A 59,469-nucleotide genomic window follows, 5' to 3' on the forward strand; every position below is an offset into this window, starting at 1 on the left:
TCCTTAGGGGCCCTTTTACTAAACTGTGCTAAAAAGTGGCCAGCACAGTGGAGCTTTCCCATGCTGTGAGGCCACTTTTAGTGTGGCTGTAAAATGGCCACATTTTCCATTTACTCTATTAATGGCCATGCGCTAATTTCCTCATTAGTTCATGGCCATTAGCATGCAAGTTCTACTGATACTTATTTTGTAAACAGTAAGGGCTTCCACGCTAACCAATGCTGATTGGTTACCACACAACAAGTAGCTGCACTAACTGACTGGCGCTGGGTCTGCCCTCTCTCCACCCCCAGAACCACCCCAGCACTAAAAAGTATTTTCTATTTTTTAGCATGTGGAAAGCGCTTACAAACATAAAAACTAATGCCTTTTACCATGTGGTACCACTTGATATTGTCTCAAGGAGCTTCCCCAATCTAGACACTCCCGGGGTAATGCATTTGGGGATTAATAATTGGAAGGAACCGTATATGCTGGGAGGTGAGAAGCTGATATGCACGGACGTGGAGAGGGACCTTGGGGTGATATTGTCAAGATCTAAAGGTGAAAAAACAGTGTGAGGATGGGCTGTGGAGGGCTTCAATGGCTGGGAGTGTGATTTGACGGAGACTTTGGCAGTTGGACCTTAAGCACAGTACCGGGTAGAGCTTTGGATTCTTGCCAGAAATAGCTAAGAAGAGAAAATTTTAAAATTTAAATTGAATCAGGTTGGGCAGACTGGATGGACCATTCGGGTCTTTATCTGCCGTCTTCTTACTATGTTGCTATCTAGATTGGGGAAGCTCCTTCAGAAAGCATTAAACAAAATGTGGATTCATGTTGGAGCCCCCAAATATCTCCTGAGATGAGTAGTATTTTTGCACTATTCTAAGTATATTTTTGACACTGAGCTGTTGAAAATGATATTCATTAACCAGTGAAGAGGCTAGCTTTAAACATGCTCATAATATGCTGGAAGCGAGATTTATGAGTGAAGCCGCTGAGGTCTATTATATCTAGATCTCTATGGGGGGTCCTTTTACTAAGGCGCACTAGCCATTTTAGCGCAGGCTAAATGTTAATGCGTCCATTATATTCTATGGATGGGTAAGCATTTAGGCCTAAATTCTCTATTACTGCGTTTAACTTAGGCGTGCTTTGGACGTCCGCTGCAAGTGAATAATTACGGAGTTAAGGGTCTTAATTGATGTTAATTGGGTAATTAACGACACATAGACGTCCCTAGGTAGTACTAACGAACTAACGTCTATTGAACGCATAGTCCCGTCTGCAGCTCTGGACGTGGGCGTTCCGTGGGCGTTCCGTTGGGCGTGCCAAGTGGGGACGCTAGATAGGCGCTACTTGGGCGAACGCGTGCGTCTAAATCTCGTGAATTATGTAGACGTAAGAAACCCTGGTCTAGCTTGGATTTCAATGCCGTTTCAACTATCGTAATTGCGGCTCTTTGTTAGACGCGAGGCAGACGTCCGCTGTGTTTTTCATCAATAATTCCAATAGTGAATTTCAATAGGTATATTTCATCTTTTCTCTGTCCGAATAAATATAATGACACCATAACAATGGAACACATTATATTGCATGGATAACAAACCACATTTCATCCCAAACCATAATATAATTTTCACATGGCTTTTACAACCCCCCTTTTTTGTCTCAACAAACAGCACTGCAATCGGCTCTCTTTTGAAAGCAAAGAAAAACCAGCACACATTATCAGCACTTAAAAAGAGAATAAACAGATACACACCTTAACAATCCAGCTTCCCTCATTGCAAAATGGAGGTGTTCAGTTGCACAAAACTGACCTCATTGTGACCTCATCAATCTGCATCTTCCAGTAATATGCACAATTAAAAGACGTGGTGGGTGTTGATCCCACAACTTCATGGATGTTAGCAGCACAGGCTGGGCTCCTAACCGATAGAGCTACAGCTGCTTGACCTGAACTGTCCGTGCTTCATTAGGTATCATATCAGGATGAACTCAAATAAGTTAAGCAAAGGAATGCCTAAAGATTTGGAACGTTTTCAAGTAGAAAACAAATATGAAATATGTATTAAAGAATTGCAGCACAAATAACGCCTAAAACGGAACCGATTATTACAGTCCTATATGCATTAGTACAGTGCTTAGAATGAAGATTAGCGTGTGAGAAAAACGGAGCTCCACCTCACATGCATTCAAGCACACTTGGGAATATGGGTTTGGGGCTCAGTGAAAGCAGCCTACTATGACATTATAGCTAAAACTCCTTTTCCCTTAGCACTTCACCTAAGATATGATATGACAAGGGAACCAGAGGAATTGGAGCTGTGGGTCAGTGAGGAAAGGGCACTCTCTACCAATTGTCCGGCCTTTGAGGGTTCAAATCCCAGCCTGTAATTTACTTGTGGCGTATCTGCCTTCCAGGTGCACTTTGATGATGCTTTCCACTTCTTATAGGAGTTGAATATAACATTTCTCCATTTAAACATGGCATACGTTGTTAGTTTTTATCGTGGTAAAGTATACATTTCTGAAATGGTGAAGAAATGGCAGAAAGCGGTATAAGCAAATCCAAACTGCTATAAGCACAAGAAAGCATTTGTAGCTCAACACGCTACTGCTCCTTTTCTGAGCTTTGCCATCTAAAACTCCCCAGTTCGACTCCCACCTTTGCTAATTTTAATAAGGTCCTAGTTTTTTGCTATTAGCTCTTATAACATTTCCCTTTGCAGGCAAACCTATTTTCAACTTACCATGGCTCGGACATCCTAAGCAGTGATGAGAGACACCTTTCCTCTGACAGCAAGATGACATTTGTGGATCGCCTGGTTAATGTCGCTCTCATCACTGCTTAGGATGTCCGAGCCATGGTAAGTTGAAAATAGGTTGCCCTGCAAAGGGAAATGTTATAAGAGCTAATAGCAAAAAAACTAGGACCTTATTAAAAATTAGCAAAGTGGGAGTCGAACTGGGGGAGTTTAGATGGCAAAGCTCAGAAAGGAGCATTAGCATGTTGAGCTACAAATGCTTTCTTGTGCTTATAGCAGTTTGGATTTGCTTATACCGCTTTCTGCCATTTCTTCACCATTTCAGAAATGTATACTTTACCACGATAAAAACTAACAACTGTATGCCATGTTTTAAATGGAGAAATGTTATATTCAACTCCTATAAGAAGTGGAAAGCATCATCAAAGTGCACCTGGAAGGCAGATACGCCACAAGTAAAATACAGGGCTGGGATTTGAACCCTCAAAGGCCGGACAATTGGTAGAGAGTGCCTTTCCTCACTGACCCACAGCTCCAATTCCTCTGGTTCCCTTGTCATATCATATCTTAGTGAAGTGCTAAGGGAAAAGGAGTTAGCTATAATGTCATAGTAGGCTGCTTTCACTGAGCCCCAAACCCATATTCCCAAGTGTGCTTGAATGCATGTGAGGTGGAGCTCCGTTTTTCTCACACGCTAATCTTCATTCTAAGCACTGTACTAATGCATATAGGACTGTAAATAATCGGTTCCGTTAGGCGTTATTTGTGCTGCAATTCTTTAATACATATTTCATATTTGTTTTCTATGAGTTAAATCAAACTTCAGAGGGCTTGGACAGGTGTTGAAGAATGATCCAGTTAGGGGGGGATGTTTTTGGTGGGGGGAGGGTGTTCAGCATGAGAGAGAACAGGTTGCATTAACTATTAGACAATGGGCTGCACATAATAAAAGCTGAAGCAAAATATTGATATGTAAAGGCAAGGCTAAAGAGTTACCAGGTGTCCTGGCTGAGAAATGAATATAACCTATTTGCTAACCTTACTCAAGACTTGAACCCCCTGATGTATGGACGATGAAAAAAGCAATGCCTTAAGCATAGAGCTATAGAGGTAACTTTGTATAGAACATAGAGCTAGAGATGTGAAGGAAATGACTACAACGTCACTACAGCTGTATATTGCAAAACCACATCAATGCACATCCAATTAGATTTGAATCCTAACGGTTTTCTATGACGTCCGCCGCTAATAGGCGTGCTTAGTATATAGAAAGCTTTGGCACAGCCATTTCCCTATGTAAGACCCCCTCATGTGAGTTGGTGTTTGTGGTGTTCCGTTTTCCTCAATGATGAAACTTTGTGCTATGAAACTTGCCTGTTTCTCCTTTATACTCCCTTCTGCCTTTGACACTCCTCCCCACCCCCATTATCTGTATTTCTTTCGTTTATGGATTTTCTGGGATGTTGGTGTGAGGGATTGTTGAGTGACTTAAATTTTGTGTTAAGTGTGGAGGGGAATCAATGTTAGGAAAAGAAGGGGGCCAGGCCAGGTTACACACAGATGCCTACACCCACCACTCTCCCTGCTTTCAAAATGTTCATGGTCTGACCCCACTTCCATTTTTCCATATCTGCAACTCTCCATGCAAGAAATTCGATTTCCGTTTTGGAGCCATGTTCGTAAGGTGAAGATATCTTTTCAGGCTACTTGTAGAACAACGTTCAACACACACCCCCATAGAATAGCCAATGAGGTGTGATAGGCGTGGTTAGGAAGCGGGCCAAGGAACCGCACCCGAACGGTGCCCAATTAGGCATTGAGAAAACTTTCCCGTCCTACTGACGTCAGACGTTAATTAGGCGTGCATGGGTATAAGAAGGTCCAGGTGAGCAGTGTTTCTTTTCTATCTGTTCTATTCCTTATGCAGATGTTTGAGACTTTACTCTGTCTTAGTCTTTTACTTTTTTTTTTTCCTATCTCTGCCTCCCATTTCTCTCTATTCCACTAGAGCCATTAACAAGCTACATGTCATTCTAATATGTTGTTTTATCTTTTCTAGAAGTAGCTCAGATAGTAAGTCCAGGTGAGAATGATATTTTGTAAGCTACTTAGGTGTCCTTATGATAGAACTAAAGAAACCAACCAGCAAAAACTGACTTCTCTTTATGGGCTTTCATTGTGTGCTATTGTTTATAATAGTTAATTTATTTCTGATATCTCTACTCTTCATTCCACAGGGCTGACAAAAATGACTGAGAAGACTGATAAAAGACCATGCTGGTAGAAATTTTGCTGGTAGAAATATGGATATATAAGTAAAATGGATGTGTTCATACATCTGAGAGGGTTTACCTCATAGAGCAAAGTTAATTCTTTGTAGAATCAAATTACAGGCAAGTTAAAATCAGGTGAGGAATGGTTCTGTGTACTAACTCATTGATAAGAACAGGTTGGGTGTGTTGGGGGGGGGGGAACACTGCCATTCAGTGGACATCCAATCAGTGTACATGGTTCAGGTGGAAAACTCCTAATGAGTGGCCTAATGGCTGCCATTTTTTAATAAGGAGTCTAAAGGTAAGTTACACTCTCTGTTACTTCTAGGTGTGTGTTCTGCCACAACTTCAGTGTTTCATTTGGAGACATAGATCTTTGTTAACAGTTTTCTCTATTCTTCATTTCAGGTTAACTCTGCTCATCAGCTCAGCACACCAGCTTGCACCTAGCCAAACAGTTGTAGTGAGAATGATACTCTACTATTCTTCACTTGAGTCACTCTTCTGATGAGTGAAATAAATGTTTCACACTTCTATTGTTCTCTTCACACAGGTATCCTTGATGACTTTCAGGAACAATAGTAAATTGATAATGTTGGCCTCATAGAACAACCATGGCACGCAATTCCTGCTGTTATATGCCACACAAACAGCAGCTCAACATAAATGAGGTTAACACATTGCTTCAGGGAAGGGAGGATAGATATGGACCTTGGGGGTTGAACCCCCTGTTTGTGAACCTTGTGTAAACCAGCTTCTCCTCTTTTCTGTTTTCAGGTGTCTTAAACAGGCAACTGCAGTATTGTCAGATGGAGTTTTGTATTACTGAGAGCAGTGCAGCTGTGAGCATCTTTGTGGTTTCCACACCTGCTTAACCAAAATAGTGCAGCTCAAGAACCAGGAGGATAGATTGAGGTATGTGGCCTTTACTTCCATCACCTTCCGTGAAAGGAAGAAAAACCCACATGTCTCATTTGGATTCTCCTGGTGTGGAGCCAACTCTTAGTAGCAGTAAACCCTATTCCTTAACAACAAATCTAACCACAGTGACTTATATTTTCTTCCTTATGTAGCCATTTACTTTGGAACAGGGACTGCCTTATTTTGCACATCATAGCTGAGATGTCGTTATCTACCTATAGTTGCATATACCCTTGCATTCACTTACTTTTTTCCTAGATTACCTGCAATGATTTGACATCAGAGTGGCTAGCAGGTAATAGAATGAATGACAGACCCCAATAAAGATTGTCAAACTTTCTATATGTCACCCTTCTTGTATATTGAAAAGGGGCCCATTCAGCAGTCCCTCCTGAACCCCTATCTACCTTGGACTCTGTCCACTAAACTGCTGATGCTACATGGTTAAAACCACACAGGAAAGTTTAAACTATAACCAACTTTTTTATATTAAAATATAAACTTTTTAAAACTTTAAAAACTTAAAAACTTTTTTTAAATAACTATTTACATACACATAACACAGGGTAAAGAGGGTAGGTGCCCCCCAAGAGCAGCTTGAGCTACCTCAGGCGAGGGGGGCGGAAGAGGTGCAGTCAATGAGAGGGTGTATGGCTGCTGGCACCATGCCCTCTTTTCGGCTACCAGCCGCAAGAGGGCATGTTCCATCCTCTCCACACACCCTCTCATTACCTGCACCTCCTCCAAGATGGCAGAGTAGGCCGCCATCTCCCTGGCTGCCCCCTCCTGAGGCTGGTCGGGCTGCTCCTGGGGGGAACAGCAAGGAAAGGGGGTGGGATTAGGGAACAGGAAGGGCAGGAGAGTGAGGGGAAGGGCTGTGGGTGGGGGAAGGGGGAAGGTCCAACAGGGGAATGGTGGTGGTGGTCCAGGAGGTAGTGGTGGGGCAGGCGGTGGGGGTCCAGGGGGCAGTGGTGGGGCAGGCAGTCCAGGGGGCAGTGGTGGGGGCAGTGGTGGAGGTCCAGGTGGCAGTGGTGGAGGTCCAGGGGGCAGTGGTGGTGTGGGCGGTCCTGAGGGCTGCCAGGCCTCCTCCTCCTCTTCCTCCTCCTCCATCTCCTCTTCCTCTGCTGAGGACCAGGGTGGGGCTCCCTCCATCACCTGCGGGGCCTCCTGAGGGGGTGCCTGCGGTGCTGCTTGACAAGAGAGAAATAGGATACAGTCAGATATGTCGACAACACTTTTGAACATGACATTATTTACTACGTTATTTTCTTCAAATGCTAATAACAGGATGCAAAGCACCTACTCCACTGTAAACATCAAAATGTAGCGTAAGTAAGTGAGGCAAGTAGAACACCATAAAGCCATTGTGACATGATATCACAATAGCAGCTTTACTGCAGATTTTATGATTAAGAATGGTTGACAGCTACTCAAGCATTTTCATCTATTTATTCTGGTAGGCTGATCACAAAGAAACACACGCTGGACTCATTACTCACCGGCTTCAGCGCGCAATTCCTCCCTCACCCCCTCAAGGAAGGCCCGCTCCTGGCGCCTCAGCAGCCGCCCCCTTTTCCTGAGATCCTCAACCTAGATAATAGAGAGAGAGAGAAAGAACAGAGAGGGAGGGATATGATGAGTGCCATCTAGCACTGTGGCATAACATGTTTACTTAAGTATTGACCTCTATAAGCACATAAAAATGGAGCACGCTGCCCTCCAAGAGCCGCTATCCGCTTTGCTGCCTGCCTCTACCCCCTTCTGCCACATGTTTTACATGAATGTATTCACGTACTCCAGCTCTTTCCCCTTTCTGTGCTGGAGGCATCGCTATCTCTCTACTGTACCTGGGACAGTGGGGGGGGGGGGGGGGGGGGTTTGAGGTGACATGGCCAGCATCACAAGGAGGAGTGTGGGATTGAACTCACAACCCCAGGGTGCTGAGGCTGTAGCCTATCAGCACTGCCCCACATTACAGCATGTCCTGGTGAGCTTACAATCATACAGCAGGGGCAATAACATAGTTTGGTCAGAAGGAGCAGCGTGGCTTGAAACCCCTGACGTCAGGGTACTGACGCTGTCACTTTAAACGTCATGCCACTATCTCCCTAGACCAGCAGATTGATCCAGGAAAGGTGAAGGTATTTGAAATGACATAGCAGCAATTTGGCAAAGTTGATTTCAAGATGTTTCTATTACAAATGCGAAGCTTGTGACCCAAAAATTAGTTGTGTGCATGTTGTGAATGGAATAGATGCCTTCTAGGAGCTGAATTTGACATTTGAAATCCTACTACTGCTCCTTTGGGATGTGCTTTAATTTCAGTATTCAATGTAAAAGATTTATTATGCACAATTGTAGTTTTTAAAAGGAATCAAAATTTACCCACAAAAACATGAACAATTTGATTGAGACAGGTTTCCATCATTACATTTTACATGATTATTTGTGAGGGCCTGACTTGGAATACTTACTTCCCTGGGACAGGAGGCTCTACGATTGAACCGCCGGGTCAGGCGGGTCCAGGAGTCCCTGAACTGCAGGTATGACCTGCGATGGCCTGCCACTCTAAAATAGTGGTGCTCATGCCCTAAAAAGAGCCTGGCCAGCAGCCTGGAGTCCTCTGTGGAGAAATTTGGCTGTCTCCTAGCTGCCATTTTAGAGGAAATAACTGCGTATGAAGAACAGCCGATTCTATGATGTCACAACGCAAAAAAACGCGATGACGTGTTTGTGCCGCTTGGGCGTGCTTGTGGTGGCAGTTCCGCACTACATCAACACTGTTAATTACATCCTAAACCACGCCGATATCGCTGTTATACAAAAAAGTACAGCAGAATGAACCACCTCCACCAAACACAATGACAAATTAAATAAGTGAAGATTGGGAAGTGAGGTTCACATGCATGTTTGGGTGGGTGGAAAAAAAAAATATTATGTCTTTGGTAACCTTAGTCAGGACTTGAACTCCTGACCTTTGGAAGATACAGGCAGTGCTTTTAAGCACTGAGCTATGGTGGGGACTTGGGAATGGGAGTCTCCAGAAATGGCTTTAGGTACAAGATTTGACAAGGGGTAATCATTGCATCACTAAGGTATGCTTTGACAGGGGAACCAGAGACACAAGTGTAGGTTAGTGAGTAAAAGCACTATATTGATCATCTGTAGGTTGTGAGTTCAAGTCCCGGCTTGTCTTTTACTTGTGGCATATCTACCTTCCAGGTGCACCTTGATGATGTCACAATGAGATCAGCATTGTGCTGCTTGCTATTTCCTCTTCCTGTGAACTGGAAGCCACATTCAGGTTTAATCTGTGTTTTGATTCTGTTTCTTGTTGTGAAGAATGAGCTGATTGTTGCAATGTTTTAAGACCAGGAGAGTGTTCTTTCGAGCAAGATATCACTTCTAAACTATCCTCTCTGAAATAATGTCTCTGTGAAATAGAGAGAAAGCTTATTGGATGATTTAGGGTGCCTTTCCTGCCAGTCTTTGTGGAAGTTAAACGAAGTTTATAAAAAAAGTCTATATGGTGTTCAAAGTCCTATCCTTTCCACTTCTAATAGGAGGTGAGTATGACATTCCTGTACAGCTTTCTGTGTAGCACACATCTACCGGTTCCCACCTTTCATACTGATAATGTAAGTTCAACACCCACTAGGTACATTTCATCTTCTAGTTCTCCTTTGAAACATAACATATTTTTTTTCCTTGTATTAATGGTAAACTGTACAATTCTGATATCCTAGAGGAAAAAGATACAACACAGAAGTGTTCTCTGCTAGATTAACTAATATTTAGTTTAGAAAATGGTATACTGTGTTTTAGTTATCTTTTTCATCATCCTATACTTACAATGCTGAATGTGTGATAATAAAGAGTATAAATAAAGTATAATTTAAAAAAAAAAAAAAACAAAAAAACAAAACGTACCTACGTCTATCATGGGTCCATTGGAGACGTTCAAAAAACCTTACCCACGTCTATCATGGGTCCATTGGAAACGTCTTAATGACGTTTCAGAAACCTGCGTTTATTTTACGCGGCTAGATTGTCGGGACGTCTACCGTACGCCTAAGTACCGGTTAATTGGCCCTGCCGTTTCCGGACGTCTAAAGCACGCCTAACTTAGACGTACTAATAGAGAATTTACTCCTTAGTGAGTGCTAAAACGGCTAGCACACCTTAGTAAAAGGACCCCTATGTGTATGATTGTGGGCTATTACAAGAGTACCAGTGTTTAAGTTTGCCTCGCACTATTGAAAATCTGTTAAAAAGTTTGTGCCTGATTGATTTGAATTGTTTTACCCTGCGGTAAGCACACATTAATGCTTACTGCAGTTTAGTAAAAGGGCCCCTTAGTTTATTTTTTTTTAAAAAATCTTCCTAATGACTTGCTTAATATAAGTTTATAAAGAAAGTCTAGAATCTAACATAACCTTTAAGTAATGGACCTCATGCACAACTGATAATATCAGAACATCAACTAACAAGTGGTCTGACATAGAAATTCTGTGATCGGGGTTTTTATCATAATTCAGACTTAGACCACTGAGCTTGAGATAGCCTTAATCACTTTACCAGTGTCTCTCAGTTTCAACAGAAGCTCCCCTTCAGGGAAGATATAAAGTCATTCGTAGACATCAGAACAAAAAAAAAAAAAAGAAAAAACCCTAAGATCAGCAATATTGTCATACAACAGACAAAGGTGGGGATTAATAATCGGAAGAAATCATATATGCTGGGAGGTGAGAAGTTGATATGCACGAACGGGGAGAGGGACTTTGGGGTGATAGTGTCCGAAGATCTAAAGGTGAAAAAACAGTGTGACAAGGCAGTGGCTGCTGCCAGAAGAATGCTGGGCTGTATAAAGAGAGGCGTAGCCAGTAGAAGGAAGAAGGTGTTGATGCCCCTGTACAGGTCATTGGTAAGGCCCCACTTGGAGTATTGTGTTCAGTTTTGGAGATCGTATCTGGCGAAGGACGTAAGAAGATTTGAAGCGGTCCAGAGGAGGGCGACGGAAATGATAGGAGGCTTGCGCCAGAAGACATATGAGGAGAGACTGGAAGCCCTGAATATGTATACCCTAGATTGGCAGGGGTAGGGAACTCCAGTCCTCGAGAGCCGTATTCTAGTCGGGTTTTCAGGATTTCCCCAATGAATATGCATTGAAAGCAGTGCATGCAAATAGATCTCATGCATATTCCCCTGCCCTAGAGGAAAGGAGGGACAGGGGAGATATGATTCAGACGTTCAAGAGTATTAACGTAGAACAAAATCTTTTCCAGAGAAAGGAAAATGGTAAAACCAGAGGACATAATTTGAAGTTGAGGGGTGGTAGATTCAAGAGCAATGTTAGGAAATTCTACTTTACGGAGAGGGTAGTGGATGCTTGGAATGTGCTTCCGAGAGAGATGGTGGAGAGGAAAACAGTGACTGAGTTCAAAGAAGCATGGGATGAACACAGAGGATCTAGAATTAGAAAATAATATTAAGTGTTGAACTGGGACCAGTGCTTGGCAGACTGGCATGGTCTGTGTCTGTATGTGGCTGTTTGGGGGAGGATGGGCTGGGGAGGGCTTCAGTGGCTGGGGGGGTGGGGGTTAGATGGGCTGGAGTGGGTTTTGGCGGGGATTTTAGCGGTTGGAGCCCAGCCACAGTGCCGGGTAGAGCTTTGGATTCTTGCCCAGAAATAGCTACGAAGAAAAAATTTAAAAAATTTAAATTGAATCAGGTTGGGCAGACTGGATGGACCATTCGAGTCTTTAGCTGCCGTCATCTACTATGTTACTGTGGTATACTGTAGATCAAATCATATGTAAGGCACTTATTTGGGGCACAACTATTTTAAACCTGAAGCCAAATGGGTGGGCCTGGAAGGTGATTGCTCTTGCCCCATCCCACTGGATTACCAGGAATTACCTTAGGATAAGTTCTGGGGGCCTGGGGGAAGATCTGGGGTAGGGGATAATGATTGGGAGGATTGAAACCATGGGGGTACAGGGGAACTGGAACAACACCCCTCCATTGGATTGGAACTATGGGAGGACGTAGGGTATCGACGATTGGAGCCACAGGAGCAAGTATTCGCAGGGGGATCAAAACCATGGTGGGGCATAGGGAGATCTGACAGTGGGAGAGGGAGAATGTATCTGGGGGAAGGGATTAGAGATCAGAGCATCACAAGTTATGCAAGGGCTAGCTAATATTCAGTGCCAGCACTCACATAGCTAAGTGGATAAAGTTAGGAATACCTTATGTGCAGTCCCATTTGGCCACTTTGCTTTTCAGGCTCCGGCACTGAATATGGACTATGCCCGCATAACTGCTGGAACTTTCCCATCTCTGTCCTGACACTGCCTCTAAGGCAGGGGTAGGCAATTACGGTCCTCGAGAGCCGGAGCCAGGTCAGGTTTTCAGGATGTCCACAATAAATATGGATGAGATGGATTTGCATCTCAAGGAGGCAGTGCATGCAAATCCATCTCATACATATTCATTGTGGATATCCTGAAAATCTGACCTGGCTCCGGCTCTCGAGGACCAGAATTGCCTACCCCTGCTCTAAGACAGTTGGAGCCATTATTCGGCTGTACTACTCAATTAGCAAAATGCTGGAACCAACTACCACTTACACTACGATCTTGTGACTACTATCTCAGGTTCAGAAAACTTTTCAAAACATTTCTGTACCAAGACAGGGAGCTAACCCAGAAGTAACTTTAATGGTAACTGTGAAAACCCATTTCTAAACTGTCCCATGCAACTCCTGAGAAATGACGATGAGTCATTGATGACCTACTTAAACTAGTAAATATGTTTGTAACTATGACTTAACTCTGTACTGATCTACCTATACTAGCAACTCTACTGAATGCCTGTGTCAAACTAAACTGTCCACTGTAACTTCCTGAGTAACTGACCCAACTTCTTGTAATGTAATCCGACCTTGAACTGAATAGGTAAAGGCAGAATAGAAAATCTGATTAACACAGGGATCTCAAAGTCCCTCCTTGAGGGCCGCAATCCAGTCGAGTTTTCAGGATTTCTCCAATGAATATGCATGAGATCTATGTGCATGCACTGCTTTCAATGCATAATCATTGAGGAAATCCTGAAAACCCGACTGGATTGCGGCCCTCAAGGAGGGTCTTTGAGATCCCAGGATTAACACAACATAACATACCCACTCAATATGGTTTAATTGGACAGGAGCCTCTTCTGTTCACCTAAAGCAGGAATCTCAAAGTCCCTCTTTCAGGGCCGCAATCCTGTCGGGTTTTCAGGATTTCCCCAATGAATATGCATTGAAAGCAGTGCATGCATATAGATCAGTGGTTCCCAACCCTGTCCTGGAGGACCACCAGGGCAATCGGGTTTTCAGGCTAGCCCTAATGAATATGCATGAGAGAGATTTGCATATAATGGAAGTGAGAGGCATGCAAATCTGCTCCATGCATATTCATTAGGGCTAGCCTGAAAACCCGATTGGCCTGGTGGTCCTCCAGGACAGGGTTGGGAACCACTGACATAGATCTCATGCATATTCATTGGGAAAATCCTGAAAAGCCGACTGGATTGCGGCCCTCAAGGAGGGACTTTGAGATCCCTGACCTAAAGTATGCTGAATATCAACCTCCAAATTTTTAGTTTATACTTTTGTCACAGAACTGTCCAGACCTTTGTAAAACTATGCAAAACAGGAAACAGTGATTTCTGATTTCTGATATTAGGCCAAGGCTTTTGGCCTGCGTTTGTGTGTTAGGTTTCCTTGTAAATGTCTGTGGCTTTTGGTGTCAAAAAATTGTTTTTTTTGTTTGAATATCCTATTTTCAATTTTTCTGTGAAGAAAAAGAAGTCAACTGTGATTGTTTGAGGGAGGGAGGGGAAGAGTACGTATCCAAATTGTAGATTAACATGGACTGTATCAATTTGATCCATTTAGAGTGGGTAGAATCAGACTTTTTCCAATGTACATTACTTTATCCTTTTTCTTTAATTCTCCTCCTTTTCTTTCTTGGTCTCCAGGTCCAGTCCTGTCCCTAGATAAACTAGGCATTCACTTAGGGTGGCAGTATGTTCGAAAAGACATGGTTTTCTGTTAGGATTGACTGTGTAGGATTGATCTGTACTAGTCTGGTTTGTTTAGTTTTACAATGGGTTTATTGATGTACTGCTCATTGCAGTATGTAAGATGCTGCCTTTTCCTAGATATTCATGTGTGACGTGTGGATTGTTACTCAAAAACATGTTTTTCATACAGATGGGGGGGTCAAAAAATGATGGGCCCTGGGTGTCACATATGCTAGGTACGCCACTGTATCAGAGGGAGAGCTGATGCTGGCGTGAGCAGCTGGTTGGAGTCGCTGGTCATGCCATTGAAGAGATAGAGGTACAGTGGGGGAAGTGAAGGTGTGCGCACAGGGGGAGAGGAGTGGAAAGGAGCAGGGTGGAGACAGCATCCTCACCAAGACAGCACCCGGGGCAGCCTTCAGTACGCCACTGCCCCCTGTGCAGAAGTTTTCAATCCCTCCCTCCCATCCCCCTATACAGGAGCACCCCATTGACCCTCCCATCGTGAGTCCTGCTATACCTCCTGGCCTCCCAAAGCATCAGCAGTATGGCGAAGGCCAGCCTTGAAGAAGCAGCGCTGTGAACAGGTTGCTTGTGGCCTGCCCCACCAGGACTTCGATCTGCTGCATCATTAGTGCCATCAATGATAGGACTACCAGATTTTTGTCCAGAGAAACCTGAACACATGGCTCCACCCCATTCTGCCTCTAGACCCGCTCCCCGCAAAGCTTTGTTTTTCAACCTCCGGGCCATGTATGGAGGGTCTCTGAGCATGTGCAGATACATGTGATGTCATCCATTTATGCTCAGAGATCTTCCAGATGTGGCCAGGAAGTTGGGGCTTTCCAAAACCCGGACAAACTACCGGGTTTTGGAAAGTCCATCCGGGCACCCAGACAGTCCTCTAAAAAGAGGACATGTCTGGGTTTTCCTGGACATCTTGCAACCTTAATTACTGATGATGCAGCAGAGGGAAGGCACCAGCAAGGCAGGCCCTGAGCAGTCCATTCAGAGCGCTGCCTCTTCAAGGCTGGCCACCACCGCCGCTGCTGCTGCTACTGCTGCTGTAGGAGGCTTGGAGGTTTGTCACGTTGGTCACTGAATCGGCGAGTCCAATTTTTTTTTGTACAATGAATCGATTCACTTAGGTACTAGTGCTGTCCAAATTGCCAATTTGAGTCAATTCACTTGAGGCAATGAATGTTAAATGAGTTGCCTGAATCACAAGGGTCTGCAGTAGGAATTAAACCCAGGCCCCCAGCTTCTCAGAGTGCTGCACGAACCACTAGGCTACCCCTGCACTGAGGCCAAGAGGGGATGCTAGACTCTTTGGGGATTCGGAGGGCAAGGATTGGTCTGTCTCTGATTCTCCTTCTCTTTAATTTCCTTGACGTCTATCTCCCGCTGATATCGTTTCAGTCTCTCCACTTGTTTATCTCTCAGCCTGTTCCTCACCCTCATAGACAAACCAGTCATGTTGTGGACTGCATAAGGCTTCTTCACTGTTTATGCCTAGAAATTCTTTCCTGCTTATTCAAGTTGCCAGGGGTCAATGAAAAAAAATAATATTAATAACTTGACTTTGATGGCATTTGAGAGAAAGTCTTGCAGATAAGACAGTGACTTCAGCTAGAAGTCTGCTGCCAGGGCCATCTGCCCTTTTGGCTGCACACCACCAACTGATAAGATGCAGATGCAGTGTTCAGGCAGCACCTGACAGCTTGATGGGATAGTTTTAGAATTATTTCATCAGATTAAGCCCCCCCCCCCCCCACAAAAAAAACAACTAAATATGAAGTCCAGAAAGACAGAAAGGTGAAATAGATGAAGGGAAATGAAAGTCAGAAGGAGAAAGAGTTCAGTGAGCTAGAAGGAAATACATAGATGAGAGAAAAATAATGGGGTAGAAAGAGATAAAGAGGAGATTGGAAGATAAACTTATGGCTGGGAGTGATTAAAAGGAAACAGAGTAAAAACTTGCCCATTCCCATAAATACTGGGGGAATGAGAATTCTGAAGAATGTGCATTAGTTATGTAACGAATGGTATAGACATGACTAATGGCAACATATTTGGTCAGTGTACATCACAAATTAACTGATTTAGTGTGTCCACAGTTTTGTTTTTAGTTGTGTTTTTTTTTGTTTGAAGGGGGGAAGCTTCCATTTGTCCCATTAGTTTTCATCACAGATATGTAACTACTGCCAGACAGCTGGAGCCATTCTGGGAGGGGGGGAAAGGGGAATTGGCGGATAAGCCAGATGCTTGTTAGGTTGCTATTAGGGCTGCTTGTAAAAATTCTGCTCTTGCCTGACTAAATTGAAAATCCTGCGTGCCAGATGATGCTACAGGCTAAGCTCATCAGAGACAACCATTTTGTCTCAGATTTTCAGAGAGGGAGGGTCAAGTAGTAGCTGGAAGTAAGGATGCACAACCCAGAAAAGTATGTTTTGTGTTGTTTCCCATGTAGACTGACAGGGATTTGGGCCCCTAGGCAAAAAGGATCATGAGCCCTCTCTTTAAAAACCTGTTTCTGTGTTAGAAATGGCAATGGAAGCAGTCTCTTCAACTGTCTGCCACCAGGCTTGTGGCCTGCTGCTTCCTATCCTATAGACTGTTTTTATTTTTTCTAGTTGATCCTTTGTTTTCCTGGTTGTTTCATTTTGCTCAGTTAGATAAAAATACCTAGCTGTCAGTCTGTCTTTCAAACAGCTGTTCACTTTATGAATAAAGTTTTCTCTAGTTTTCTGCTATTGGTTGTCCAGCGTCCCAGAGGACCAATCAGGAGAGTGTGCAATCCAGTTGGTTCCCATGGGACATTTTAGAATGCACTGCCAGAAAGCAGAAAACACACTGCTGAACTGTGAGTACTTTCATTTATTATAAGTTGAATCCTTTTGGCTGTATCAGTATCTGTCGCTTTCTTTTTTGCTCTCATAATATTTATTTTTATAATAAATGTATTTAGTTAGATTTTAAAGTTAAAAGCCTTGCTTATTTGATATTTCCTTCTTATAATAGTATATATAGGATTGTATTGTGTGTGATGTATATGCCTGGGGCCCCAGAATGAGTGCTTATGCGATGTAGGTTTTGGAAAGTTGTATGAAGCATTTAAACAGGGATTGGTTATAAAGATATATGCTTTGTTACTGCAGTTCTCAAATTTTAGAATGGTAAAAACAGTTTTACAAAGGCTCTTCTAATCTTGCTACACAAATCTGATTTTTGGTTTCCTGTAATTAGCCCTGTTTTCTGTGCTGTAGTATAGCTAGAAAATGTAGGACTAATCTTGATGATAAATTTCAGAATATAGATTTGCATCTCACACTATACTGTGACTTTTATACTCTATTGCAGGGGTGTCAAAGTCCCTCCTCGAGAGCCGCAATCCAGTCGTGTTTTCAGGATTTCCCACAATGAAATATGCAGGAGAGCGGGGCCGGGAGAGAAGCAGGAAGGAGCAGGAGACGGTGAGAGTGAAGAGCGTGTAGCGGCGAGAGTTAGCTCCGCCCACCCGCTCCGCGTCACCACCAACGTCAGCGCCCGGACTCCCCCTTAACCAGGAAGGGAGCCGCGGGCGAAGTAAATCACGGCGGCCGCGAGGTGGGATGCAGGCAGAGCAAGCGGCTGAGGGCAGAAGGAGGAGACTGCAAGCAGCAGGAGAGCGAGGCCGGGAGAGAAGCAGGAGGAGGCATGGAGACGGTGAGAGTGAAGAGCGGGTATGCGGCGAGAGTATATGCTCCGCCCACCCGCTCCGCGTCACCACCAACGTCCAGCGGCCCGGACTCCCGCCTTAACCAGGAAGGGAGCCGCGGGCGAAGTAAATTCGGGCGGCCGCGTGTGAGGAGGCAGGGCAGAGCAAGTCGGCATGAGGGCAGAAGGAGGAGACTGCAAGCAGCAGGAGAGCGGGGCCGGAGAGAAGCAGGAGGAGGCAGGAGACGGTGAGAGTGAAGAGCGGGGTAGCGGCGAGAGTTAGCTCCGCCCACCCGCTCCGCGTCACCACCAACGTCAGCGCCCGGACTCCCCCTTAACCAGGAAGGGAGCCGCGGGCGAAGTAAATCGGCGGCCGCGTGGTGGAGGCAGGCAGAGCAAGCGGCTGAGGGCAGAAGGAGGAGACTGCAAGCAGCAGGAGAGCGGGGCCGGAGAGAAGCAGGAGGAGGCAGGAGACGGTGAGAGTGAAGAGCGGGTAGCGGCGAGAGTTAGCTCCGCCCACCCGCTCCGCATCACCACCAACGTCAGCGCCCGGACTCCCCCTTAACCAGGGGGGGCCAACGGCGCACAGCCGTTCGGCGCGCGGCGAAGGCGAGCGGCAAAGGCGCTCGCCTTAGCGAGAGCGCCTTTGCGAAGGGCCTCAAGAAGGGCATCAAGAAAGGGCTATCAACTATAGCCGGACTCCAACTTATAAGACTAGCTAACTAATAAATTGTCTTCAGTCCTTTCTTAGCATTCTACCAAGTCTTTAACTATCAATCTTACTTTCTATCTCACCAACAAGCTACTAAATCTTTCTCACTTAACAGGCAGACCTCACCAATCACTCTAATTCCCAAACCACTTTAACAGGCAGACCTCAAGCACCTCTCCAGCACCTCTCCAGCACACTAACAAACAGACGTTCTTATCTGACAATTAACTAACTGTTAACTAACTAACTACTACTACTAACTAACTAGACTACTCCATCCCTCAGACCAAGAACAACTAACTACCTCTATCCCTCCCTCAACACTTTCTGACCAACACCTAACAGCCCCCACCCTAACAAACATCCTAAAAAAAAAAAAAATAAAAAATAAATAAATAAAATTTTAAATTAAGAAATAATAACAATAAACCTTTGTAATGGCAGGGTAGGACTAGAAGCAGCAAGACTTCAATCAAAACAGGCAGTTCAGTCACCCGAGAAGCACCCAGGGGATGGCTATGGTCCGAGTACAGAATGGAAAGGAGAACCAGGACGGAGGGCAGAGGTCTCTGTACAGACCGAGGCCATCCCCTCAAAGATGTCTACAGTCTCAACGCAGACAGAAGTAATGGATCAACCGGACGACAGCCTTTGGATGGAGCTAAAGAGCCTGAGAGAGGAGGTTCAGCGCTTAAGGAGCATCCGAGACGACGAGACCTTCATCGATGGAGTCATCAGGAGCTGTCTCAGATCGCTGAACAGGAACCTGACAAGACCACCCTGGGAACACCCATAGCATCCAAAACGGCCACCTTGAGACAAAACTACCGGAATGCAGGATAGTGGTATGGAGGACGCTGACTCCTGGCAGTTGGGTGACTTCCTCCACAAGAAAATGCAAAGGACCTAACTACTGTCTCTTTTTTCCCCCATACAGGACAGCTCAACATCGACACCTCATATCGCCCTGAGGTACAGATTATCAGCTGCTACAGGAAGGATCCGGAGAAAGAGCTACAAGTAATTGTTCAGCAGACGGTTCCAACTCCGGAATCAACAGTACAATGCCCAACCCTAAGAAGCGCAGAGTGGGTGGTACATCGTAGATTCGCTGCTGAGGGGCACCAAGGGACCAATCTGCAGACCAGACCTACAATCAAGAGAGGTCTGCTGTTTGCCAGGGGCCAGGAACCGGATGTCACTGCTTGCATTGACAGACTCATCAAGCCCCGAGGACCACTTCCCCAGGGTTCTAATTCCACGTACGGAACCAACGACACCGCAAGGAGCAGCCCGGACATCATACCTGAAGACTTCAGGCCCTGGGGAGAAGCTGAGGAGGATGGATGCGCAGGTAGTCATTCTCCTCGATTCTCCCAGTGAGGGGGCAAGGGCAGAGCCAGAGAGGATCGAATACAGAGGGTGAACGACTGGCTGCGAGGTATGGTGCAAGGAGATGAACATTCGGGTTCTGCACCATAGAGAAGCATTAGCAAGGACTACAGGGACACGACGGGCTACACCTAAGCCAGAAGAGGGAAGAATGTCCTTGGACAGACCGCCTTAGCCCGCCTAACTCCACAGGCTTTAAACTAGGTAGAGTCGGGGGAGGGTACAGGCACAAAAACAACATACCAGGCGAACTAAAATGCCAATACATTTTTGAGGCTGAGGAAAAGTATCACCGAAAATTCTGGGTCAAGGGGGAGTGCACACACTTTTGAGTCGGGGTAGGGTCACATCATATTTATGGTCACATTGTAATTCCGGGTCTAAGGGGAGTACACACTGTTAGTTCTGGGTATATGGGGAGTACACATTGTGGTTCTGAGCCTCATGAAAGCACAAATAACACAAACAATGTTAAAGGTGTTCAAATAGCTCAAGCAGGAATATCCCCACTGGAGACGTAACAAAAAAATTATAACATGGAGGGTCTATGTACGTCAATGCACACAGTTTAGGAAAACAAGAATCCTGGAATGGAAACAGAAATAAGGAATGCCGACCTGGATGTGGTGGCGATATCCGAAATACCTGGCTCACAGACTCCCACGGGTGGGACATGGTCAACCGGGTTACAACTTGCTTCGCCGGGACAGAGAGGGTAGTGATGGGAGGGGGGGTGTAGCATATATATACTAAAGATGACATTAAGGTCACGAGAATCTCAGATGTCCAGTATACTGGGGAATCCCTTTGGGTTAATTTGGCCAGAGGAAGGACAAATGGCTTGTATCTTGGCGTAATTTACAGACCCCCAAGACAACAGGATGACCTGGATATGGAAATAATCGAAGATATAGAAAATATCACCTTGCGGGGGGACAACAGTAATTGCTAAGGTGACTTCAACATGCCTGATGTGGAATTGGGTTACACTTACCTCTGCTTCCGGCAGCAGCAGGAGGCTATTAAACTCTATGAAAGGAGCAAGCCTCAGGCAACTAGGTGTTGAACCGACAAGGGATCAGGCAATACTGGACCTGATACTTACCAATGGAGAAAGTGTCACAGAGGTCTCGGTGGGCGACACATTGGCATCCAGTTACCACAACATGGTATGGTTCAATATCAGGAAAGGTTTCACTAAATCTACTACACTAAACCAAAGTCCTCAAATTCAAGGACACAAATTTCAAAGATATGGGAGACTTCGTTCACCAGGCGCTACAAAGCCAAGAAGAAACCGATAACGTGGAAGACATGTGGTCGACTTTGAAAGCAACCATACAAGAAGCAACAAACCGCTATGTAAAATCAGTAAGTAAACGGAGAAGGAACAATAAGCCACAGTGGGTTTACTGCGGAGATCTCAGACATGATCAAGGAGAAGAAAAAAGCATTCATCTCTTACAAACAATCAGGGGAAGCAGGACTCTAGAGCAGACTACCTGACCAAATCAGAAAGCCGTCAAAACAGCAGTCAGGGAGGCTAAATTCCTCATGGAGGAGTCTCTAGCAAAGAACATCCAGAAGGGAGATAAATCCTTCTTCAGGTATATCAGTGATAGAAGAAAAAACTCAGGCGGGATTGTACGTCTTAGGACTCCAGATGGAGACTATGTGGAAAAGGATTCGGAAAAAGCCCAACTATTAAATGAAATACTTCTGCTCAGTCTTCACCCGAGAAGCGCCAGGGCTCGGTTGGCTCAGTTGACCCGTTTAGTAACTTTGAGTTTACGCCCAGCAGTGTCTACGGTGAGCTGTCCAAAGCTCTAAGGTTAACAAAGCAATGGGGCCGACAACCTGCACCCCAGGGTGCATAGGGAGCTGAGTGATGTCTTGGCGGAGCCACTGTCCACGCTCTTCAACCTCTCCCTTAGTACAGGCAGCGTCCCGTTGGACTGGAGGACGGCTAACGTCATTCCACTGCACAAGAAAGGCTCAAAGATGGAGACAGCAAACTACAGACCAGTGAGTCTAACATCGATAGTGAGCAAACTAATGGAAACTCTAATCAAACACCAATTAGATAAGATCCTGGATGAGGAGAATCTACGGGATCCCCGACAACATGGATTTACTAAGGGGGGATCCTGCCAATCCAACCTGATCAGCTTCTTTGATTGGGTGACAGGGAAGCTGGATATTGGGGAGTCCCTGGACATCGTGTACCTGGACTTTAGCAAAGCATATCGATAGCGTACCACACCGGCAGGTTACTGAGCAAGATGAGTTCTATAGGATTAGGTAACACATTGACGAAATGGGTTGGGAGCTGGCTTGGAGGTAGGGCTCCAAAGGGTGGTGGTGAACGGCACCGCCCTCCGAAATGACGGAGGTGATTAGTGGAGTACCACAGGGCTCAGTCTTGGGCCCAATCCAATTCAACATCTTTATAAGAGACTTGGCAGAAGGGCTTCGAGGTAAAATAACATTATTCGCCGGATGACGCCAAACTGAGTAATGTAGTGGGCAAATGCACAACAGACGAAGATTCAATGCCCGACAACATGATGCAACGACCTACTCCTACTGGAGCTAATGGTCTAGGACATGGCAACTCAACTTCAAATGCCAAAAAATGCAAAGTTATGCACCTGGGCAGCCAGAATCCATGCAAGTCTATACCCTTAATGGCGAGATCCTAGCAAAAAACGGTAGCAGAACGAGACTTGGGGGTAATCGTCAGTGAGGACATGAAGTCTGCCAATCAAGTGGAGCAGGCTTCGTCCAAGGCAAGACAAATCATGGGCTGCATACGAAGGGGTTTTCGTCAGTCCGTAAGGCGGAAGTTCATTATGCCATTGTATAGATCCAGGTGAGAGGGCCCCACCTGAATACGAGTGCAATTTCTGGAGTGCCGCATTATCGCAAGGATGTGCTGAGACTGGAGTCGGGCAGAAGAAGTGGCCACCCGGATGGTCTCGGGACTCAAGGATCTACCATACGAAAAAACGGCTTGACACAATTACAGCTATACTCGCTCGAGGAGCGCAGAGAGGAGGGGAGACATGATTGAGGACGTTCAAGTATCTTACGGGCCGCATCGAGGCGGAGGAAGATATCTTCTTTTTCAAGTGGGTCCCACGACAACAAGAGGGCATCCGTTGGAAAATCAGGGGCGGGGAGAAACTACAGGTGACACCAGGAAATTCTTTTTCACTGAAAGAGTGGTTGATCGTTGGAATAGTCTTCCACTACAGGTGATTGAGGGCCATGCAGCCGTGCCTGATTTTAAGGCCAAATGGGATCGGCACATGGGATCTATTCACAGGGCAAAGGTAGGGGAGGGACATTAAGGTGGGCAGACTAGATGGGCCGTGGGCCCTTATCTGCCGTCTATTTTCTATGTTTCTATGAGATCTATTAGCATACAATGAAAGCAGAGCATGCAAATAGATCTCATGCATATTCATTGGAGAAATCCTTAAAAACCTGACTGGATTGCGGCCCTCGAGGAGGGACTTTGACACACCTGCTCTATTGGGTTGTTGTTCAGACATTTACATTTTTTAATGAGTTAAGGATTATGTTATTTAAATCATAAAGTAAACTTAATTGTATCACATAGAGCAAAACTGTGTAAAGAATGCCTTATATTGAATGAAAATGCTTTTGAACCAATTGTGTGAAACTTGGGAAATGAGTGTCACATAATAGATTTGACATAATACTATATAAACTAAACTAAACCTTAAGTTTATATACCGGATCTTCTCCATAAATATAGGAAGATAAAGCTGGAATAGGTCAAGGGCTCTGTACAGATAGTTATATGGTTTGAAACTCTCTGTGAAACTCCTCCTCCTTTGTACAATTATATTATTGTTTGATCTTTATTGAAAGGCTGCATTTGTAATTGGGTTGACTTTGATAGATATTGAATACATATTTTTGATTGGAAATACATATACTTGTGCAAACTTTTGGATTTGGGGTATCTTTGTTAGTTGGGGGCCGACAACCTTCTTTTCTCAAAGTGGTACTGTATGTTGGCATCACTAGGCATCACTGGCCTGTAATCCTGGCCTACATTTCTGGTGCCTAGGTATCCTTGCTAGGTGCTAGTAATCCCCAATTCTGGAAGAGGACCTATCCATGATTGGACACACGGCACTTACCATGGCAGGTACCACTTACAGAATAAGCCTCAGTGTACATAGGGTTAGTATTTGTATCCCATAGATTCCAAGGGTAGGTTTAAGTAGCCAAAGTAAAGGCGTAGAGAAAATTCTGTAAGCCAAGAAGAGGAGGTTCAGGGAATATCAGTAGGAGCATGAAGCTGATCACTGGAAGCTGACCACTGGCCCAGAATATTACAGGAGCCTAAAGCAGTGGTCTCCAAATGCATGGACCCTGAAGTCCTCCATTATGGTTCTCAAACAGTTGGCTGAAATGCTCTTTAAATCCTGTAAATACATTAATTTCAATCTTGCTCACTTGATAAAATAACTGCAAACAACCTCATAGAGTCTGTTACTCAGGTGTCTCAATTATAAAATTTGTTGCTGTTAATTCAAAATAAAGTGGGTTTTTTTAAAATATTTCATTGAAGTATTATAGAATCAATATTAGTTTTAATATTTAATACCCTGTCTGACCAAGCTGGTCAAGGTGGTTTACAAAATTTGTAGTATGTATAAGTTTGAAAGCTTTTAGTGGCCCTCAGAGCTTCTCATATTCACGACTGCAGCCCTTTACAATAAAAAGGTTAGAAACCACTGGTCTAAAGGATGAGGTGTCAGGTTGGCCCTTGTGTCAAGAGCCATTGGGTACCTACAGAGGAGAAGAAGATTGGAATAGAACTCTGCCTCCTAGCCTGAAAGAAAAATGAAGAGATAAGGGCTCTGTTTCTATTATAGGGTCAGCCAACTGTTATCCCAGGTGACTTTTTTTTTTTAGTATCTGGATTGTGTTCTAGTGACACCCTTGTTTCGTTTAGCTTATTTTTTATTTCTATTTTTCTTTTCTGACCAGCCTTTTGAGACCGGACTTTGGCTTTCTTAAGAGCAGTGATTCTGATAGAACTAAATACACACAGAATGAAAGAACTTCCACAGAGGTAGGGCTTCAAAGTTATCTCCTTCTTTACTCCCTCTCCCACATCCCACAACATGGTTCCAAGAGTAAGGGGATGGTGTACCAGCCCATATCTGCTAGACCAGTGGTCCCCCAACCCTGTCCTGGAGGACCATCAGGCCAATTGGGTTTTCAGGCTAGCCCTAATGAATATGCATGAAGCAGATTTGCATGCCTGTCACTTCTATTATATACAAATCTCTCTCATGCATATTCATTAGGGCTAGCCTGAAAACTTAATTAGCCTGTTGGTCCTCCAGGACAGGGTTGGGGACCACTATGCAAGACAACCTTGTGCATTTGTTGCTTTGACTCTACAAAGATGTCATGGAAATGCATAAACGGTTTATGCTGTGTGATATAAGATACAGTTTGTCATCAATGAAAATCACAAAACAAAATGTATAAAAAAGCAGTGCTTAAAATATTAAAAACTGCACATATTTTATTTTGCTATTACACAGTGATACTGCTGTTGGGCTTCCACCAAACTCAGGATTAACAACCTTACCTGACATCAGACTTTTGCATTCAGTTAGGAAAAAATGAATTCCGGTTAAGTACTTCTGATTCCAAAAGCACAATCTATTATGCTTTTAGGAGATTGTTAAAACCTTATCTGTCTGATATGTTTGTAACTTGAATATTGTTTATCTCTGCTTAAATGTATGTTTTACTGATTGTACAGTCCTTCTTTGATGATGAACTGCCTGGAACTTATTGGTTGGGCGGTATACCAAGAATAAAGATTATTATTATTATACAGTTCACCTATGAGAACAAAAGCCACCAGTTATCATTAAAATTTAAATAAATAAAGATCAGTGTAATAAATAAAATATAAATTCTATTCCTAAAAAAAATGAAAGCTGCTGTGTTGTGCAGCAGGTGAAGACCAAAGATTCCAGGACGGTTCACTTCCTTGATTTTCTTTGTTTCGGTATATTTCATCTCTCTGAAAACCAAATGAGAGTAAAAACTGTAATAAGCACGTGAAAAAAAAAATTAAAGGAAGAGATCATTTCTAATATATTTTTTTATTAACCACACTACAATGGAATATAGTACCACCTCCTTCCTTGTAAAAAAAAAATGCTTTTCAGCCTTCACATGCTGAGGAAAGTTTAGATCCTGCTTCCATCAAAAACATTTTACCCTCCTTATCCAATCCATCATCCTTTCCAGATTGGACTATTGCAACTCTATCTACTTAAGCCTAACTAAGAAAAACCTCCACAGACTCCAACGGATTCAGAATGCCGCGGCCAAGCTCATCTTCGCTAAAAGTAAAATTTGACCATGTCTCCCCGCTCCTGGCCAAGCTCCACTGGCTTCCGATAATCGCCAGGGTCCACTATAAATGCGCCTGTTTAACTTTCAAAATCCTATATGGTATCCTCCCTCCCTTTATCCCTCTTTCTTGAATTCCTCAAACCCTAATACCACCAGATCCTCCCACAAATTAAAACTATCCTTCCCCTCGCTAAAAGGCATTTCCCACACAGGAAAGCTAGGGACCTCCCTCCACTTCAAAATCACTGAGCTCCGGAACAACCTTACCTCCCCTCTTCAGAACTTGAGCTCTCTCCAAGTTTTCCGCAAACATCTGAAAACCTGGCTTTTCTCAAAAGTCTCCCTCCAACTTAGGAATCAAGGAAACTCTTATATCTTGGCATCCCAAGTCCTCTAAATTTTCTTCACACTTCTACCTCTAACCCTCTGTTGTAGTTCCTTCCTATTTCTCCTACTGTAAACCGCGTCGAGCTCTACGAACGTGGAGATGATGCGGTATACAAACCTAAGGATTAGATTAGATTAGATTAGATAAGAATAGCCATACTTGATAGATCAGACCAATGGTCCATCTAGCTCAGTATACTGTTTCAAACAGTGGCCAATACAGGTCACAAGTACCTGGCAAAAACTCAGATAGTAGCAACATTCCATGCTACTGATCTCAATAGCAGTCTATGTTCTCCAGGAATTTGTCCAAATCTTTAAAACTAAAGGGCCATATTTTATAAACAGTGTCTGCATAAGGCACTGCTAGGCACCCTAATTGTGGCTGTCCAGCGACACCTAAGTTTGGGATCCGCAACTAACTCTTATTTTTTGATTGGCTTAATCAGCGTTGTAATTGACTACACCAGTTTTCAGCCAATCAAAAAATAATAATTAAATAATAATTAGGTAAAGCCTGCGTTAGATAAATACAAAAGCCGTCTGTTATTGATCTTGACAGCAATAGCCATTCAAATGATTACGAGAAACTGGAAATGTCATGACAGACTTAATTACACATTATGGTGGACAAGTGTATATAATATGTATAAATATGAAAGAATGAATGTGGAATGTTTGGGTATTTAATAACATATGGGTATGCATTTAATAACATATGGAGCCCATTGACAGCATTTGTTAATATGCAGTGATTATAAGGTATTCTTGCTTGATTAGATTGCCTTACACATCCAGGGTGGGGGGGAGGGGAGGGAAGGGTATTTTGTGGAGTTAAATATTTGAGTATAATGTTGTAGAAATAATATGATTTAATATATTCATAATTGAGAGATGGATGAGGGAAATGATTGTTTCCTTTTCTAGTGATGTATTATGGTGCATTTTATGTAATTTTTTAATGTTATAATATTTGTAATGCATTGTTAAAGTCTGAAAATTAATAAAGAATTAAAAATAATAATAATTATAATAATTAAACAATGTAAGAGTTCGGTGCTGAACTCTTAGGATGCCTAGTGATGTCTAAGTGGAGGCATCCTCCCATGCCTAAATGCCTATCTCAAGAAGTTGTCATGGTTAGGGGCTGAGAATAAGCATGGTTGAGTTAGACATCGAACATAGGTACTGCCAAATTAGGCGAGTGAAAATCTGGTGTCTAGGATGCCTGTTGATGCCCAAGTCCACTTTGGCACTACTAGTCTTGATTCTCTAAATAGCACCTAGCAGTTGATTGACAGTCACACCTAGTGGCGCCTGTAATATTTATAGATCCGGGTCTAACTGCTATAACCACATCCAGGAGAGCTTAACTATTAATTGAATGATAAAATATTTCCTCCTGTTTGTTTTTAAAGTATTTCAATGTAACATCATTGAATATCCCCCTGTCTTTGTACTTTTTGAAAGAGTAAAAAATCAATTCACTTTTTACCCATTCTACACCACATAGGATTTTGTAGACCTCTATCATTTTGTAGATATACTCAGATAGGAGACCTAGCTCATCAGGGCCAGCCAATGATTTTCAATAGCTGTGATTTTTTTTTTCTCCTGGCTGCCCTAAAACTGTTTGGATAGTACTGGAGTGCAGTCATCCATGACCAGCTGATCCAGTTCTGCTTTTGTCCCATTGAATCAATGGAGTGGACTTGTTTCAGTTTATCTAGGAAAGGCAGTACAAGTCTATAGTTAGACTTGCAATGGCATAACCACAAGTGGGCCCACTTTGAGGTCAGGCTGACCCAGCAACGGTGGCACCCCATTGGTGATGCTGGCATGGATCTCCAAGCACTGCCTGCTGAAGATGTCCTCTGCCCAAGCCCCTCATGCCATATGACCAGTGGGGAAGTTGGCATAGTATTTCCAGCTGCTGATGCCACTACCCCCTGAGCATGCCCAGTTTATGTGCATTAAATAAGCATATATAGGAAGTGCTGGCATCAGCATCTAGAAGCACCCTGCCAACTTCTCCATTGCTCAGATGGCATGAGGGGCTTGGGGAGAGGGCATATTAGCCGACGGAGCTTGGGCATCCCCATCAGCCAAGGTATTCATTGTAATGGTGGGGGGGGAGGGGGCACAGAGCCCAGAGGAAATGCATAAACCCACCCAGAAATGGACTTCTGGTTGTACTAGTGAAATAAAATAGAAAAGATAACAACTGAAACTAGTTCTGCCTCTCAGGGCTCAGCCATGACAGACAGTAACCTTTAACAAAAAAGGAGAAAACAAGAGTCCCACAAAACACAGGCAGCAGCAAAATACAGTGGTCCAAATAAAACAGCTCTTTATTGTAGAAATCCAAATCAATATAGGAATTCACTGTATGCATACGAATATATGACTATTTTCATATTGTTGAGCGGATTTTTTAATTGTTTAATAAAAACTTTTTTTACCGGTTGGAAAGACACCAACCACCCTTGCCTTTTTTTTGTTTGACTAATTTCATATTGTTACCATACTTCAGGTTTTTATTTAATTAACATTTTTACATTATTTACTGTTTATAATTGTTCATATTTTAATATGGTCACATTGCTTTTATTTTCACATTTATTCTTATTTTTATTTCGTTCTTTATGGACTTCTGATGAAGATGAAGGCATCGTCTGCCAAAACATGGCCCGTGTCAAGTCTTAGCTGTGAATTTCTATATTGATTTGGATTTCTACATTTGGAACTTATATTTGCTTGCTTGGTGCTTCCCAGAAAGTAGCCCTTCACACAACCATAATGTACAGTAGGGAAAAAAATGAAGAAAAGAAAGAATGAAAGAAAAAAATGCAAAGGAGTATGCCTTTGACTGAAGTTATACATTTATCCAGTTGGTCCAGTCACTCCAGTTGGAGTTGAAGAATGAGTCTTTGCAGCCCAGTCGGAAATGCTTCTGCGTCACTTTAAATGTGGTCTCTCCATCTTTTAACGTTGAAACTTTCTGAAATGAAGCACAGTATGTAAGTGCAATGTAATTCTTTCAATTGTATGAGATAAAAAAACCTACAAAATGTGATTAAGCTTCCCTTGGAACAGAAGTCTTAAAACAGAAAGTTTGTAAAAGTTGAACTAGCTGTGTACTCTAGAGTAAGGATGACCATTAATTCATAATATATATTTTTTACTATTTTAAAGCTGAGTATAAATGAACATTAATCCTCATTTTAATTTTAATTTTTATTGAGGTAATTGGGCTGCTATGGAAAGGATTAAAACTTACGTTACAATGTGAAAGTAAATCATGGAGCCTGCTAAGTATCCTGGAGCATGTAGTACAGTCAGAATTTGAATCATAGAAACATGTACATAGGAATTTCCACTACAGCTCTTCACTTTTTAATCTGTTATTCTATACATCTGTGGTATGTGAAATTATAACCTTGTTGCTAAACCATCTACTGTGTATGTAAACTTGTAACCTGTTCTGGGCTTTTCTGGGAGGATAGGCTAGAAATCCAACTAAATAAATAAATAAATAAATAAATAAATGATGGCAGATAAAGGTCAAATGGCCTATCCAGTCTGCCCATCCAAAGCATCCAGTATCTCCTCCTCTCCCTAAAATATTCCAAGTAGTGGCATAGTGATGGTGAGAGTTTCAAGTTTCAAGTTTATTAGGTATTTATATACCACCTATCGAGGTTTATCTAAGCGTTTTTTTACAATCAGGTACTCAAGTATTTTCCCTATCTGTCCCGGTGGGCTCACAATCTATCTAGATGCCTGGGGTAGTGGTGCCCCTCCTCCACCCTCATAATAACCCCCTTCCGCTCCTTCCCCAATCCCGCCTACCGTACGTACCCCCCCCCCTCCTTTCCCTTGTACCTCTAGTTGAAGTGTTGCTGGGGGCGGTCAGCAATGTGCTCTTCACAACCCTGAAGGCTGTCCCTCTGATGTCACTTCCCATGCTTAGAACCTGGAAGTGATGTCAGTGGGAGAGCCAATGGGGTTGCGAAAAGTATGTTGTTGACTGCCGCAAACAGCAACTTCAACTAGAGGTATGGGAGAAGGGAAGGGGGGGGCGTGCACGTGGAGGGGAGGAAGGGGAAGAGGGGGGGGTTGGGAGGTGAAGGGGTGCTGGCACCCAGGAATTCTAAGAGCGTTGAAGCTTTTACTGCGGCTTCATAAAAAGTGTGTGCGGAGGGGGGGGGGAGATAGTTAATCAGGCCCTTAATTAAACTTCAGATACAATTGGATCATTACTGGGGTAATTGCAAAATCACCTATGTATGAAGAACAACAAAAAAAAGCACGTATTTGCAGCCAAGTTTATAAAGACACATCAATGCGCCTATGTTTCCTTATACGATACTAGCACAAATACTGCAGAAATCATGGGTAAATATTTATACTTGTGTCATGTAAAGGCATGCACCTTCATGTCTCCCTACATATTTTTATGTGCATAATTCCTGGAATAAATTTAAAAAGGCATTTATAGGTGCCAAAATCCTTATAAAATTATCCCTCGTGTGTGGAGTGTAAGAATCCATAAGTCCTGCCTTTATTTCACCCAAGAGAAATAATATAACTCAGAAGCAACTTCCTTTTTCAGTTTATGCATCAAAAGGAAACCACAAGACTATACTGCATATTTGCCTTTATGATAATAGAGAACAACACAACGGAAACTTATAACTCAACAGTGATATCAAGATGAGGAGTGAACAAAAAAAAACAACCCACAAACTAGATAATGAAAAAAGATACAAAGAGTCACTATTGGCTTCTGGGTAGCCTGACCTAGTGTGTTTAAAACCTGTGGTTGAAGGGATGATTTCCATTTCTTATCAGAATCACAAAGTTCTCAGTTAGTAGTAGTAAAATGACGGTAGATAAAGATCTGAACAGTCCATCCAGTCTGCCCATTAGTTATACCTATTAAACATTATGATGGTATTGTTCTAGGTTCCAATGCTGAATGTTGCCGTCCAAGCTCACTCCAGCCTATCCAATCATCCTGTTTGCAGGACATCTACATAAATGTCTGAACAATAACATCTTCATGTTCCAGTTAATGGGAGTTCCCATTGAATGCCTGTGCTCCCTGGCCCATTCTAAGCCACAAACTTGCACGCACATAATGGGTACATAGACAAGTGTATCTGCCTGTAGTTTGTTTGAAATTACTATCCTATAGTTGAATTTACATCCTTCTATTATCTAATTAGAGATTCCTCTATGTTATCATGCCCACGTTTTTTTAAATTCCATCACCGGTTTTCCTCTCCACCACTTCATCTCAGGAAGGGCATTCCGGTCATTATAACCCCGTCTCTTTGAAGAAGAATGTTCCTAACAATGCTCCTGTCTTTCTCCCTGTAAATCAAATTATGGCCCTCTAGTTTACCATTTTATCTTCTCTGGAAAAGATTTAGGTTCTAAATTAATACCTTTCAAGTATTTAAAACGGCTAGTATCATATCTCCCCTGTACTCTCCTCTCCTCAAGAGTCTAGCATATTTAGGTCTTCCAGTCCTTTCTCATACTTCTTTGGTTCAGTTGTTCCTAATTAGCTCCATCAATATTAGACTGTGGTAATTCACCCCATAAATTAGCTGTCCAGCTTCTGTCGCCTTCAACAGGATCAATTTATTGATAATACAGTAAACACCCGAGAAGTGCCGGGGGCTCGGCCCTCAGCTACAGACAAGGTTGGCTCAGTTGACCCGTTTAGTAACTTGAGTTTACGCCCAGCAGTGTCTACGTGAGCTGTCAAAGCTCAAGGTTAAACAAAGCAATGGGGCCGACAACCTGCACCCCAGGTGTGCATAGGGAGCTGAGTGATGTCTTGGCGGGGCCACTGTGCCGCCGCTCATTCAACCTCTCCCTTATACAGGCAGAGCTCCCGTTGGACTGGAGGATGGCTAACGTCATTCCACTCCACAAGAAAGGCTCAAAGATGGAGACAGCAAACTACAGACCAGTGAGTCTAACATCGATAGTGAGCAAACTAATGGAAACTCTAATCAAACACCAATTGGATAAGATCCTGGATGAGGAGAATCTACGGGATCCCCGACAACATGGATTTACTAAGGGGAGATCATGCCAATCTAACCTGATCAGCTTCTTTGACTGGGTGACGGGGAAGCTGGATATTGGGGAGTCCCTGGACATCATGTACCTGGACTTTAGCATTCTATAGGATTAGGTGACACATTGACGAAATGGGTTGGGAGCTGGCTTGGAGGTAGGCTCCAAAGGGTGGTGGTGAACGGCACCCCCTCCGAAATGACGGAGGTGATTAGTGGAGTACCACAGGGCTCAGTCTTGGGCCCAATCCTATTCAACATCTTTATAAGAGACTTGGCAGAAGGGCTTCGAGGTAAAATAACATTATTCGCCGATGACGCCAAACTGAGTAATGTAGTGGGCAAATGCACAATAGACGAAGATTCAATGCCTGACAACATGATGCACGACCTACTCCTACTGGAGCGATGGTCTAAGACATGGTAACTCAACTTCAATGCCAAAAAATGCAAAGTTATGCACCTGGGCAGCCAAAATCCATGCAAGTCTTATACCCTTAATGGCGAGATCCTAGCAAAAACGGTAGCAGAACGAGACTTGGGGGTAATCGTCAGTGAGGACATGAAGTCTGCCAATCAAGTGGAGCAGGCTTCGTCCAAGGCAAGACAAATCATGGGCTGCATACGAAGGGGTTTCGTCAGTCGTAAGGCAGAAGTCATTATGCCATTGTATAGATCCATGGTGAGGCCCCACCTGGAATACTGTGTGCAATTCTGGAGGCCGCATTATCGCAAGGATGTGCTGAGACTGGAGTCGGTGCAAAGAATGGCCACCCGGATGGTCTCGGGACTCAAGGATCTTCCATACGAAAAACGGCTTGACAAATTACAGCTATACTCGCTCAAGGAGCGCAGAGAGAGGGGAGACATGATCGAGACGTTCAAGTATCTTACGGGCCGCATCGAGGCGGAGGAAGATATCTTCTTTTTCAAGAGTCCCACGACAACAAGAGGGCATCCGTCGAAAATCAGGGGCGGGAAACTACGAGGTGACACCAGGAAATTCTTTTTCACTGAAAGAGTGGTTGATCGCTGGAATAGTCTTCCACTACAGGTGATTGAGGCCAGCAGCGTGCCTGATTTTAAGGCCAAATGGGATCGGCACATGGGATCTATTCACAGGGCAAAGGTAGGGGAGGGACATTAGGGTGGGCAGACTAGATGGGCTGTGGGCCCTTATCTGCCGTCTATTTCTATGATTCTATGTCTAAGTCTGTTTACGTCTATATCGCAAGTCGACCAAAGTTAAAAAGAGCCTAAGACACATTTTCGAAAGATACGTCCAACTTTTTTTTTACTTTTGAAAATCGTCTAATTACACTGCACAACAAAGTTTTTGCTTCCTGAACACTGCTGGGTGTTTCTTATAGAATTTTGGGTGCTGATCATGAATATTACATCAAAAATTACCCATCACGTACCATTTCAGAGAAATCTTCAATTTTGTCGTGATTTTTTCTTATATTTGGATGCAAACAATTTTTTCTCCCATAAGTGTCTTATCAACAACGGTTTGTGCCGCCTGGGTATGTCCATGCATAAAATCTAGCCAGGTTGGAAGCTGTTTTATGGAAGATGACATCCTGGGCATGTCTGGGCAGGTCTGAACGAGCTTGCGCTGTCTCACCATGCTATAATGGTGGCTTCCATACACCGATCCTGCTCATTTGGTTAATATAGATAGTCCGTGTGTGTATATAGTATCAGTATAGTAAAGTATAGTAGTATAGTAGCTGTAGCAATATAACAGTAAGTAAGCTTGATGCTATAGACGTTTTGGTGTCGGGCAATATGTCTCGTCGGTGTCGTAACAGCCGCGACACATTCTGCTATATCTGTGGGGAATATACACTTACGCCTCAGAGACGTTCGATGACTGCCCTTGTAAAGAAAGCCTATCATCTGTATTTTGGCTGCAAAATAGGTGATCAAGACAAGCAATGGGCGCCTCACATTTGCTGTGCGACATGTGCTGTTAGTCTGAGAGCCTGGCTCAGAGGTACTCGAAAGACGATGCCATTTGCTGTTCCGATGATATGGCGAGAACAGAAAGACCATGTGACGGACTGTTATTTCTGTTTGACTAATGTGTCTGGTTTCTCTGCCAAAAACAAGAAGTCAATTGAATATCCTAATCTGCCTTCAGCAATGAGACCCATGCCACATGATGACAGTCTTCCAGTTCCGAAACCACCAGAGGATTGGACCTTAGACGAACCAGATGAAGAAACTGCAGTGCAGGGTTCTAACAGTGACATTGACCCGGATTTTGAACCATCCTCATCAGGCGATCCACATCTGATAACACAGTCCGAATTGAACGATTTGGTCAGAGATTTGGGTCTGTCAAAAGCAAAAGCTGAGCTGCTAGGTTCGAGACTGCAGGAATGGTGTTTGCTATCACCAGGTACGAAAATTTCTGTGTTTCGAGACCGGCATCATGATATAACCAAATTTTTTGCACAAGTCGACAGTCTCTGTTTCTGTTGTGACATTGAAGGATTGTTCTCGGTCTTTGGTTGTGATCACAACCCGGAAGAGTGGCGTCTTTTCATTGATTCGTCAATGTTAAGCCTGAAAGCTGTTCTGTTGCACAATGGCAACGTTTATCCTTCAGTACCTGTTGGCTATGCAGCACATATGAAAGAAACATATGAGAATATGGAAATGTTACTAAAGTATGTCCAGTATACCAGGTATAACTGGAATATCTGTGGAGACCTCAAAGTCGTTGCTCTGTTACTAGGACTGCAGCTTGGCTATACAAAGTACTGCTGTTTCATCTGCGAATGGGACAGCCGAGACAGAGAGTCGCACTATTCTAGAAAGAACTGGCCACTCCGTAAAAAGTTAGTTCCAGGACAGAAAAATGTAGCACATGAATCGCTTGTTGACCCGACAAAGATATTTTTGCCTCCTCTTCACATTAAACTGGGACTCATGAAGAATTTTGTGAAAGCAATGAACAAGGAAGGGGAAGGTTTTCGTTATTTAAGACAGATGTTCCCAAGAATAACTGATGCCAAGATCAAAGAGGGTATTTTTGTTGGCCCCCAGATCAGACATGTTATGAGTGACAAGCGATTTGAAGATCTGTTAGTTGGGCCGGAAAAAATTGGCTGGAAAGCCTTGAAAGACGTTGTTGACAATTTTCTGGGCAATTACAGAGCCCCAAACTACATTCAGCTGGTAGACAAACTTCTCAAAGCATACAAGAGAATGAAGTGCAATATGTCACTCAAGATTCATTTCCTCCATTCACACTTGGACTTCTTCCCCGCAAATCTCGGTGCTGTGAGTGACGAGCACGGTGAAAGGTTTCATCAAGACATAGCTACGATGGAGAAACGATACCAGGGCAATTGGAATCCGTCAATGCTTGCCGACTATTGTTGGATGCTACAACGTGATGCACCAGACACTGAATATAAAAGAAACTCGGGAGCAAAACACTTTTAATTCTGTTTCATTTAGTCGCTTGTGCGAAACGTAAACTTGACTATATATTTTATTGTCAGTAAACATAAAAATGTCTATTTCTCATAGTTCTTACGTGATGCAGTAAAACCAAAACCATATTTGAGCATACCAAGTTGGTACCTGTCATAATCACCAAAAACTTTTCAGGAATCAAGACTTAACCAAAAAATTGTTGTGCAGTGTTATACATCCTGCTGATCTGATCGTCCAAGCCACTAAATCGTCTATCTTTATACCACATTTCCGTCCAACATTCCGTCCAAGTCCAAAACGCCTAGAACAAGCCCTATTGGATATGGGAGGGGTCTGCAAAGTGATGGACTGCACACCCAGACATGCCATCTAAATAGTGGGGTACCTTACAGGGCACCACTGTGAACTAACAAAAAGGGTGCCATGGCTTCTCCTCACTACAGATCCCTTATAGGTGACGGTGAGCCCCCCAAACCACCTCCAAAATCCCTTAGACCCACTTATCTACCACCCCAATAGCCTGTATGACTGCAGGAGCCACTTATATGCCAGTAAAAAAGGGTTTGGGGGGGTTTATAGGGCAGTGCACATGTTTCAGTATCAATACAATGATTACAGGGGCTTATGGGCATGGGTCCTCCTCTCCATGGGTCCCTAACCCACCACGAAGATGACTTAAGCTGCCTCTATGCTGGACGACTAGGCTTTCCTATGCCAGGCGCCCAGGTGATGATGGTCTGGAGGCTGAAATTTGAAGTTGTGAATAAAATTTTTATGGGGGTGGTGGAGGTTTGGTGATCACTGGGGTAGTGTGTGGGGGTCTGTGTTATGTGTTTGCAGTACTTATCTGGTAAGTTTAGGTGGGTTTTTGTGACTTAGACCATGTTTTACATGGTCTAAGTCACAACGTCCAAGTTCCGTCTAGGCTCTGTTGTTAAACTTTCGGTTATAAATGCTGTACGACTAAGTCTAAGCCGGCCCACGTCCCGCCCAACTCCCGCCTTCGACACGCCTCCCGAAACGCCCCGTTTAGCTTTGGAAGTTGAGCGGCACTATGAAGGCCTAGGTTGTTTTAAAATATGTCCAAAACCCAGTTTTATTATCGGCGCTTGGATGTTTTTGAGAAATGTTCGTCCAAGTGCCGACTTGGGCCGGTTTTTGGACGTTTTTCTCTTTCGATTATGAGCCCCTCAGTTAACCAGCACCCATGGGGTTTGATAGTTGCTGGATAAATGTAGTTTCTGGTTGCTCGAGAGTTACTATTATAAACATGCCTATCTAATACTATACCCCAGTGGTAAACCTGTCCTGGGGGCTCCCCAGCCAGTCAGGTTTTCAGGATATCCACAATGAATATTCATGGGAGAGATTTGCATACAGATGTCTCTCATGAATATGGAGATACCCTGAAAAAACCTGACTGACTGGGAGCCCCAGGACAGGTTTGGGAACCACTGCTATATCCCAAACATGCCATACCATAAACTGTTCCAGACAAACTACGGACATGTGGTAGGCAAAGCGTGGGCGTACTCAGGTGTGGGTATGCCACGTTACACTTAAATTTCCACCAAAAATTGATTTTATTTTCATTTAGCACTTACAGTAATTACAGCAGTTTCTTTGATTTTTTTATTCTGGTTGCTTGAGTTCCAGTTAACAGAGAGTCTAATGTACACTGAAGTTGACCCACTATCATTCATGTTATTGGTTCGCGTTGTCCTTATGCTTCTCTGAATGATCACTTTACAAGAACATAGAAACATAGAATATGAACGGCAGAAAAGGGCTGTAGCCCATCAAAGTCTGCCCACGCTAATGACCCACCCCCAGACTTCACCCGGCTAGAGATCCCACATACATATCCCATTTCTTTTTTAAATCGAGCACGCTGCTGGCGTTAATCACCTGCAATGGAAGTTCATTCCAATGATCGACTACCCTTTCGGTGAAGAAATACTTCCTGGTGTCGCCATGAAATTGCCCACCTTTGATTTTCAGCGGATGACCTCTTGTGGTTGAAGGCCCTTTAAGAAAGAAGATATCATCTTCCACCTCGATGCGGCCCGTGATATATTTAAAAGTCTCAATCATGTCCCCCCTCTCTCTACGTTCCTCGAGCGAGTATAGTTGCAGTTTATTCAGTCTTTCCTCATATGGGAGGTTCTTGAGTCCCGAGACCATTCTGGTGGTCATTCGCTGAACCGACTCGATTCTCCGCACATCTTTTTGATAATGTGGTCTCCAGAATTGAACACAATATTCAAGATGAGGTCTCACCATGGATCTGTACAGGGGCATTATGACTTCGGGCCTCCGGCTGACGAAACCTCTACGGATGCATCCCACCATTTGTCTAGCCTTGGATGCAGCTTTCTCCACCTGCTTGGCAGTTTTCATGTCTTCACTAATGATTACTCCCAAATCACGTTCTGCCCTAGTCCTAGCTAAGGTCTCACCATTCAGAGTGTAAGTTCTGCACAGGTTTTTGCTGCCAAGGTGCATGACCTTACATTTTTTGGCATTAAAGCCTAGCTGCCAAGTCAAGGACCAATGTTCCAATAAGAGCAGGTCCTGCTCCATACTGTCGGGTAAGGTGCTGTTATCTACTATGTTGCATAGTTTGGCGTCGTCGGCGAATAGTGTTATTTTACCTTGAAGCCCTTGAGTCAGGTCTCTTATGTATATGTTGAAAAGGATCGGTCCCAAGACCAATCCCTGTGGCACTCCACTGGTCACCTCCGATGTATTGGAGGGGGTACCATTAACCACTACCCTCTGGATTCTACCGCTTAACCAGTCATTGACCCATGTCGTCAATATCACTCCCAATCCCATCGAAGTCATCTTGCTCAACAATCTGCGGTGCGGGACGCTATCAAAAGTTTTGCTGAAGTCCAAGTACACGACGTCTAGAGACTTCCCCATATCCAGTTTCCTTGTAACCCAGTCAAAGAAGCTGATCAGATTGGATTGACAGGACCTTGCCTTTGTGAATCCATGCTGCTGGGGATCCTGTAGATTCTTCTCGGTCAGGATCGTATCTAATTCTTGTTTAATAAGTCTTTCCATGAGTTTGCTCACTATTGAGGTGAGACTGATCGGTCTGTAATTCGCAGCCTCCGTTCTGCAACCTTTTTTGTGCAATGGAATGACGTTAGCTGTTTTCCAGTCCATGGGGACTTTTCCGGTACTTAGGGAAAGATTGAACAGCACGGATAGCGGTTCTGCCAGGACATCACACAACTCCCTAAGAATCCTGGGGTGTAGATTATCCGGTCCCATGGCTTTGTTCACCTTGAGTTTTGATAGTTCGCCATGGACGCTGCTGGGTGTAAACTTGAAATTTTGAAACAGGTCTTCCGAGGTTTGCCTTGCCTGCAGTTGTGGACCGGTCCCCGGCGCCTCACAAGTAAAGACTGAGCAAAAGTATTCATTTAGTAGTTTGGCTTTATCAGAATCCGTTTCTGCATAGGTCCCGTCTGTTTTCCTGAAACGTACTATCCCATCTGTGTTTCGTTTCCTGTCCCTAATGTATCTGAAGAAGGATTTATCCCCTTTTTTAATGTTTTTCGCTAGTTGTTCTTCTTTTTGAATCTTGGCCTCTCTGACTGCCGCTTTGACTGCTTTAGACCTGGTCAGATAGTCTTCTTTTGCCACCCTGTTTCCTGTATGCTTGTAGGAAATAAAAGCTTTTTTTTTTTCCTTGACAAGATCCTAGATCTCTGCAGAGAACCACTGGGGCTTGTTCTTCCTCCGTCGTTTGCTTACTGTTTTTATATAGCGGTTTGTTGCCTCATGCAAGGTGCATTTCAGGATTGACCACATAGCCTCTACATTATTGGTTTCAGCTTGGTTTTGTAGCGCCTGATGGACGAAGTCTCCCATGCGTTTAAAGTCAGTGCCCCGAAAGTCGAGGACCTTTGTTGCTGTGTTTGATCTAGTGAAGCCTATCTTGATGTTGAACCATACCATGTTGTGGTCGCTGGAGGCTAGTGTATCGCCTACTGAAACTTCTGAAATGCTTTCTCCGTTGGTGAGTATCAGGTCCAGGAAAACCAGGCGCAACAAGGCTAATTCTATACAGAGCTACCTAGTGGCTCGACCCCTTTCGTTTTTCACTTTCTCCTTTCTTTTTATTTTTATGCAATGTATCCTTCCCATTTACCCTTATGTATCATGTATGTATGTATGTCTGCACTGTTCATGTGAATCTGTCATCTACCATTTTATATTTTTTTTAATAATTGTGAACCGCTTTGCATTTAAAAGCGGTATATCGAGACCAAATAAAACTTGAAACTTAGTAATAGGGGTAGGAGACAAGAAGGCATGTAAATAGCAACCATTTAGTCATTTATACATGTAAGTGGCCACTTATGTGTGTAAATGGCACTTATTAGCAATGCTTCTCAACCTAGTCCTTGGGGCAAACACCCGGCCAGTTAGGTTTTTAGGATATCCACATTGACTAGACATGAAATTGATTTGAAAACCAAGGAAGCAATGCAGGCCGATCTCTCTCATGCCTAGTTATTGAGGCTATCCTGAAAACCTGAGCTGGGTTTGTGCCCTGAGGACTGGGTTGAGAAGTGCAGTCATAGAATACCTACTAGTATAGTGGTTCCCAACCCTGTTCTGGAGGACTACCAGCCAGTTGTGTTTTCGGGATAGCCCTAATGAATATGCATGAGAGAGGTTTGCATATAATGGAGGTGACAAGCATACAAATCTGCCTCATGCATATTCATTAGGGCTATCTTGAAAACCTGACTGGCTGGTGGTGCTCCAGGATAGGGTTGGGAACCAATGTACTTGCAGAAAAGTATTTCATGCATGTATTTTGCCTGTGGGTGTGTACATGGGTGTGGGCATTTGAAGCAGCCATAGGACTGGACTGGTATAACTGCTCATACCTTTTGGCCATGTGTGCTAGTATTCTTTAAAGACAAGGAGATGTCTACCTTTCTTTATAGAATAAGCTTGGAACAGCTAGCATAACCAGCACCTTAGCAGATGTCCTGTTACAGAATTTGATCATGCCTTCAGTTGTACTTGTTGCCTGTTTTTTAGCGTTAGATTTAAAGTGTTAATATTGATTCTTAAGGCTTTATTTGATGGTGTCCCACTTGTTTTGGCTTCTTCCCTGAAGCTTTATAAACCAATCCGTTGTTGGAGATTACATCTTTCAAGCATGTAAAACTGGAAATGAATTGTGCAGAGATGTTGCAGATTGAGGGTACATGCATTTGGAATAAAATGCCCAAAGAATTGTAAATATTGACATCTATAATCGAGTTTAGGAAATTGTTGATTTTTTTTTTGTGCCCAGGTGTTTGCTTATTAATATTAGTAGGTGTTTCTTAGTATGAAAAGTTTTTTTTTATGTTTTAGTGATTTTTATAAGATGTTTATTAATTTAGCTTACTTAATGATATTTTGTGTTTGTCTTACTCGTATTGCTATGTAATAGCTTGATTTTTGTTTAGAATTTTAAGTTTTATGTATGTTTAATTTGCACACTGCCTAGTACTATTGGATAGAGTGGTTTATAAATATTTTAAATAAATAAATTGCCCTAAATTCCTTTGACTGCTGGGAAAAGAACCCTGTATTTTACTCTGTCCTGCTGCCGATAGTTTCATGACACCCTAGCAAATGAAGTAATATCCCTCCCCCTCCCCATCTTTATAATTCTATAAATGTGTTATTCATGAAAGAGAACAGAAGTATTAATTAGATATTGAATGCAGCTAGATTTTCAAGTTCTTTGGATGGATTTTAGGAGCTCTCTTTTTCCATGCTCCAAGCACATCACATCAGCAGTACATCCAGCCCTAGGTAGACAGGAATAAGCATTCTAGATTGCATTACTGGCAGAAATGACTTTACAGACTGTCCGTCAAACCACTAAAAATGAGAACCAAAGAGAAAACATAGCAAAACAGAACAGAAGAGACAGAAGTTTCATCATTCATTCACCTCCTCAGTGTTTGTGGACTGTGGTCGTTTACGTTGCTCAATCCGGAACTGCAGGGGAAAGAAAGAATGTGGTTATTGACCATGAAGATGGGTATTCCCATGTGACATGGTAATCCTCTCCTTGCTTCTGGACTGTCACATTCTGAGGACAATCAGGCTTAACTGTGGGGCAAAGGGCAAAATCATGAAAACATCAAATGCATTTTTGCCCTGTACTATATGGTAAGCAAGGAATTAACGCATGGTATCTGCCAATATGACCATCACACACATTATAAAAAGGCAAAACCTTTAACCATGAACATATACTTAATATACAGCTGCAGAAACAAAGAAAACAATGCAGGCAACACACTTCGTGAATTAGAAATATTTAGGGCTGTGCCGAAGCAGGAACTGAGGCGTGCACGAGAAATCCCGGCATCAGTAGCTGGAGGCCACATTATCAATTTCTGATTAGAACAACAGACAGCACAATGAAGGAGGTGAACCAACTCAAACTCCAAATTTTTGGCTGGTGGCATTCAGCAACATCCCAGCCATTTAAATGGAGTGCTGCAGGTACGGAGGGGACCAGAGCACCAAAGTGAGGAGCCCAGACAACCCCAAGGTCACTGGCTAGTGAGGCGTCCTGCAAGTAATTAACATGGTCATAATAATAATAATAATAACAACAGTTTATATACCGCAGGAACGTGAAGTTCTTTGCGGTTTACAAAAGATTAAAAGATGGTACAAATTGATTGAACTTAACAGAGGTGAAAGAAAGTGGTTAATAGGTCAAGAGAACCGTTATTGAAGAGAAAGGGTTGTATACGGATCAGATTGTCTAGATACTTCAGGAACAGATATGTTTTAGGCACTTCCTGGAATTCCTCATAAGTAGTGGGCGAAAGCAATTGTTCTAGATCTTTACCCATAATGCTGCCTGATGTGAGAGAAGATGTTGATGGTGTTGTTTTTTGAGTTTACATCCTCTAACTGGGGGGGGGGGGGGGGTGAAATGAAGTTCGAATGTGAGCTTCTCTGTGCCTGTTGGCTGAGAAGGAGAAAAAGGTCAGTTATGTATTTTAGGGGCTAGTCATTATAGTACTATTAAAGTCAGAGGCTAGGCGAACTTAAACTTTACGCGTGCCTCCATCGGGTCATGTGATGCAGAAGATAATGCAGAATTGCTTGCACACAAATTGAATGGCATATTAAATTGTGTATTAAATTGAATGGCAGTGAGGCTGTGAGTTATTCAGCCCCAATGCAGATAAGCACACAGAAGACTGTAACGTTGAGTAGAGCAATAGAAACTGAGCACCAGGTCTTTAGAAGTGCAGTCATGTCTGAGAGGATGTAATGTGCTCACAGCTATAAGCCTGATGTGTTTTTCAGCTATAACTACAAAGTGAGCTATCATCGGTCCTGTATATTCTCCTTTTTCTTCAATTTTTATCAAAATCTTTTTCTTTTTAATATTTTAAATATTTTCAATGTTTTAAATACTTTACAAGTCTTATTTTAATTTATATAATGATCTTCATTTATTAAGCAATACTCTCCCACTATAGAATATAGTTATGAAGTACTTAGCTTCACTTCACTTCATAACTATATTCTATATGATAGCTCACTTTGTAGTGTATTAGCTTGAAAAAACACATCAGGCTTATAGCTGTGAGCGCTTGAGAACCCTAGTACTTCTCCATAAACATCCATTTCGGATATATTGACTTGTGGTTTAGCCGAGTCTCAAAGAGTTTAGTGTGTTTCACAAGAGTTTAAAGGATGAGAGGATGTAATGCCATGATTTTCTTTTTGTTCTGAGCATAAGTTTCAAGTTTTATTAAAATTTGATATAATCGCCTATTCCAAGGTTTCTAGGCGAAATACAAAGATAAAAACTGAACAATGTTTAAAATACAAAAACATAATTTGGGGTTTATCAAATGTACAGGAGCATTGGGGTAGGCGGGGGGAGGAACCACATTTGTTAAAAGACAAGATAACAATCAGGTAAGAACAAAAAGTGTGGGTTTAGGAAAGATAAGGAGAATAACTTTTTGTCTCTTACAAAGATCAGAATTTACCTCTTTACAGACAGAAGGGGCAGGGGGCACTATCTGTGCACATGTATCTGCACAGGTAGTGGAATGTTTGTTCGGAACATAAATATTGGTATTGCAAAAACCTTTCGTAAAAGAAATTTTTGCAAGGCTGATATTTATCCACAGAATAATATTCTAGCAGATCAGTGTTGACACTTTCATTTGCTCGGACGTGTGCATCAATTTTAGCTGCCCTCAGCATGGAACCTTGCATATGTGGGTCTGGTAGGCTTACTACGATTATCTTGAGCTGCAAATTTGCATATAATTAGCTTACTGCATCAACAGCAAAACTTTCTCGTTAGAGGCCATGCATTCAACAATCAGTACATCTGACTTTCACTCTGTTACTATTCATTTAATATTTTGCTATTGCAAGAAGAATCTGAGTGAAAAGATTCCCCAGGCTGTAAGTGGCGTAACACATCACACGCCATTGCATATTCATAGTTCTCAGATGAAGCAGCACATGAAGCGATGATGCAAATCTCTGGAAAGTCTTTGAGGCAGTGACAGAAAAAAAAGAATGCATACCTATTTCTCGGAAAATCATGGACTTGGACTCAGACACATAAAGGTAAGGATTCAAAGCCTCTAGTTTCACCTTCAGGGTCTGGTAACTATCCTCAAAAGGACAAAATGTTGCATTTGGGAGATCAAAGGTCACCGTCTTTTGATTTGTTCCTTTAGCCAGTACATAGACCCAATCAGAGTCCTTAAAACCACTGAAAGGAAAAAAGACCTATAGTTTTAGGGTAAGCTTTGATATATACAAGGACATTATCCTCAAAGGAATATTCTGATTCAGGAGTGCAGGTACCTTACCACTCCCTCATAGCATACATTGTAAAGGCAACCAAGAAGAGAATGATGTGGACATGGTTCACTCAATAATCTGAAACAATGTTATAACATAGAATTTTGTTTCTGCAAATTGGCACTTAACAAAATAACCCCCCTCTTTTACATAGCCACGTAAGTGGCTGCCCATGCCGTCAACAGCCCCAAAGCCCTTTAAGCCTCTATGGGCTTCAGGGCTATTACCGCAGCAGTCCGTGCTAAATGTCTTCATAAAAGAGGCCCTAAAATAACACTCTTTTTAGCTGCAGTAGCAAACTAATGCTCAGAATTTAGGAAGTTGGTTGGTTGGTTGGGGCTGATAATTTTTCAGCACCCCCTTGTACTTTTTTTTTTTTTCTTAATCAAGAAACTTTTGCCAGCTTTGCTCCACCTAAAAATATATTCTTTCCATTAAATACAATTAACAAGTGATGCCAGGATCCCCCTCCAGGCATCAGTGTTAGTTTTTGAGCTGGTCAGATAAGATGGCACAGAAATAACATCAAAGGAATAGAACAAAGTTTGATGTAGTAAAATCAACATGGTACTCACTCTCTTTCTAGTTTAGCTCTGACAAGTACAGGCAAGAGTAATTGGCCATTAATGTTCCAGGGTGCCAGTGCAAGGTGCTATTGACATATGAGTTGGTGTACAGTTTGATCCCTGAAGATTCACCTACAAGACAGAGCAACATATAACTAGGGGTGCTGGAAAACACATTTCTACAAACAGAGGGGATCAACATTGGGATAAGCTGTCACGTATAATGACACAGGAAATGTCCAAAGGCATAGCCTAGGTCAGACATGGGCAACTCCGGTCTTCGAGGGCCGGAATCCAATCGGGTTGTCAGGATTTCCCCAATGAATATGCATGAGATCGTATTGCATGCACTGCTTTCAATGCATATTCATTGGGGAAATCCTGAAAACTCGTTGAATTCCGGCCCATCGAGGAACTGGAGTTGCCCATGTCTGGCCTAGGTCATTGTATGCTGCTGAAACCTGAAAATGAGCAGAAAAAAAATATGAAAATGTAATGTTTTTCATTTAGGAAAAAAAAGTGCACTTTCTATGAAGAGCTGCTGAATATTTCTCAGCCCAACCAACAAAGCTAGGGCAGTCCTCCATTGAGGGCTTTACATTTAGTCCAGCAATTTTTCCACTTTTTTCGTTCCATATTTTTGTTTATCTGGTTGGGCTGAGAAATTTATAACGGACCCCTCATAAAACAGTGTATGCTTTTTGTCCTAACAGTGTTCCATTGTGCATGTGTGAACCACTGTGCATGCACATGCTATTGAGAAAGAAGCGTTCATTATTTTAAAGCAGGGGTAAGGAACTCCGGTCCTCGAGAGCTGTATTCAGTCGTTTTTTCAGGATTTCCCCAATGAATATGCATGAGATCTATTTGCATGCACTGCTTTCAATGCATATTCATTGGGGGAAATCCTGAAAACCTGACTGGAATACGGCTCTCGAGGACTGGAATTCCCTACCCCTGTTTTAAAGAGTGTGGCCATTTTTTCCATAACGATGTGTCTTCTTTCAAAAAAGTGCAGACTTGGGAGATTTTGTATAGGTCACCTACAATTAGGCACTCAATTTGGTGCAAAGTACTTGGCATGACTGGTGGGAAAAAAAAAAATCAACAATTGACATTAACAAGGACTTAATTGACAATTGTTAGGAGTTATGTAAGCAGATCTGCCCCCCCCCCCAAAAAAACAAAAAAAAAAACAACCCTATACAAAGCTTATTTTTGGCATAACTCTTTCAAATCTTGACCAAGTTCAATAACAGTTGGGATCTATCATCCTGAATAAATTGCAATCAGCCTACATCAAATGTTCCAAATGTTGTGTTGGAACAGTCCATCAGACAAATCAGAAGAAACAAATATAGTACAGAATGTACTCAAACAGCATTTCCATATGATTCTTCTTGGGTAATCCAGTAAGGGATGTGACATTTAACACAGGCCATTACTCCTGTGTGGTGCTATAGAGATGAAAAGCCTGTTTGGATCTTTAATTCTGAAATATTTCATCCCTGAGCATCTTTTATTTCCCCCTTCTCAAAGCTGCAGACGTTAACTTTGGTAGACACCTACCACTTTGATGGTAGACGCCTAGTCCAAGGTATCTACCACAAAAATAGACATAGTTAAGAGGGTGGATTATGGTTGTGCTTTGTATGTAGGTGCCTGTTTTGGACTTAGGCGCAGGTATTTAGATCAAGAAAACTCTGGCATAAATAGTTGTACCTAAAGTATAGGACACCTAGCAATGTCCAAACAAGCTTAGACCAGCGTTAAGCGTGATTCTATAAAGGACACCTAACTTTTATAGAATTGTACATAGCACACACTCATCGGCACCTTTTAAATTTTTAGGTGCCTTATAAAGAATCAGGCCATTTGTGACCATATATGGGATGACAAATTCTGAAGATTTATTATGTATTTATTTGTAAAAATTTATAGACCGCTTAAATTTAAGCGGTTGACACTAAAAACATACACAATATTAAAACAAACAACATAACTCAACTAAACACACCACATGAAATCTCAGTTAGAGAAATGCATAAATTTTTTCCCGTCCCCCACGGGAACTCATTTCCCGTCCCATCCCGCTGAGTTTCTTTCCTGTCCCTGCCCCATTCCTGCAAGCTCTGTCCTCATCTGCACAAGCCTCAAACACTTTATAATACCTAACTGTTTGAGGCTCGTACGGTTAAGGCAGAGTTTACAGGAATGGGGGCCGAGGCAGGGACATTGACAAAACTCATATGGGACGGGATGGAGAAATTGAGTACCTTCGGGGACAGGGACAAAATTTGTCCCCATGTCATTCTCTGCTCAGTAGTTCTCAATAAACTCAGTAATGTAAGGTTAGAATCACCCCCCCCCCCACACCACACACACACAAGTTCTCCCATTCTTAACAGTTCTCATGACTCCTTGTTATGAAATTGCCTTATCAATAACACACTAATTTGCCGGTGGTTGAGTCTCACAGCAGACACAGCTCATATCATATCCAACCTCCATTCTTTCATCTCTCCTGATTTCCTGGCACTGAACCCAACTAATAATGGAAATGTTGCCTACTCTGCACCTTGTTCTTCATCTCCTTTCACACTTTTCCTTGTGGTTTGTTCCTCCATAATAAGACTGATTTCACCAGTGATATTAACGGTGTGGTTCCTGTAGTTGTAATTTATCAGCAGCAAAAGTGTCTAGTTGCTATCAGTCTAAAATTCTAGTACAAGACTTTTTATCATCAAGCATTATGTTTGACCTCAGTTTTCTGGAAATATTCATCATCCATACTATACACTTTTCCTCTGTTATTACAACATTGTGCTAGTGAGCGAATGCATTCTCAGTAAGCAAAGACTCTGAAAAGTCCCTATAAGCATGGTATCCCATCAGAAAGAGTTCAAACCCAACAAACTAATTATTATTAAATGTCATCAACTACCAGCAGGAAAACCTCACTTGGAGCAGCATTAATAACCACGTAGGTGAAGTTGAGCAGCTCCTTGTTTTGTGACCAGCAAGAGTAGTTTCCGGTATCCGGCTGGTTCAGCCAGTGTGATGGTTAGGGCATCGCTCCTTTGCCCTGTTAATTCTCCTAACTTGTCATGTCTCCAGATTACATTTTTTTCTGCTCCGTCCCACATTCCAGGCTGAATTTCGATTCTTGTGTTTTGTAAGTACTGAAGGGAATTAAAAACCCCAGAAATACGTTAATCTCTTTGTTTTCACATAACAGTGACAGATCGCACACAGAAACATGGCACAGAGCTAGAAAATAGGTACATGATGATAATCAGGTAAATAAATAACCCTGGACATGAAACACATCAACAATCCAGAATGCCAAACGGTAGAAAAGCACTACAGCCACAGTAATTAGTGCAAATAAGAGTGATTGGTGGAAAAGCAAAGAAAATATCATTAGGATTGTAAAGGCAATGTGTAAAGAGTACAGTGGGGATAATTTTGTAAGGGTCTTAAGCAAGTAGAGCGATGTTTTACATTCTCATATAGGCACTTCTAAAATTGCTCTGTGGGTAGACAAGTAAAAGGTAGTTGTATAGATACATACCAGCTGATGCTGAATGGTGACAGTCAGCGTTTAAGTAAAACACCATTCACTGAAGTTAAAATAAAACCAGATATTCAGCACTGATATCTGGATACCAGCTGGCACTGAATATTCAGCTGCAGTGCCAACCCAGACTTGCTATCCAGTTAGCAATGATTCAGACCTCTAACTAGATAGCAAACTGGATAAATTTAAGGCAGCCTCAACTTTGGATCAAGATGGCGGCGAAGACGGACGCCTGAGACGGGAGTAGCGCTCCGATTCGATAGTGAACAGCGCTGTATATTTTCTTTCCCCTAACGAAATGGGGGAAAAGAAAAGGGATCTCTCGCCCTAACCCTCCGGCGCTTGGGACCCCACAGCGTCTGGTTCAAACTACGATAACGACTGCTTTTTCCCGTCCATGCTGAAGAACCCTTCCTACCTCGGGGGTGAGCCCGGATTCATCGGGGAACTTGGCGCAGGAGCTGCACGGGCGATACTGAGCCCGGAGCAGAGGTCGGTCCCCTCCCCAACCCGGAAGTACTCAGATGCAGGGGAGACACAGGAGTTCAGTCTGCCCGAAGAGAAAGGGCTGTGGCTCCAGTGAAGGAGGGACACCAGCACGGGAGATTCAGGAGGAAGGTGCAGGTGGAATATGTCAGCTATCTCCCAGCACTATGGAAGGAGAGGTGAGGAGGTCTCCGGGAGAGAATGCCATCTGTTTTGGGGAATTAAAAAAGACCACAGAAAAAATAGGATATGGAGGCGCCTGGCAGGCCATATCTAAGCAATGGGACGCCAACCTTAAGTTGAGTCTTTCTGTTATCAAATCTGACTATGGACTATTTACACCAAATTAGAACAGCAAGGAGTGTCCTCTGTCTGATTTAACTAAAAAAATTGGAGGAACAAGAAGAAAAATTTAAAGGAAATTAAAACTGTACAAATGGAAATGGTTAAAGAAAGATCATTTATTTCCCGTAAGTTGGAGAACTTTGAAAATTCTTTGAGGAAGAACAATTTAAGACTTGTGAATTTTCCTAAATGTCCCGTCATTTCACCTGTTGAGATGGCGAGAAAAATATTTTCAAGAGGTCTTTCCATTCCATTGGAAAATTTACCTCCAATTGGTGAGGGCTTATTATCTGACCTTAAAGAAACCTCAAGGAGAAATCTACAGCTGTTGAAGATCCGAAAGAAAATTTGGACATGAATTTTATTTCTAGAAAGTTCCCTTGAGGTGGTAACTGACAGAACTACTTTGTTGCTGACATTGGCTTTGGAAAGTGATAGGGAATATATTCTTCGTTTGTATTTCCGACATATTAATGATAAGTTTTTGGGCTCTAATGTGAGAATTTTTCCAGATTTGGCTCAGAAAACCCAGAAGTGAAGGAAAGAATTCTTGGCCCTAAGGCCAAGAGTCCCTAGCTCTTGGAGCTACTTTTTTGGTTAAATTTCCAGCAAAATGTTATATTACCTATCAGAGTAAGAATTTCTTTTTTTTGAGCCCAAACAGCTTTTAGATTTTATTGGACCAAAAGAAAGGTTGGAATCTTAGTCCAAATGATAAATGACCTACCATCCGGCTGTAGTTAGGGTTACCTAGGCCGTTACTTTAGTAAGAGTTATATTTCTAATTTTGAAAATTTCTTTTCTTGATCTCTAAAATTGTGGACTAAATATTAGTTAATGTTCCATTACATCTGATTGTATAATTAGGTGATTTTTTTTTTGTTTGCTTGCTTGATTGTTTCCGATCTTTTTCAGTTATGTATGCTTGATTAAATTTAAAAGGTTATAAATTAAAAAAAAAAAAATTTAAGGCAGCCTTTTTGCTCTCTTAACTTTAACTGGTTTGTTATTTGGTTAATAGTTAGATTATGGCCAAGAACCACATCTAGCACTGAGCAGAAAGTGTCATGGCATTGAGAGGACATCTCTCTATACCCCGTCCTGTCCCCATGAGCGCTGTCCCTGTCCCATTCCTGCAAGCTCTGTCCTCATCTGAAAAGCCTTGAACACTTTAAAATCATAAGTGCTTGAGGGCTTGGGCAGTTAAGGCAGAGCTTGCTGGAATGGGACAGGGACAGAACTCGTGGGATGGGATTGGGGACAAATTTGTCCCCATGTCAATTCTCTACGGGACACTTTCCGGTTAATGCTGCTGAATCTCTCACTCTCAGTACCTACTAACTGGATAAGTGCCTTTAAATATTAGCCCTGGGAAGGTCAGTTCTATAATCTATTTACACATGCATAATGCAAGCAAATGCCTAGAATACTATCACTTTTGCGCACGTATACCCATGTAAATGCTAGAGTGTGTCTAGGTGCTATTCTTCAAATGCCCACTTAACTTACATAAAGTATGTATATTCACTTGTTGCCCACCCTGAGGACAGGATATATATCGAAATAAATAAATATATTTGCAAGGAGGGGCATATTGGGGAGGAGGAGCATGGGCAAGACACAGGCAGGGGCTCCAGCTTAGGGGGTATCCCTGCTGCATTTAAGTGCCCACATTTATTTCAGCGCAATGGCTGGCATAACCATGGGTGTCTAAATGTTATGTACATTGATATTGGGTTATTCTAGTACTCTATAATGGAACTTACTGTAAATGCCTAGATTCCATTATATATTAGGTACCTACCATGCCATTTTGAGGGCCCAGTTATAGAATAGCTCCATAGTATCTACTTTTATGTGACATATGCATAGTCATGCTCTTAAATGTCAGCATAAACCCTAGCAATAATACCACAAAACTACTACTAGGGATTGCAGTTGCCATTTTGAACCCAGTGATTACGCCTGACCTGGAACCATTAGACACTAGGGAATCCTTAAGGTAGGCATCAAAAACCTACCAAGCGTCGGGGGCTCTTTGTGATGGGATCTGCATTGGAGTTGGAAGCTCTTTGGGTGGGAGGTTTTTCAGGGGGAGGAAGGTCTTTGGGGTAGAGATTGTTCAGGGAGGAGGAAACTCTCCTGGGGGAATATTTTTTTTTTTTTGGGGGGGGGGAATCCTGTGATAGGAGTCGTGGTGGGAGAGAAGAATATAAGGTCTGCTAAGACCTCTTTAAGGTACCTCTAGGAGCACTGGGCCACACCTTGGTGGCTCAATGCTACCAGGAGATGTGAAGAAAGCAGCTTGAATGGTTTATCACAAATTGCATTCTTCATCTACTGCAGGAGTCAGCAACCTTTAATTTAATAGTCTTTAATGGGCTAAAAACAACAAACTTTGCCTGGACCCATGTTGAACCGAGCTTCAATGGGTCCCTGACATCAAAATCTCTTTTGGGAAATATGAACTCCCCTTCAAATCACAAGTCAGAAACTTTGGATACAACTAGATTCAACACTTACTCTGATACCCCAAATCTAAACAACCTTCAAGATCTGCTTCTATCATTTGTGACAACTACGCATCCTCTCTCCTTATAATAGGAAAGCAAATCTTGTCTCAGTTGTGCATGCCGTAATAACATCAAGATTGGATTATTGTAATGCAGTCTATACAGGTCTTATTACAAAGGGTCTGCCCCAGCTCCAATGCAGCAAGCAACATGACCACATCACAGCATTTTTGCAAAAAATTCACTACCAGTACAAAACAGAGCTAAATTTAAAACTCGATGTCTGATCTTCAAGGTCCTCAAAGGAAATGGCCCAGAGTACTTGAAGAACAGCATATCCCTCTATACACCTTCAAGGTCATTAAGGTCCTCCCAAGGAGTATCTCTAACCACACCCTCTCCAAAAGACATTACATGTTGTGATACCCACCAGCGAGCCTTCTCCGGAGTAGCCTCTACACTCTGTAATGCACTCCCTGAAAGGCTTTACTTAACGCAAGACTATCTCTATTTCAGGAAGCAGGTGAAATCTTGGCTTTTCACCCAGACCTTTAACGAAAGTAACTAACTTGCTAGTGATACACACAAGGAGTGACACTTGGCTGCACATACTATAGCAGGACATATTTTTCTACTCCTTCCCTAGATGAGATCATTTTCTTCAAATTAGTCCCTTATTTTCTTACCTCTGTTACTCATCTATATACTCCTTCTTTGCTTATACCCTATGCTGTATATTAAAATGTTTTATCATGCATCATGTTGACATTATACTGTAACATACTATGCCATACTTTGCATTGTAATCTGAATATATATATATATAATTTTTATTTTTTACTGCTGTAATTGTCTATTGACTTATTCTTGCTGTATACCACCTTGAGTGAACTCCTTCAAAAAAGCGGTATATAAATCCTAATAAATAAATATGTGGGACTGACTACTCTCATTCTGCATCTGGTCTACCTTGCTGCAAAGCCTGTAACATACCAGTTCCTCAATTTTTATTCAACTGTACAGTACATACAATTTGTCTTTGATTTATCCCAATTGACTATGTATTATCCATCTTGTCCCTGTCTATATAGCTAACTGCACCTGTTCCTTTGGCTACATACAGCAGTGCTTCTACTGCTATTATTATTTCTGGAGCGCTACCAGATGTATGCAGCACTGTACAGAGACACAAAGGAGACAATCCCTGTTCGAGTGACCTTACAATCTAAATAATCAAGACAGACAAACAAGATGCCAGGGTGGAGGTTACCGTCAGAGGCGATGGTTAAACTGCTGGCTAGGGTGGTGAGCAGAGGGCAGTTGGTAGTAGGGTTATGAGTTGAAGTCTATCTCAAAAAGGTAGGTTTTCAGCCTACAGTTGAACAAGGTGTGATGCATGGGCTCAGGTAGTTTATTGCAGGCATATGGGGCAGCAAGATGAAAGGAACAGCCTGCAATATGTTTTATTGTATTGTAGGAACAGCATTAGCATCACACGTGTGTTATTTAAATGTTGTAATGCATGCATATTAGGTGTTTCATTGGCATTATGCTCAAATCGTATTACTGTATATCTGTTATTTGAATGTTCTTCCAGACTGTCTATTTTGGTACTGTTTCTGTTGTACATTTATCATATTTCTGCTATACGAGGGGCCACTGAAAAGTTCTCAGCCCAACCAAGAGAATGATGTGGAGCCATGAAACTTGCAAGTTATTCTATACTTTTCTTGACACTTTTTGTTTCATTTCATATCATCGAAATGAAAAGTGTCACGAAAAGTAAATTAAGATGCAGTAAAAGCCCAACTTTTACTATACCTTAATAACTAGGACCAGATTAAAATCCTCCTACTGGAACTGTCATGTGGGAGATGGAGAGAGATCAGTTTCCTGAATGTGGAACAATTTGGAAAAGCTGCTTTGGCCATGTTGGTAATTGCCAATGAGATCATAAAGCATTTTAGGAAAATTTATTACTGCTGAATATCCTGATAAAGAACCAGTGACAGGTATACTGCTTTCCATCATTGCAATCTGTAATTACTTTACAGCACTGTTTTTAATCTCCTGCTTTTATAAGTTCCAGTGGATGTCGTATCCATGAACCATCTTGCACTGACTGAATTAGTTAACAGACCGGCTCCCTCTATCTAATGTAGATGACAGTGCAACTGCTTCCTCTCGATCAGACTACAATTGACAACCTTCAACTAAATTAGATTTTTTTCAACCTAATCTAGAATTATATTGAAAAGAGTCTGACTTGGAGATTTAATAGCTGCTCCTGCTATATCTACAAGCCTGTACTTATGGGCAGCCACAACTGCAGAATGCAATTCAAAGATGAGTCCAGTAAGGGATGGCAGGTTCGGTGTTTGTGAATGCATTTTAAAAGGTTTTGTACTCTTGTCCTTTGATACTTACATTTTGAAGATCCATTTGGGATCAAGTGAATAAAATATTGGGAAATCCAGTGGCATTGACGTACGATACCATCCTATTTGGTACGTTAATGAGGACTAAAAGCCAAAATTCTGCTCGGAATAACAAACTTCTCTTTATAATGACAGGGGTTGCCATACAACTTATTTTGAGGAACTGGAAAAACTGGGATCGGTTAAATTATACTTTTTGGAGGGAATCTCTATGCCACGTATGGAACGTATGAATAAAATGGAACGACTGAATAAAGATAAATTAAAAAATAAAAAAAAAGAATAGTGCTTCCTAACTTTTTTGTGGCTGTGACCCCCATGACTGCAGCCACATAAAATTGTTTGACTTACACTTACGGGGAGCCCACCTAGGTCATAATTTTGGTGTTCTGGGCAGGATGCTGTATTGAGACCCTATTTACTGGTGTTCTCGGCTGATGATGAACAGAAATTCAAGAGTTTTGGGGGTTATCATTGATTCTGCTTTAAAGTTGAAAGTTCAGATTAAACATCTTTTTCAGAAGGCTTTTTAAAGTTGAAACAACTTTGATTAGTTCAGTCTTATTTTATTCCTAATCATTTTTAAATGCTAGTGCCATTGTTAATTCTATCGCAATTGGACTACTGACACCTGCTTGCTGCTAGGTTGTCCCATAATATCTGTAGCTGTCATAGAGGCTTGTATGCACTGTTTCTCTCATATCTTTAGGAGGTGGAGAGGATCTGTGTCCAAGGGGGGAGGAGGGGCTACTTTCATACCTCCAGTGGTCATCTGGCCAATCTATGTATCATTTTGTCCATTAGATGCTTTTAAAACAGGTCTAAATCCGGACGTCTAAATGGCGTCCTGGATGTTTTAGGAAATGTTTGATTATCCCTGTAAGACGTCCAAGTGCTAAGACTACCTATAATCCTGCCCAAAAGCACCTCTAACACATCCCCCCCCTTAACATTTAGACATCTTGGAGGTTAAATGACCTGCAAGACTTCTAAAAACTTAGTTTTGAAAATTGGTACTTGGACGGTTTGGTGATTAAAATATCCAGGTGCTAGTTTATGCCGCTTTTTAGACATCTTTGTTGTTTGAAAATGAGTCCCTTAATATTTTTATTTGAGTTTTAATTTATCATTTCTGGACTGTTAACCCACTCTGAACCTTTTTTTTAGGGATAAAAGTAGGATATAAGTATCCATTGTCATCATCATTCAGTAGTTAATTGGAAGAATTTAAATTTTGAGGTCTGTAAAATGGGGACGATCTACAAGGAAGTGTTAGGACTTGTATATGGAATTTGCAAAATCGCCAGTTCCACTTATAAGTGCCAACCTCTACATGGAAGCTATCTGGTTCCTGCAGTTCTGTTTTTCAATATGTATATTTGTAATATTGCTGCTCATTTTGCATGTGCCCAGTAAATGTACTCTTGCTGGTATTTTAGAAAAGACTATATGGCACCATATCCCTTGGCAAAATATAATCAGAAATAGAGAATGACACGGGGAAAAAATTTGTCCCCGTCCCTGTCCCTGTCCCGTCTCCGCTAGCTCGGTCCCCATCCATGCCCCATCCCCGCAAACCATCTGATCCCATCCACACAAGCCTCGAATAGTTTTATACTGAACTTATTTTATTAAAGTATAAAAAGAAACAATATTCTGTACAATTGTCATTTTATAAATCAAAGTTCTGGCTGCTGAAAGAGAGAAAGAGATGTTCAGCTGACAGGGCTTTGTTTATAAATGTTTATCAACACAACTACTTTATCCTAAAGCAAAAAAAAAAAAAAAAAAAAATATACAATTTTTTTTTCTACTTTTGTTGTATGGTTTCTGCTTCATGAACATAAGAATTGCCGCTACTGGGTCTGCCAAGTGGTCCATCGTGCCCAGCAGTCCGCTCCCGCAGCGGCCCTTAGTTCAAAGACCATTGCCCTAACTGAGACTAGCCTCATTCAATTCCTTCAAATCACTGTCTGCCTTCTCTCTGCCTCTTCCATATGCTTTGTTACTGTGCCTCTCCTTTCCATCGCTCCCTCCACCCCCCACCCCCCATTGGTCTGGCACCCATCTTCTTCCTTCCACTCCCCCCATAGTCTGGCATCTCTGTCTTCTTCCCTTCCAGCACCTTCTCCCCACTCTCTCTTCCCCATTTCCCTTCAATATCTTCTCCCCTCTCTCTCTTCCCCATTTCCCTTCACCGTCTTCTCCTCACTCTCTCTTCCCTATTTCCCTTCAGCATCTTCTCCTCTCTTTCTCTTTCCCATTTCCCTTCAGTGTCTTCACAGCGCTCAATCAGAGGCTAAGTTGGGGATTATGATGAACATCCGTGTGAATCATTTGCATGCAAACATTTTAGTGCATCAATAGCTCTTTTTGAATCGGCCAAAAATTCGGATTAGAGAGACCAACACGGTCTTTCCAATCCTCTTTAGTGCATCTAGCCCCAAGGGGGGAAGTTATCTATGTGGGCTACCATTAAGATATATTATTTTACTTTTAAATTATGCAATTTGTAATAGGTTGCATTTTATGCAATGAGCCCAAGTAACTAATAACTGGGGTTAATAGTAGCCCACATTCATAACACCCTCCCCCCCAATATTTAAATTTATTTTTTCACATCTCCATTATTTTCTCTCTCCAATGTCCATAGCTCCATAGTAATGTGAAGACCCCTGGGGCAACTGCAGTGTATTTTAGCTTCCTGTATGTATAAATATGTGAACTTTCTAGTACTGAGATGGTTCTAAGTTGGTTTTGTGTAATTACTGAGGTGCGGCAAAGTTATAAAAGGAGACACTGTTCTATGTTTCCATTAGTTTGATGTTGGTGTCTTATGACTTACTCTTTACTGTTCCCTTCAGCTTGTCACCTCATATGCATGGAATAAACTACCTGAGTCCATCCGCCACACCCCTTCCCATGTTCAAAAGTAGGCTGACAACCCACCTTTTTGAGACAGCCTTCAACTCATAATCCTACTCCCCTCTGCTCATCACCCTAGCCAGGTTGGGTGTTTATAAATATGTATAATAAATAATCAGAGAGAAGATAAAATGGTGGAAGATGCAAATCAAGGTGTTGGAAGAATAGCAGGAATGATGAAACCAAAAGGTCACTTACTGTTTTGGGGCCAGGTGTCAAAGGCTGACAACTCAATGACTGCAGACATTAGCAGAAGAACAGACAGGCAGAATTGTCCCATCTGAAACAACAAAGGGAAATTGGATTTTCAATCAGACAACGATATTGCCACAGCAAGAGGGTCATTTTCAAAAGCATTTTTAAAAATTACTCTTGCATTTTCACGTATCATTATAAAGCAAAGATCAAACTGTGGAAATTTCAATGTCACATAATACAAGAATCTAAGATGTAAGGAAAACAAGTAAAATAATCAAGAGTCCATAAATCCTGTGTACTTAGCCCACATAAGGAATAACCAAGTTGAAGAAAATCTAGGAGAAGATAGATATTCCAAAAAGAAAAATGTAAGGCTTCTGTGCTTTAAACAACTTAGGCCCCCTTTTACAAAGCTGCGTTAGGCTTTTTTTTTTAATTGCCGTGGCAGTATTAGCTCCGACGCTCATAGGAATTCTTTGAGCGTCGGAGCTAATACTGCCGCGGCCAGTAGTAGAGAGTAGTTTCACCTGTTGTAGCTGTAACTCCACAGTTTTCCCGTTCAATTTTAGAGTTGCATCATTCCCCTCCAGATTTTGAATCTGGCCAGTACTCTGCACTACTGCAGGCAGGATCTTTGAAGACACATTATAGATAGCTTCCAGGACTTGCCAGATCATTTTTTACTCTTATATTACATTATGTAACGTTGTCTGTTCACTGCTCGTTTCCTTTTGTTATCTTTATCTGTTCTTTTCCCTGATTTCTTTTCTTTGACACTTCCTGCCCCCTCTTCTCTCCTTACTCTTTTCATTGTTGTTGTTTTTCCTCTTCTTACCTGATCTTTTCTTGTCAGCTTTATTTTCTTCTTGTTTTGCACTTTCTTCCCAGTTTTCCCATTACAATTCCCCTATTTCTCTATGGGCTCCTTTTACTAAGTTGTGATAGCGTTTTTAGCGTGTGCTAAACATTCGCTATGCGGCTAGAACTAATGCCAGCTCAATGCTGGCATTAGCGTCTAGCGCAAGCGGCAATTCTGCACATGCTAAGCGCGCGCTAAAACCGCTATCACAGCTTAGTAAAAGGAGCCCTATGTATCACTATCCTTGGACTTCCTGAAACTGTTATCTGTTTCTTTCCTGCTCACTGCAGACCTCCTTCCCTGTAATTCTTCTTTTCTCCTTCCCTAATTTCCCTCTTCTTTTCCTTCTTGTGCGTATCCTCTTTCCTTTATTTATTTATTTTTGGCTTCTCCCCTCTGACTTCACCCTCTTCCATCCATGGCTTAGTTTTTTTATTCAGCACATCAGTAGACTTATGCCTTTTACACAGGTGGGAGGGGGAAGGG

At 42.4% G+C, this 59,469-nt stretch overlaps 2 long non-coding RNA genes across 2 annotated transcripts; one reads left to right on the forward strand and one right to left on the reverse strand.

Moving 5' to 3' along the window:
* The first annotated feature begins 24,891 nt into the window (after positions 1–24,891).
* LOC117355811 lies at positions 24,892–30,084 on the forward strand. Its single transcript, XR_004538455.1, has 2 exons — positions 24,892–24,933; positions 29,293–30,084. It is a non-coding gene; the product is annotated as an uncharacterized LOC117355811 (long non-coding RNA).
* LOC117355768 lies at positions 25,458–45,744 on the reverse strand. The gene is made up of 5 exons (XR_004538446.1): positions 45,649–45,744; positions 44,791–44,981; positions 42,161–42,322; positions 29,512–29,631; positions 25,458–25,905 (listed from the first exon to the last, which is right to left on the reverse strand). It is a non-coding gene; the product is annotated as an uncharacterized LOC117355768 (long non-coding RNA).
* Between the last annotated feature and the right edge of the window lie 13,725 nt (positions 45,745–59,469).

Source organism: Geotrypetes seraphini, chromosome 1 (genome assembly GCF_902459505.1).
Source record: "Geotrypetes seraphini chromosome 1, aGeoSer1.1, whole genome shotgun sequence".
In the NCBI taxonomy this organism is placed as follows: domain Eukaryota; kingdom Metazoa; phylum Chordata; class Amphibia; order Gymnophiona; family Dermophiidae; genus Geotrypetes; species Geotrypetes seraphini.